General features: G+C 49.2%; 1 protein-coding gene across 1 annotated transcript; it reads left to right on the forward strand.

Moving 5' to 3' along the window:
- Positions 1-680: 680 nt before the first annotated feature.
- On the forward strand, positions 681-33,260 carry LOC112965718 (gamma-aminobutyric acid receptor subunit gamma-4; the record flags this gene model as incomplete). The annotated part of the gene is made up of 9 exons (XM_026064981.1): positions 681-754; positions 917-1,065; positions 1,296-1,363; positions 23,613-23,833; positions 24,441-24,523; positions 26,062-26,199; positions 27,364-27,516; positions 30,009-30,211; positions 32,715-33,260. Coding segments are annotated over 9 exons (1,383 nt in total), but the record flags the coding sequence as incomplete, so codon positions are not given.
- Positions 33,261-71,310: the final 38,050 nt, after the last annotated feature.

Genomic DNA, 71,310 nt, shown 5'->3' on the forward strand with positions numbered 1-71,310 from the left:
AGTGGCAGGTGGTTAGAATTTCCCGCATGACCATGTGGACCTAATTTAATTAGAGGGTTTAGGAAAGCTCCTTCAGGAAAAGGGGGAGGAGCAGAAGATTTAGAGAAGGGCATATTTGAAAGATGGTGAGAGAAGCTGTTAGCTCAATGGATCGTGTCCTGAGGAGGATGCGAGCTTTTCCTGCCTGGTTTGGAACTGGAAGATCAAAAAAAAGTGTGGCTTTCAATGGGAGCTCGAGCCCAAGGTTGAGGTGGAAGGGTTGGTGAGTTCAGGGAATGGGTTATGTCAGCTCTTGGCTGCAGGGCAGAGGAGTTTGTATAAGGYTTTCATTTCCCAGGGTCTGTGCAGGGCAGATGTCTGGGTTCCTGGTAAGAAAGACCTGCATGCTGTGTGCTTGGTAGTTTTAGGACCTCTTTTTTTCTGAAATGCTTTTATTAGAACTGCCCAAAAATGCTGTTTGGTCACTGTCCTCTTCCTTTGAAGGAAGCAAGCTTCAGGTGTGCATGTAAATCAGAGCAGCTGAGGTAATTGGGGTTAACAGGGCAACTCCAGGAGCCGGTGGCACTGGCAGAGAGGGGTAGAGAGGCTGCCAAGGAGGGCAGGGCTGGCTCCTCTGCTCTGGGGATGAGCAACATGTCCCCAAAGGGAATCTGAGGAGGATGTGATGTGTCCTGTGTCTGTTGCTGGCTAATCCTGACTGCTGGTGGGAGGGACCCTGCACTCCTGGGGACCCTGAAGTGAGTAAGGGTACCAGGTAAGTTGTGTCACCTTAGGAGCATTGCTGAGAGATCCCTGAGCTCCTTTGAGATATGCTCCCTCCTGCCTCTGTCTCTGTGAAACCCAGCTGCGCTCAGTCTCCCACAGCACACCAGAGAGATGTCATGGCAGTGTCCCTCTTTTTGTCTCTCTGCTCCAGGTGTGAAAGCACAGAGGAATATGATTACGATTACCTCAGCATCAATAAAACCTGGGTCCTCACCCCCAAGGCGCAGGAGACTGATGCCACGCAAATCCTCAACTTGCTGCTGAAGAACTATGACAACAAGCTGAGGCCTGACATTGGCAGTAAGTGTCCCTTAGAGTCACCCTTTGGGAAGCAGGGCAGTGGGTGGTGACCTGCCTAGCGGTGTCCCATGTTCTCTATGTGGCTTTGTGGCTGCTGTAGTTGGGATTTCTGGTCAGATGGAGCCACACTGCTCCTGAATGCTCCCCAGCTTCTTCAACCCCCAGCCCTCTGTCCTTTGCTGATGACCCCAGCCTCCTGCTCACCCATACCCATTTTATTTCCTTTACAGTCAAGCCCACGTTTATCGATGTGGATATCTATGTGAACAGCATTGGGCCAGTATCTGTCATCCAGATGGTGAGTGGACATCATTGCTACAGCGTCATGGGTATAAAAAGCCTGAGAATGTGGGATGTAACTGACCCTCTGCTGCCCAGTGGGTTGCATCCCACTGGCTAAACCTGGCATGAAGGAGGTGCTCTTGCAAAAAGAGGTGGATTTGTGTCCCTTCTTTGGGAAGACGTGCTCTCAACTGCTGATTGCTGGAGCTAGGGAAGCTTGACTGCCATCCCTGGTTAGGAGCAAGGCCCCATATGTCGTAGGTGGGCTCAGTGACCAGCCATGCTTGGGGCAGTGATGATGATGCTCTCCATTCTCTGCCTGCAATGTGCAAACAGGTATTTTTGCGTGGAGGCTTTGCTCTCCCCATTCCTGGGGGAGCACAAGCACGAGGGTGCTGGGATGGTCAGGGTGAACTGCACTGCTCCTGCTGAGGTAATGCCATGCTGGCTGGAAGGGGGAGCAGTGCAGTTCTCAGGAGGATTGAAATAGGTATCTGGAGATGGTTGCCATGGTAATGGTCTGATGGTGTGAAACTTGGGTGCCTAGGCCTGTGCCTGTTGTGCTGGGGAGAGGCAGGCAGGGTGGCTTGGATCAAAAGGCTGTATTTCTATACTTTACCATCTTAGATTGATGTCACTGCAACTTCAGCAGTTTCCACTCATGACTCAGGCCCCACTGCACCAGGAGTTGTAGAAATGCTCAACAGAGATGCTCTTTGCTGTGTAGAGTCTCCAGGCCTTGCAGCACTGGAGAACAACTGTCAATTACTTTTCATGGGGAACTTCTATTCCTCTGTAAAGTCTTCCCCCCACTCCCCACCCCTGCCCTTTTCATCGAGAAATAAACCTGACAATGCTGTCAGGTTTTGAAAAGCATTTTTGGCCACTGGGCAGTGTGGCAGGGGAAGACAGGGGAGAGGTAGCCAGGACAATTTGGTGGTTCTTGTCTGTCTTAATGCAAAACTGAGCAGAAACAAAAACAGTCTCCCTCAAACCTGAAAAGAGAGAGTTTTCAGGACAGGGATGTGTTTTTACTTTCATAAAGTAGAAAACTTCTGCTGAACAAACCTGTTTGGTGGATGGAGGAATGGCATTGTAGTGGTAGTACCACTTTCCCTCCAAAAAGTATTTCAGTGCAACCCTCCACACCATGCCTGCTTGTGGACTAGCCAGACAGGGACCAGGCTGGGCACTCACCTCTGCAACGAAAGCACCAGCAGGAGGCCCAGCAGGGAAGGTATCAAGTCAAAAAATTTTCCTTTGGTTGTTTTTTGTGGGCTTGGTGCTTCCTGGAGATGTGGCTTTGTGTGGGTTGAAGTTACCTGACTGAGCCCTGTGATGGAGGAGAGGAGCAATGGGATGGGGGAAGCCACCATTGTGTTGCTGAGCTGCATTCTGCTGTGGCCATCTGAACTGGACTAGCTACCCCGGAGGGMGTGGGGAGCAGGCCCTCTTGAAAGGGGCTGGGTGATCAGAGATGCGATTTGAGTGACACACAATCTTATTGAGTGATACTGCAGCCAATGCCTCCCCTGTGAGATTGAAGTAGGTCATTCAGTAACTGCAGGATAGGACCTGCCCTCAGGCCCTCATCTCTCCTTTCATGTAAGCTCGTGCTTGAACTCTCTAGCAGGGTGGGAGGAGAGCCATAGCCATATGATACCTTAGCACAGGCCATGTGGATCAGGTCATCCCCAGTCTGCCAGCAGATATTACAAGCTCCTCCATGCAGCATCATTGTGTGTACCTGAAGCCACGGCTGGCTTAGGAGCAGCAAGTGTAGTGCCTGGAGGTGGACATGGGAGTCATGTTATAGGTGGCTGTCCAGTCTGGTTTGCACTGCCCTAGGATGTGCCAGGAATACAAAGCAAAACCACTGTGTACTTCATTCCTGCTTCTTTCTTCGTCTGTTTTGTATACCCCTTTCCATCTCCCTCGGATTCTTTGCTCTCCTCCCTGTTATAGGAGCACTGCATGACCATACAGGTTGAAGGAGTAGAGAATGGCTTACAAAATCCGGTATTGCATTCAGAGTTCATCTCTTCTCCCAAACAGAGATACCAGGCACTGCTGCTAGACTGGTTTCCTAAGAAACAAAGCTTATGCAATGGTGATGTGTATGTGAGAACAAACGTATGTACGTCCATCCCAGCACTTCAATGACTCTTGATCCACTGGCCTAATACCAACTATATTTGGCAGCAAGGATATGAGCATCATACATATTCAGTTCCTCCAGTTTTAGTGAAAACAGGATGCCAGGCAGAGACAATAGCCATCTCCACTGAGGGAAAGGCTATTGTGTGAATTCAGCCCTTACTAGACACCAGAGAATCCATATGGAAGAATGCTGCTGAAGACGGGCTTGACTGTTCCTAGAGCAGCTGAACCAATGTGCTTTGGCTCTTTCTCRGAGTCAGCAGAAGCTTTTACTCAGTGTGAAATGGGGCTCCATGACTGCACAGGATCCCCAGGGGGTCCCAGTGCACTTAATGTGAGTCAAAGAGCATGAAGGCGTGCCTGGCTCTCAGGAGCTGTCCGCATCTGCAGGGCTCAGCTGGGGAAGCTGCTGCCTCAGAGCTCATTTACCCGGCTGGAGCTTCCCCATCTGAGGAAGATACTGGTGCACTGGGTAATTGCTGTTAATGGGAATGCCGTAGTGAGGAGCTGCTCAGCCAGGGAGGAAACCACTCAGCCCAGATAGCTGAGGATTCTTAGACTTGTGGTATTTTGCTGTGTCAATCACAACTGGCTGCACAGTCTCCCCAAGGTGCCTGGATGCTGCCAGTCCAAGGGTCCCTGCTGGGTCCCAGCCCCTTGAAGGAGGCAGTGCCTTCTGCCAGCTAGAAAGGCAGATCTTCCAACAGTGACCAATGATTTAAGGACACCTCTGCACTGGCATCCCTAAGCAGACTCTCTATGAACCTTGTTCCTTCACCATCCCTTTACTAACTTCTGAATCTGTGATGCCCTTGAGCTTGATAGTCTTTCTCCTTGAGATGCTGGGTAGATACTAAAGAAGGCTAGGCCCAGGTCTTATAGTTTTGGATGGCAGCTTTCTGCCATCCATGTGGCTGAATGCTTCCCCCTGCTCATGAGAGGTTGCATTCTGCTTCTCCTAAAGAAAGAAAGAAGGGCTGCAATAAAGCTGTTGTGGCCGGCCACGGTATCACTGCTGGTCTCAGCTGCTTTGCCCCCTTTTTTTTGTTTTKTTCCCCCCCCCCCCCCTTCCCACTTGTGCAACAAATAAAGCCATTCTGTAGGTCCTGCTGCCAGCAGTGCTGGCATCAAAGGTACCATCCAGATTCCCATTGCTGGGGAAGAATGGTTCCCACTGCCAGCACTTTACCCCCTTTTACAGAGCTTCTTTTAACCTGGGAAGCTCTGCCTCCTTTCAGATCTCAGGCCTGTCTTGAATGCCAGATCTTTCCCTTTTCCCATATACACCCTGAGGCAATGCATATTTCTAAGGGAAGAGAACCAGGATTTGACTTGGAGCTAGGTCTCTCCTGAGCCCCCGTGAGATTTCTGAGATGCTCTGTCTGAGCAGCTGTAGTCCCTTCTGCAGATGCAGAGCCTTGTATAAGCTGGAAGGCCCACTGGAGGGGAGATGCCCTATTGATCTTTTAGGTGTGTTGCAATGACAGCATCTTAGGTAAGCATTTGTCCCTCGCATGGCCAGGCCATGTAGAAGATAAAAACCTAGCTCTACTTTTAGAGGATATACCACCATTACTGTGGCTTTTAGCACAGCCCAGTGTTGTCTGTGCATCTGAAGCCAAAGACTGCAGGACTCTCTGACAGGTTGGTGGAATAGAAGACTCCAATTTAAGCAATATAGTCTGAATATTGGGTGTCCTATGATCTCTCACCCTCCCCTCAAAGAGTTAACTACTCACTGCTGCCTTCAGCCTGGCAATACTCTGTCAGTGCCTGGAGGCTGGTCCTGTGTAGCTGTTGCTCAACCTCAAAGTGATAAATCATGTCAGGATACAAAACTGATTCAGGTCCTTAGAAATGAAAAGGTGATTTGAAAATGCCCTGTGTTGGGTGTGAATTCTGCATCCCCCTCATCGATCACTTGTCGTAAATAACATTAATATTCAGGAGTCAGCAGAAAGCAGGCAGGTTTGGAGAGGGAAGAAATGCAAAGTGATTTCCTGGTATCTTTTGTAGACAGAATGGTTGTCTTGTTTCCCATTTAGGTTTTCAGGTAAAACTCAGGAAATTCTCTCCTCCCTGTGAAAAGGACCTGGCTCTGCCATCCCAAGGGAGAACAAAAACATGGTAGCAACCTGAGTGAAGACCCAAGCTCTTGTTTCCTCCTGCCACATCCCTCTGCTTTGCTTTGCTTCCCTGCCATGTACAGGGCAGGAAAGAGGGTGGTGGGATGGCTGGGTGCTCGCACCAGGCTGCCTGCAGCAGCCGGCGGGCCAGGCTTAAGCTGGCAGCAAACCCACCCATGGAGCAGGGCAATGCTGTCTGCAGGGCTGCCTGCACTTATGCGCAATGGGGCAGGAGGGCAATTGGTTCCCTGTGCTCTGGCAGGGCACAGCAGGAGGGACAGCTGTGTACTGCCAGGAGGTGGTTATGTGAGGGTTAAATGAAGTGGGTGTCAGAGCCTGTCCCATGGGCCACAGAGGGCCTGGGCTTGGTTGAGAGGAGAGGATGGGCTGAGAGGGAAAGGACTACGGAAAAGGTGATGTTTCCATTGGGCCCAAGTGCTGTTTGCTCCCATTGCTGCATGGGCCAGGGTCTCAAAGGGCTGCTGACATAAGCGGCCTCCCCGTTCCCAGGGACCTGTCATCTTTGGGTGGGATTGGGGCACTTGGCCTGTCCCAGGCAGCTGAGGCAAGCTGGCTCCAACCAGCAGCTGGCGGAGCATTTCCACCATCAGGGAAGGGGTGTGCTGGGCCACGAGCTTCCCCAAGCTGCTGGCTGCCATTGGGGCTGGCCAGCAGCACCTCAGGCCAAATGAGTTACCACGCACAGCACCCAGCTCTCTGAGCTGTGCAGGGGGGTTGAATTCCCATTAACACAGGCAGTGTTCAGGCATCCCAGTCTCTTTGGCATGTCACAAATCTGAGCCTGGTGCTTTGATATGGTGACAAAAAACAACCTTGGTTGTCCCTGTGTGTTTGCGGGAAGAGGTGACTGGGGAGGGCTGCAGCAGTGGGGGCCAAGGGAGGAGACTTTGGGTTCAAATTTTCTGCTGACTGGTTGTTTGCTGGAGGGATTTGCTCCTGGTTTTGTTTTTTAATGGCTTTATTGCTATAGATTATAGCTTTAACTGATGTCAAGGGCACCTCGAGTTCTGGATCACCTTCCTTTAGGGATGTTTAACTCTCAGGAAATGATGCTGTAGAGTAAAGCAGTTGCCAAATATTGGGGCTGAATGTGTTTCAGACCTGAGGATGTCCATGAAATGTCCATGAGAGTCTGCATGGGTGGGAGTGAAAAAGTACTTCTGCCCCTAACTTGGGGACAGAGCAAGTCCTGCTCCAAGCTTCCTCCCAGAGACCTGAGCTGCTATGTTCTTTGCTTCCTTTGTTGTGTAAAACAAAATGCAAGGCTCGTATTTGAGCACTCGGAGCATAGCATGAATGCTGCGGTAGCCTCCTGGCCAAAGTGAATGGGGACTTGCCACTCTATCCAGGAGCCTGCCGTGGAGCAGAGGCAGCACAGCCAGGGCTGGTTTGGAGGCTGGTGATTCCTCTTTGGTATGTAGGAGGGTGTTACAAGCAGAGGAGATGCCCTTGTGTGCCAGGCTCTGCAGCCAAACAGGCTTTTCTGCTGGGACTGTGCACCACCTTGGTCCCATTGCTTCATGATACAGAAGACGGAAAGTGCAAAATGGGCCTCTGTCATTCACCAAGGGCCAAATTCTGCTGCCTCCAAAGTGCCTGTGAATCCTCCTAGGTAGGAATAAGCTCCTGCCTCCATTATTGCAGCAAATGGTTTTCTCAGCTCTGTCTCTGAGTGGGGGACTGGATCCCTAAGAGGGTGGTATGTCCAAATACACATGTTCATTATTCCCCTCTTCCCTCTTTAAGAGATGCTGCACACCATTAAATTCATAATGCTCTGCCTGGCTGCAGTAGTTACCATGCAACACACTAACAAAATTGAGGATGAAGAACATGTTTTCCCATGTCTGGAGTGTTGCAGAATAGATTTAATAGATTTGTGTGTATGGTGCATTTGTGAAAACCCTGGGAAAAAAAGGGGGGGAGAGAATAGGAGAAATGTTTATTCGTTATCAGTTGATGAATAATTGATTTACAACCTTGTCTTGTTAAATATAAATTAAATCCTCATTTGACACACTTCATAATTTAGAAGTATAAGCGCAGCATGAATGAAGAGAACTCCCCACTGACTGCTTTCATGTAAATCCCAAGTAACCAGGGGAAGAGGTTGTGGGTTTCGAAGTTAAAGCTGGCAGAGGGAGAGCTGCAAGGAAGGGGCTGCTATGGCCAAGCCATCTGGGGCAAGCCAGGGGCTCTCTGTCCTTGCATGGGGGTGCTCAGCCATGATGTCTGCCTGCGCAGGGATGGCTTTGGGCGAGAGAGGTGGCAGCTCAACCCCCTTCCAGGAATTGCTGCCCTCTCTACCAGGCTCTTCGGCTGCTGGGGGAATAGCTGCTGAATTGCGGCTCTTTGGGAAAAATCCCCAAACAATCGATGCTGCGTTATCAGTATGAGCTGAGTCCACAGCTGCCGTGTGAACAGCTGCGCTGTCCCAGCAGCAGGGGCAAGGATCAGTGAGAGGCGCTGGGCTCTGCAAAAGCTGTACGGGGCTAAGCCGCCCTTGCTCAGAGCCCTTGGGCAGTCCGTGCTGTTTCCGCATTGAAGCGGAGCCACACGCCGAGGAACGGTGTCTGTGCTTTGCTGGAAGCAGTAAATGTGTGAGCTGCCACAGGAAGCCTAGCTTACAGCCTGGGCTGTCCTGCTGCGAGGCTTGGGTTAATATCTTCGTTTCTTTTTAATAGATGGGAGGGAAGCAAGGCCAGTAATAATTGTCTGGCTCTGAGGAACACTTAAGTCTTGATTATACTTAGCTTTGGCTTCTTTGGAATAAGTAGGAAGGAAATGAAAATGGCACACTTCTTAAGATGCTAGAATATGTTGCTCTGGAGCACAAGATAAGCCTATAGGTAAAGGAAATTTGTTGCGCGCAGCCCCCTCCCCACCTTCCCAATAATAATAGACTCCAGCAGCTGCACAGCATTTCTCAACTGAAAGGACTTTAAAATGCTTCACAAATAATCTATCTAGGAAGCACATAGCCCTGGTGCACCCACCTCTTGGGTGCATTGCAATACCTAAAGCACACAGCAGTGTTCAGCTTGGCCTGCCCCCCATGCATTGGGTGAGGCTTCAGCATAAATCTCCTGAAAGTGCACAGGGGACACACTAACGTAATGTACTAGGTCAGTTTTTGGTCCCTGATAAAGATGAGTATCATATACATTTGAAGTGGTAGGAAATGAGTGTTCCTCTCTAAGGGTCCCAGTGCTTTTTCTGGCTGCTGGTTTCCATGCCTGAGCGATGGCTCAGCCCCACTCCTTGCTGGGGCTGCCAGTGCATTTATAGCAGCTTCACATATACTCATTTGCTTGGAGAGTGCTCATATCTCTTGATTCCTGGATGTCCAGGAGCACTCACCTGAGCCAACTCCTGTGCGCCCGAGTGCTGGAGGAGTGACTGTTCCTTGTGTAGCTGCTTGTGTCCACGTTGGAGGGAGGTTGGGTGTGCAGAGAAGGCACCGGCCCACCTGTGGCCATCATTTGTCACTGCCTTAAGGAAAAAAAAAATCATGAGGCCACTGAGGAATAGCACCAATCACATATGACTTGTGGGACAAATCACGAACCACACAGAAGCAGCCCTAATGAAATAATGAGTTATTCCCATCCTGAACGTATCCCAAGAGCTTTCACAAGATTCAGGGTCTGCTCCCAAACCAGAAGAGGGCTGATTTATTCACTGTGAATAATTCAACCAGCTCCATTTATTATCCAGAACATATACTAATCCCCTCCAGATATTTTTTGTGTGACATCCGTGTTGGTATTTTATTTATAGGCTGTTTACTGTGCAGAAAACAGGAGTCTGTTGTCAGCAAAGATGAACAGAAAGCTGGGGTTTTACCTCTAAAATTGGCGCTAAATAAAATATGAAAATCTGGACAGCTGCCTCCTGGGGGGGAAAAGTGCTTTTCTTCAGAGGTACTTCTGGAGGGCAAAGCCCCAAAGTTAATTAATATCTGTGCTCCCCTGCCAGACAGTGAATGGGGCATGTGGCTGGATTCACTCAGGTTTCTTAAACTTGCTGCTGCAATATCAGTGCTGGCAAACAGGTGCCTTCACCTAACCCACAGCTCCAGCAGGGCCTCTGGACCACAGGCAATACGGGAAAAGTCAACATTCATAATTAAGGAGGTGGCTCTTGTAAATTCCTTCACGGACACTATTTCCAGCCTTCTGCTGGCAGGAACGTCTCAAATCTGCATTCATTTCATGCCAGTCTTCAGACAAAACTCCCATTTCCTCAGCCGGTCTTTCTGTGGATTTGCGATTACTCTCAACCCTTGCAGGCAGTTGCGGACAGATGCTTTCTGCAGGCGCTGTAACTCATAATTCCCCGCTGTTACCCAGGGAAAATCTTCCTAACCTAGCTCATTACCACAGCAGCTGCATCTGGGTCTCCCTTCCCAGGTGCCTCTGCCAACCCCTGGGTTTCTGCATCTTACTGGACCGTAGGGACAGCTTTCCTGTGCACCCACACTCAGACCTGGGGAAGCAGGCTGGAGTGATATCCCCTGTCCTGGCAACCTCTTTTAGGGCATTAAGAGAAGCTTTGTCGTGATGCCCAGGCACAGAGGTGGAGGTGGGAAGGCACCTTTGCCCATAGCGCTTGTTGCGGACGTGCGCGGGGGCTCAGGCTCAGGGCAGCCGTGCACCACTGCGTGTTGCCRAGCAAAGCGCCGATGCAGCCGTTTTTCTCGCAAACGCATTAGCTAATGGAGCTGCTCTTAGGTTACCCGAATGCCTCTTGCTTTGTAGCGCAGAGACGTGTATTTGTGGACAGGTCAGGAAGCGTGTGTTTGATTCTGGTACTAATCTGTGCTCTCAACCTTGTTAAATTGATTCTTCCAAGTCAAAGGGAAAGCACTATTGTGTCAAATTTGAAAGATATAGGCTCTGAGCTGCACCAATAGTTGTCACTTGAAGGGCTGAATTATTTTTAAGGCAGAGCTGATTTATCTGAACTGAAGGCTTTAGATCTCTGCACAGGAGAGTTCAGGATATTTAAGGTGTATGAGGGAAAAGTCAAAGAGCTGGTCAGAGATGAGGGTTTCCAGTCCAGGGAGGGCAGATGGCCAGGATCCTTGGGGAGGGAGGTTCTCACTCTCTCTTCCCACTTGGGACAAACAGCCAAAGTTCTGAGATCAGCTATAAAGCATTTCTGGGAGAAAAGGGCTTTATGGGCAATCAAAACATTTAATTTTAGTAGCATCAAATTGTTTTTATTTGATTTTCATATGGTGGTAAATGCTGTCCTATAACTATAGCGTCAAAATGAGCATTTGTATATAAAAATCAAAATGAAATGAGTCAACTAGATAATGGTAAAACACTATTTTGTTATTGAGGAAAAAATTTTCTGAATGAAACAATGAAGTTGAGGTAATTAATTTTAGGTTGTAACATTTTTAGTTTATTTTCAACAAAAGCTCATTTTTTTTAAGTGGAAATGGGTTCCATTTCTCACACTCCCAAATGAAGCAGTCCTGTCATCTCCTCTGAAAAGCTGCTCTAAATGTCTGATGAAACAGAGACCATTTTTCAGCATTCAGCAGTCGTGGATGACCAGAGGCAATTCACATCAAGGACCTCTTTATGCCTTGATCTTATAGGCCGAATATTCAGAGTATTTTAGCCCATCTCTGTGCAAAGGAAGGGTTATTTTCAGTCCCAGTTGAAAGGAGTGAATGGAAACAGGCGCAGGTCTCTGGCCAAGTCCTCTTCTGGCCGCGTGGAGTGGTGAAGGTGATGAGCCACTTGGTAGCCGGCTGCTGGGCGGGAAGTGGGATTTCCTCCCCGTCAGAGTGGGGCTGCTCGCCTCACTGGGCGCTGCAGCACTCGTGTGCCGCAGGGCCACCCACTGGAGTGGACAAGGCTCTAAACTGGTATTTAATCACCTGCAACACAAGCAGCAGTAGTGCAGTGAAACTGCCTGTCTGCGCCTCTGCGCAGCCCAAAGGGCAGGGCCGAGGATGCTCAGCTTTCCCTCTCCTTGGTGCTCCTGCATCTTCTTCTTGGTGTCCTCTGTGCTTGTCGGAGACATGTTTTAGGGTCAGCAGGTGGGGTGGGCAAGCAGGTCTTCACAGTGGCCTGGCATGGTGCCTCCCACTGGTCTGCAGCAGCCCAGCCTTTCCTGCTGCAGATTTTCTGCCGCTGCAGCCATTTCCCACCAACACCACTTAGACCAGCCCCACCGATGCCCCAGGAGACAGCTCCTCGAGACCCCAGAGCAACAGTGCTGGCTGCATGGGGCACTGCAGGCGGGCGGCTAGTCCAATGGGGGTGGGGTATGGGTGGGGGGCAAGTGTTGGGCTCTGCATGTACTGACAGCACCTGGGGACTTGGAGCTGATAGACATGGAGCCTGGTATAAGCCTCACTCGCCCAACTTTGTGACCAGAGGGCTTTGCTGTGACGGTTTCCTTGGTGGTTCTCTAGCCTGCACGTAGCTGGAAACGGCTTTAACTGTTTGTCTGATCGGCTTTGCTCAGCGGGGGAATTGAAGATGCTGTGATAATGATTCACCCCCAGGCAGAAGCACATGGGATGTGTGAATCAAAACACTTAGGAGTGTGGGTGGGGGAACACCCCATCTCCATGTGGATGGGGAGCAGGGAAGGTCAGAGCAGGGACTTTGCAAATGGTGTAAGCCTTGTTTCTGATGCTTCCTCCCCTAATTCACCTCTCTTCTCCCCTATCTTTGCCCATGTATCCGTGTATACTTCCCATGCTAGACCTGTGTCCTCTGAATGGTCTTTCACACTCCTCCATGGAGACACCGAAGTTTTCTTAGTAGTGTAGCAAGGACAAGGAGACAAGATGTTCCATGGAGACATTGGGCAGAGAAATGGAAAATATTCATGGGAGTTAGGTTTGTTGTTCTTGCCACCACAGGGAGGTAGGAGGGCTAAGACTGTAACTGTGTGGTCTTCTCTTCATTTGCTCCTTAGAAAGAGGAGTTGAAGGCAAAGGCAACCATAATGTTTAAGATGATAATTTCTTTCCATGGTCTGGCAGTGGTGGATTGACAGACCTGTCTAGAGGCAGCAGCCTTAGTTTGTGTCTTGAATCTGCACCTCATGTGAAGGCAGGATAGCCCCCGGCTCCATGTGCTGTAGCAAAGACCCACGATGGTGATGGGGCTGGCAGCAGCATGTTTACTGGGGCACTACTCACTGCCAGACTGAGCCACATAGTGGTGATTCAGAAACTTAGATGAGGATCCAGTTACTTTTTGTTATTCCTCGCACAGACTGAAGCTTTGCTCTAGCATGTGGCAGGGCATATGTGAACCCCTTTTTGGRAAGGAGCCAATAAGCCCAGGGTGATCTGAGAGCCCTGAACTGCAGTGCAACTGCTCTACAGAGCTTGCCAGAGGGATTTGCAAGATAAATCTTGCAAAGAGGCTTGGGGAGGAAGGATCTCTGCAGATAGGGTGGGAGCTGGAAGGAGTACTGGGAATGGGAATGTCAGGCCCTCAGTTTGCACTGCAAGGAGTGAACCATTGCATGACCCCAATCTCCCTTTCCACCACTCACGGCTGTTTGCCCATGAGCTTTGCATTCAGCTTCCTGCAGAGCTGGCTGCAAACTTCAGTCCAGTTCGCAGCAGTGAGGTCTGCTTAGATGCTGTCCCTTTTCTGTGGCCTGATTCCTTTCTCCCTGATGCTTTCCTCAGCCTATTGCTCCCTTGAAATCTCATTAGGGCTGGACTGTGGTTTTATGGTGGCATGAAAAGAAGGACTGAGAAAGAAAAAACAAAGTAAAGTAGTGAGAAGGAGCTAAACTGAGAAACTGGCAGGGCAGGAAGAGAAAGCTGGCAAGCACAGCAAGGGATCACGAGAAACAACATGAAACAGATTTCCTTGAAAGAGTCAGTGGAGCACAGTATGCTCCCGGTCACTTTCCTCTTCATCTTGGGCCAGGGGAGAACAGTGTCAGGAGTGAGGATTTCTGCAGAGGGCAAAAAACCCTCCCCCTTTGCAAAAGCAGAACCTTCTCACATTTTTTTAATTTGCTTTTTTCCTTGAGAGTGAGGGTTAGAAAGGGATTTATACAGGGAAACACTGGCTTTCTTTCTGGGCAGTGCAGGGGTTTTCGTGCAATCCCAGCATCCCAGGGACATGGGTAGTACAGGTGCGCTGTGCCTTCTCAGACCTGTTTTTGTGAGAGGAGGACAGTGTAACATAAGGGCTCAGGAGGTGGGCCTGTATCTTAGGTATCATCCTGTCTCACTGGTTCTTGGAGAGCTGAATCACACAGCCCACCTGAGGCTGGTTTCCTCGTGACATTGTATTGTCACGGCTCCCTCTGTGCGGCAGCCATAGGAGGTCCATCAGCCCCCCGCAGCCTGCRGTTAACCTCCTTGGCGCAGCGCGGCGCTCGATGCTCATTAGAGGGGAGAGGTTCTCACAGAGGAGGGCATAATTAGGAGAAGGCCATAGTGCATTTCCTGCTCCTTGTGCTCTATCCCTAAGTTTCTGTGACTGGTCACTGTCAGAGTCTGCTGAGACAGAGAGACATGGCCTGACGTGGTTTTGGCCCCCTCTGGTTTTGCACACTGCTGTGCCATGCCATGTAGTTCCTGCTCTGGAAGGGTGCTTCGGTGCCTAATCTGTGCAGGAAGAAAAGCTCTTATGGCTCCAGTTGTCTGCCACTCTTTCCTTCCTGACTTGACCTCAAAACACAGCTTCTATAGCAATTTTTCTCTCAGTAAGACTGGATTGGGAGGGACTTTGTTCTCTTTGCATGACACCTGGCATCCAGCTGAGATCAGTAGACAAGGTCACAGGTCCCTACAGACAGGCAGTCCCTGCCCTGAAGAGCCTACAGCCTAACTAAACAAAGTGAAGTCCCATGAGAGGGTAGGAAGGTGGGTGGGAAATGATGAGGTGCTTGAATAGGGCCGTTAGGGTTGAAACCATTTGTTTGTGTGGGGGTATGTGAAAGGTAGTAATGCATTTCTTGCTGAGGCAGAGAAGCAGAGTGGTGACTTAACAGACCCAAGGGAGTGTGGAGAGGGTTATGGAGAGCAGGAGGAAGGGAAAGTAGAGTGGGGAGAAAGGGAAAAGAGGAGAAAACTAAGAAGGCCTGGGAGGATGAAATAACAGCAAAGAGAATTGGGCAGCAGAGTCAGACTGTTCAGTCCCTGAGCAGGAAGGGAAGGCACTAAGACCTCCACAAGGTGTACAGCGGGATACTTTACCTCTGCAAGCACCCCCAAATAGTGCAAAGGGACTGGGTGTAAATGAGAATCAGACCCTAAATCTCAGAGGGGCAGCTGACTTTGCCTCCATCTGGAGCAGAGGTAGGCTCTGCTGGGGTCTGACAAACCCAGCGGTGCTGCCAAACTGAAGGTCCCTTCTGTATCAGGTGCCAGATTGGAGAGGGGGAGAAATGCCCAGCTAGTGAGCCCTAAGCCCAGTAGGGTGCTTGCTCTACTGCTTTGAAACCATATAGCCACATGCTGAAGGACCCAGACACTCAGGGCATTTATGGGCATTTGGAGGAATATCCTGCCATCCTTCCCTTCACCTGAGGGCCATTTCCCTGTAATCTCAGTGCCACCAAAGTGGGATACTGCTTTCCTTCCTGTCTCTGCTTCCTAGAAGAAGGTGGTGAGTCTGAGCAGGAGCCTGCAATCAGCATTAGGGGAACCCAGCAGCCCCCAGACAGCAAATTCTTACAGAGCTCAGAGGGGAGGCAGAGATTTGGAGCAAGCAGCAGGTCAGAGCTGGAGGAACAGATCATGTTCCCAGGCAGTGCTATCCTCAGAGATGTCTCCTTGGGGACAAACTGACTATCCCTGATCCGCCCTTCTCCGAGAGCATTTAGGACTGGACACCTCGAGGGACCCATGGGGCCCTCCCGTCTACCCTCGCCTTCTACAGGTGAGCTGCAGCAGTTGCTCCCTCAGTCCTGTGTGGTCTCAGACTGCCCACCCTGGTGTTTCATTTTAATCCCAGTGGGTGCATAGGAATGTGAGGTGTAATTAAAAGAATATCAGCTTCTCATCTTACCTTGGGGAGGTAACTGCATGCAGTGAGGCTGTTCGGTACCTCTTCCAGCCCTTTCAAAGGAGATTTCTTTTTGTCTTGTCAAACACCCCTCAGCTTAAAGGGCAAAGAAACAAGAACACTTGCCCGAAGTGCTAAGTATTCTCTTCCAGTTATCTGATGTGCCTCGGTCCTCACCTCTTCTCTCCCCCTACCCCCTTTGCCTTCCTTCACAGAGTTGCTTCAAGCCCAGCACCTTGGGGAGCTTTTAAGCATTCAGCAGTAAGGCTTGACATGCAAACAAGACTTCTGACACATGTGGCTTGGCTTTGCAAGCAGCCCAGGCAGTTCCTAGAGATCACGGTAACTGAGCTGCATCCTTGCTTGCATTGGAAGGTGCTTACACATGACTTTCCACCCATTGCATGTCCTGTCCTAGGGGTGGTGAAAAAACAGACTAAAAGACAGCAGCTCCTTCCCTGTGCTGCTCTGCATAATACTTTGCTGAAGTATTTAGTGTCTTCCCCCTTAATTATGCTGCCCCATCTGCGCATAGCGCCCTGTGTCCATTCTTCTGCCTTTTCAATAATAACCTCGTCAGGGAGAGTGCAGACAGACTGTATTTCTATAAACCAGAGTCTGGCTGATGTCATGTCTCGATTCAAGGACTTTCCTTGATCCTTTGGGTAATAACTGTTAATCAGATGCTAAAACACACACGTCTAGGTCACATGCCCCTGGGGCTCACAGTGACAGACTCCGTGTGCCAGGCTACATTCCCATGAAAAGAGGAACAGACACCATGGAAATTGTGAGCTGTCTTGGGGTTTCACATGAGGCAATAACATCACTGAAGAATAGGAAGTGGTGCTACAAGGGAACAGCTCAAAAGGAAGGATTTGGAGGAGAGAAATAGTCTGGGGTTGTTGGATGGCATGGGCATAAAAGCCAGCTTTTCCTGGTTAGCAGGGAGCCAGTGTTGGAGAAAAAGCAGCTGACATTCGAACATGCTCAAAGCACTCTGTAACTTCAAAGCAGTTAATCTTCCCAGTACCTGGATGGTCTGTAGCTGGGGTCCTGGAGGATGCCAGAACTCCAGCTACCCATTTCTGAGTTTGTACCTCTGCGGTTCATTCTTACCTTCGTTGCCAGTTCTGTGTGARGGAAGCTTCAATGGGACAGGGACTTGCACTGGGGAATGGCTGTCCCTGGAAGTGTATGTCTCTCTGTATCCAGCTGTGACTGGGGAAGATGTCCCTGGTTGCACATGTATGAGAGCAGGCATGAGCAGAGGTGTGGGGGAACATGCAGGTAGAGATCTCAGAAGCCACCACTTAGTTTTTAAAGCCCCCTGTCCAGTTCCCACTTACAGAGACTTTGAGGGTGAGCAAGCCATGACTGGGGGTTTGCAGTTGACAGAGTAGCATGTACAGCATGTCCTGTTTGAAGGCTCCTGGCAAGAGCGATGATTTTTAACAGGGAATTTTGTATTATAAAAAGAACGCTGTTTCTACTGAGATTCCCTGAGCAGAGGCGAAAGGCATTCAGACAAGGACAGTGCTGTCAGTGTTGCTGCAGAAGTGAAACAGATGGGAAGTTCAGTGTGTCACCTTGAAAACACAGATCATCACAGCTCTGCTCCTTTTGTCCTCCCAAGCTCCCCTCGTCACTCCAGCATCACAAGCAGAAAGCTCCCTGGGGTCCAATTTGGGGAGAAGAGGACCTCAGGAGCATAATGGAAACTTATATTCTCTTTCTTTTGCTCTTTGTGTTGGGGAGATAAAACTCACTCTCCATTCACTCTGCGTTTTGTACAGTTTTGTTAACCAGAAGGCTCATTCCTTCCGTCCCAGCGCACCCCAGCTGAGATCGGGGCTCGGCACTGTCCAACCGTGCAGTAAGAAATAGCACCTGGCCCAGAACAGGGAATGGGGGCAGGCATCCATGAGCAAGGCGTCTCACATTACCAGTGGGTCAGTGGCAGAACAGAGAGAAGCCTAACACTGCCCACCACTCATTAAAGTAGTTGGTGTCGGGCAATAGCTTACACAGTTAGTAGACATCCTCCCTGCTTGCTGCCTTTTAAGAGAGCTTGCACATGTCATACCAGAAGCATGTTCCTGCCCACAAACTGTGGGGACAGTAAGTTGTAAATCAGGTTTGAAGATTATTTTAAAACAAGGTTATTTTATTTACTTATCAGAGTGCAGAGAGTGCCTCTAGACATTTTGCTGTTACTGAGCATCTGCCTTGGGCCACGGAGCCAGCTCCTTGGAGCTGCCCGGGCCCAGGATTTGTCAGATCTGTTTGCAGGCTTGGAAGAAAGTGTGTGATGTCTGCTGAGGGGAAGCCCTCTCCTGCGCAGGGTGCAGGGGCAGTAAATTGCTTAGCGCGGTGCTGCCGGAAGGGGGAATGCTTGGGCTGAACCCTGTTTTGCAGAAAAAGGGGGAGACTGGAGGAGAGGCTTCCTGACTTGTCGTGAGCTGCACAGGGACACCCAGCCAGGCCTTGAAAGAAATACACTGCTCCTGAGGCTTCTCTGATAACCCCACCACCACTGATTTTCGTGAATTGCACCACCCTGAAGGGTTTGCCCATAATACTTGTTTTATTCAGCTCTGTGGTTAAGCAATAGCATGGACCCATCAGATTCACATCATCCCACCTAAAATGCTAGCCACCCTTCCCAGGAAAGCAGCCTGTTTAATTGTACCACTGTGAGGGACCTCGCTTGGAGGTGCAAAGGGAAGGGGGCTCCATGAATAAAGAAAAATATCGAAACAATAAAACCTAGAATGAGCCTGGCAGAGGTATTAATCTCTCGTCCCAGCTGTTATTTAGGATTTTTTCCATGAGAAGTTGAAAAACACATCCTGAGATCCTTAATTTTTAACCTAATTTAGGAAGACCTCTTGATCTTGCAGCCTTGCTTCTCTCTCTGCGGCATTTGTCAGAAAGCTGAGCTCTTAAAGAAAATTGAGAAAAGATCTTGTTGATGAATAGAGAGGGACCATGGAGTGCTGATTCCTCAGCGCCCCATTAAACTCGCTCTTGAGGAGAGTCAGCTGAATTGCACACATGAACTTGCTTGGAGCCATTTACAAATTACACATCACAAGGATCTAGCACTGCGGAGCTGCATGCATTTGGTGTACAAGGTAACCTGAAAACACACGCTATTGGTTTCAGGTTGTGTCATGCTGACCCAGCAAGTTTAAGCCATTAGTCTGCAATTGGGTGGCCCTAACCCATATCAACTCTGAACGCAGGCTGGAGCTTAACCCGGAGTAGAGTTCCTGGGGCCAAACACAACTGGAAATACTGGCTGATTCCCCACATGTGCGTGCATGACCGCACACATGCACAGCAGTGAGAGAGAAGGCACAGGAAGGAGCTAAACAAGGCTAGGCTGGAAGTCCTTGCTGTCTCAGGGCATCAGCGTAGGATCTGGAGTCTAGACTTAAGGTCCGTGTTTGGGATGGGAAGCAGTCGGGTGCTCCAGGGCCATGAAGGTTAGGGTAGAGCAGTTGGGGCTGGGATGATGCCAGGAGCAGGGGTTGGGGTGGCACTGCTTGGTGTCCCACAATGACAACAGTGGCCAGCTCCCACTTGTCCTGTGCTGGGGGCAGGCTGATTTCTGAATCCTTTTTTATTTTTCTTTTGTAATGAAAATTTGGGGGTTTTCCTTTGAAACAAATTTTCCCAACAAAATTCCAGAGCTTTTCATTTAAACAATTTTTTTTTTAAAAAATGGAAGGGTTTGGAAGTGGATTAAAATGTTTTTTGCTGGGTTTTCTTATTTTTTCTTCCAAGATGAAATATTCCTGTCAACTCCACATCCCTGTATTTCCCCAAACGCTCTTTCACGAGACAGATTGTGTTTCATTAATTGTTTTGAAATTCTACCATTTTCTGGAAACAAGTTTCCACCAGTGTCTATGCTGTTGATATGAGAAAAACGAGGACTGATCAGTGACGTGGAGCAGTGCCAGATGATCAGGGTGACCAAGGACCGTTGGGGACACGCTGAAAGGCTGAGTTGGATCTGAGCCCACACAGTTAGCAACAGAGATGCTGCAGGGCATGCCTTAGCTTCGGATAAATACACATAGGAGTATGTAGGGTAGGCAGTCTTCAGCATTTGCCTTACTGGTAGTTTGCTTTGTTATTTTATGACTGAAGTTTGGTGTAATATTGTTTGCATGTCAACATGTGCATGCTACTCCAAATGTGATCCAAATGGCACAGCTAACTCTTGGAGCGACACCTCTTATTTCTTTAGCTCCTTCTGTTGAGAAAGCTAAAAAGCCCATGCTTTTAGAGACAAGTTAACAGCCTCCATGTGCTGCACAGCAGATGGTGCAGTAATGTTGGAGGTGTATTTTGTAATAACCTTTTTCCACATGGGGATATTGAGGTATAGAGAAGCCTCTTCCTGTTGCTAGAGAATGAATCAGTGGCAGAGAGAAACTAGGGGTGCAGGAATTCAAGAAAAAGTGCTTCCATAAGTCTTACAGCCTGAAGTCTTCCTGCAAAACTTTAGATATTCCGCCTAGGTCAGCCTAGACTCTTTTTAAGGCCAGTAAGAGTGTAAGGCATCTCCAGAAGATGACTTGCACTACTTCATGTTGGCATGCCTACCCCTCCTCATCCTGCCCACGGTCAGGTGCCTCCTAGTTTAATCAGCTCAGTCAGATGCCTACAGCTAAGTTGGATGAATCTGTGATATTCTGATCAATGTTCAGAGAAAGGTCTGAGCACTGGCCAGCAGCTGTTTGATGCAGAGTTGCAGTCGTGCAAGGTACTTCAATGCAAATGGTATTTCAGCTCCAGATGGGAACAGGTGCTCAAGTCTCCAGGAACAATGAAAAACTGGGATGTGTCCAAGTTTGGACCCAAAGCCTGGGTTCAGGTGAAAAGTCCACAGCAAAAAGGGTTTTCTCCTTGGTGCTAGTGTGGATGTGGCTGTGCCTGAGGTCCCTGGGATAGGAGCAGGTTGTTGCCTAGCAGTCCAGCCTGGAGGAATGGATCTCACCGAAATGCTGAGGGAATAAGATTTGCAGTGTGAGATTTCTGAGGAAGGATCTGTGGAAAGAAAAAAACATTGCTCTAGACTACTTTTGTTGCCCTTGGGAGAAGGAGGAATTTTAACAGTGCAGTATCAAATGGGTCAGAGGACTGGCCATCCAGAGAAGGCAGTGAATTGTGAATAGTAATAGCCAGAGAGAATTATTGGAGAAATGATTGAAGGCCAGAGCATTTCTGTATAAATCTTGCTTCAGATAATTCTGAATGAAAATACATTTGTAAATACCAACATTTCCCAATGGGTTTCCCATCTAGAGGGAAAGGACTCAGCTCAGCTAATAAGTTCTTCTCCATGAATAGCTGTGCTTATAATAGCCACTGAAATTAGATCAAACCACAGGACAGGGACAATAGCCACTCAGACTTTCAGAAGAGCTCAGTGGCTTGTGTGCTGCAGTCTTTCCAAAGGTTGGCTATGAATGGCACAAGAGGAGCTCTTTAATGCTGGTCCCTTCTGAAACTTTGGCCTTGACAGCTAGTGCTAACCTGGGATATCTGACCCTGAACCCTCTAGAAACTTTAGCACTGGTTATCCAAGACCTGAATGCTGAAATTTACAGCAGGGCATCTGACCTGGGCTGCCAGGCCAGAAGTGAGATCTCACAGGTTATCCCAATTAAGAGGTGAAACTGATGATGACATCTAACATGGATTTATCACTGCATTTTCGCTTGCTTCCTTCTATGCCAGAGGTGCTGCTGGGGAGGAGCAATGTAGGCTCACAGCAGCTCAAATTGGGTTTTGCAAAGGGTTTTTTTTTGGGGGGGGAGGGAAGGAGGGGTCAAAGTCTGTGTTATTCTGGCTTTGACACCTGCAAGGAAAAGAAAATGGCCTCAAGCAGAAGGAAGTCACCCTTCCACCACCATTCTTTTCTTGGGTTCCCACTACCCTGTCTTGCTCCTGCTGTGCCAGCACTTCTTTGCCTGCCTGTGGGCTCTGTCTTGCTGCTTCACAACCTGAGTCATGCATCCACTGCCCGCACACCCCATCTCCGAGCAGCACCCAGTGCAATCCAGAGCATTTGGATGCTGGAGTGAGCTTTCCCAGCTTCCTCTTTCTGGGCAGCAGACATGCTGTGCACCTGGCTTTGAAGGCTGCTGTTATCCTAGCTCTCTGCCTTCAAAAGGGAGATTAGTGCCTCCTCATGGCTGTTTTAAATGAACTGTGGAGGTGATGCCCTCACTTTGAACATGCTTTAGCCTGAAGTGTAGCATCTGTCCCCAGTTGGTGCTATGTTAGGACCTCATCCCTGTCACTTTGGCTCATTCCTGTGTGTGACCAGGGTGGAGGGAGTCAGCTCAGAGAGTGAATCGACTGCCTGTCAGCAAACGCCCTTTTCTCATGATCTCATTCCTATGCAAGGGATGTTTTCAGTACCAATCTCTTTCATCACCAGTTGGCTGACAGTGGAATGAGGGCAAGGAAAATGAAGAAGGGAGTCGCGCGCTGCCCCACTCTGCCTCCCCCAGGCAGGACACACTGTCCAAGGGAGTGCTCTAAGAGTGCCACATCTATTTTAACGGCATGGTTTGAGGAAGTCAGCTCTGAACCAGCAGCGAGGGCAGCAGAGGGAGGACACGCTGCAGTCATAAAAATTCCACCGACATAATTCAATAGACGGAGGAGGGAGCAGGAGGGAGAGATGGCAAAGTTGGACACTGTTCATCTCTATCCATAGGAGAGAAAGGGAAGCAGTGCCTCCATTGTCTTGGGGGTTTAACAGGAGTGAAAGGGAGCAGAAGTCATGGAAGAGCTGTCAGGAGCAGGTGACAGCCTTTGGTATGAGCTGGTGGAATTGAATTTGGGGGTCTGGGTTCAGACAGCCACTGAGTGCTGGGCGTGCTCCTGCATGGCATTAATTAGCACGTCTGCAGGCAGGCTGAGAAAAAGGGTAAGGAACAAATTGGCTCACTGTAGCAGCAAGAAGCAGAACAGTGGGCTAATGATGTGGACCAATGCCAGCCCAGTCCAGCTGGGAGCAGCCTCCCAGAAGTGCTAGTTATGGGTGAGCTAAGACACCCCGTCTCTCACCAAAATCAAAGGTCTTTGTTATGGTGCAGACTCTGTTTTCTGACTATAAAAGGCTCAAGCAAAGTTTGAACTGGCTGCACCAAGAAGAGTTGAGCCCATAGCAGGCCTTGCCCTGGTTTGTTTCCTTTTCTAATCTTCAGCAAGGGTTATCTGCTCAGAAATCTTTAATGCCCCAGTTTTCCATATAAATACTAGGAATAACACTGTGCCCTGGGCTATTCAGTCCATTTATGGTCTAAGCCTTGCATGAAAAGGATAGATTCTCACCAGGTTTATGCACAACACTACTACTGCTATTTGTAAAAATTAGATGTATGGATCACTGCTGGATTGTATCCTAACATGTAATAGAAAGAGTTGTCTGCTTGCTTTCCCTGGTAAGCTGGCAAGCAGCCTTCCTTGCCTGTATTTGAAAGGTGTAGCTGAACTATTAGGAAAGTGAGGGAGGAATTTAGGATTGGATTCAGCCAGTGGCCGTGCTGAACGTTCATGCCTGTGCCCAGAGGTGTGCTCAGCTTGATCTGTCTGGCAAGAGGAAGCCCAAGTCCTTGTTCGTACCATCTTGGCTTTCTGGGTAAGGGTCAGGCCAAACAGGCTACAGCTCAGTCCACCAGCCAACACACAGTGCTCGGCTCTTCTTATATGCGCTGTGGATGTTCTGACCCTGAGCTAGAGATGATCCACAGTCTAGGAAAGGTGACTGTGGTCACCAACAGCTGCTCCCAATCTTAAGAAGCAAATGTTCTGGCTGTAACTTCAAACCAGTAGCCTCAAAGCCAGGAGACAGGGTTCTGCCTTGCCTGAATCCCTCTCAGAAAGACATGTTCTTTCTTATCTTTGACAGGAATACACCATCGATATCTTCTTTGCTCAGACATGGTATGACCGGCGTCTTCGTTTCAACAGCACCCTCAAGGCCCTCACACTGAACACCAACATGGTGAGCCGCATCTGGATCCCAGATACCTTTTTCAGGAACTCCAAGCGGGCTGACTCCCACTGGATAACCACTCCTAATCAACTCCTCCGCATCTGGAATGATGGCAAAGTTCTCTATACGCTCAGGTATGTTCAGCAGGCACTGTAGCTGGCTGCTAAAAAGAGGGAACGAGGAGCAGATCAAGGCAGAGGAGGTTTCCAGATGCCCTGAGACAGAGTAGTGGAGATGTAGGTGTCTCACAGTGCTGATGTTGCCACACATCTGCCACTTGTTGCAAAACAGGCTTCCCCTTCCTGAGATGAAGGCTCCTGAAAAATCAAAGCATTTTTCCAAATTGTACCCAGAAAAAAGTCAGAAGTATAAATGGTTTCCCAGACCAAAATCCTTTAAATATTTGTGTTGGCCAGTCCAGCTATTTCATTTTGATAAACATTTGGCTTTTGTCCCCATAAATTCCCATTCCCATAAATGAATATGACAAGCTCACTAAACAAAAAGTTCTTTTGAATGTGAAAATTAGATCTTTTTCCTCACTTTGAAAATATCCAAGTGTACGTTTTGTTTTGCTGCTGTTTTGAAATGTTTTTGCAAACAGACTGAGCTTCAGCAAATTAGTCTCTCTCTTTCAAGGAAGGGAAAATCCCTCTGTTAGTTACACTGTGGTGTTGGAATCAAACTACTTTCACCAGCAGAAAATCTGAGGCTCCCACTCTCTCTTTCTCTCTTTCCCAGACTGACTATTGAGGCTGAATGTCTGCTCCAGCTGCAGAATTTCCCAATGGACACTCACTCCTGCCCTCTGGTTTTTTCCAGTTGTGAGTATCCATATCTTAAAAATAGTTTTAGAAGGCAAGTAGTGAAACCTCAGCGCAGTAAAATGCTCCCCTAGGGACACCATCCTCCCTTTTAGCTGCATTTTCACCTAATCTCTGTGACCCTCTTCTTGGGCCAATATCCACCATGCCCTGGAGCATCCTCCTACTCCTGGACTCGGAAGGAAWTCAAGGCAAGATTCACAGCATCTGAGTTCCTCCTTAATTTGGATGGCCAGTTGCAGGTGATTATTTCACTGACTTTCTGTCACCCTGACTTACTAACCCAAATGCATCCTTTCAGCTGGCACCAGTCCTGCTTAGCATCTTCCCCCGTCTCCTGCTCTCTGAGGGGCTGGTTTGGCTTTCCAGACCGGGAAAGGTCTCAGCCTCAGAGGCAGGCCTACTTTCTGTACCCAAGGCCATCATGAAGGGGAGATACTCACATCTCCAATCTTCATCCCCGTTTATCTGTTCTCATCAGCACAGAGGGCTGCTGATGCTGGCACATCTCCACAGGTAACTTAGCAGGGATCCTGTCTGCACCAAGAGATTCCCAACCCCATGTGTTGGCTGGAAAACTGATTTAGTCATCTTCATGCTGGTTCAGCCTCTCCTGCTTTCTCTGCCACTGAAGAGATGCAGCTCACGTGGCTCGGAGGTGCTTTGGAGGAAGGTAGCATGCTGAGGAGATAATGTCCGCTAGTCTCCAGCCATCCCTCATTCTTTGCTAATTAACAGTACATGCCATACATGCTCAATAATTAGAAGCACAGTTTTAGTTAGCTGTCAAACTCTCACTCCTTCCCTCCCCTGAGGAGCTCTCTGGTAGGTGTCGAGGTCCCTGCTTCACACTGGGCTTGTATCTTTGCCAAGAAAGCAGAGCCAAGAGAAGCCACACTCCCTTCTGCAGGAACCAGGTCTCCTCCATGGGGAATGCACCCCTTCTTCTCCATTGATCAGCTCCCAGGGTGAGGGGGACAGAGATCTGCAGGGCAGCCATGACCATGCTAACCTCCACACCAGTGGCTTTGCATTCCTGGAGTACCCACTCCTAGGAAGGGAAGGTAGCCATGAGGAGAGGCAAAGGCCCCTCACTGCCCCGCTGTCAGCACTCCACTCCTCACAGCAGGTTGGTCCTATACCCAGCAAAAAATGCCTAGAAAAGAAGTATCCTGAAAAGAAGGGCAGAGGAGAGCTGAAACCCATAAGGACTTCAGGCTGGGGGAATCCTGTTATACAAACCCAAGTCTCCTTCCTACTATCCCTGTGGTTAGAAAGGCTCTATTTCTGGCATTGCTTTTCCCATCCCTTGGGCTCAAAAGCTGCCCGCAAAGGGAGATTAGGTCCCTACTCCTATTGCATGGGGAGGATGCCTAAGGGAATCTAACCAAAGGGCATCAAAAATACCTACCTGAAGGCTTCAGATGTGTTTATAAAGCATCTACAGTAAGATGCCAAAGCTGTTGCAATCAGGGCAGGGGATGGGATACAGGCACATCATGTACTCTCTCCCCTGATGTTCCTGCCTCTTTTCCCAGATGGCTACCCGCGTGAGGAGATTGTCTATCGCTGGAGGCGCTATTCCATTGAGGTCTCTGACCAGCGCACCTGGAGGCTTTACCAATTCGACTTCACAGGGCTGAGGAACACCTCAGAAGTCCTCAGGACTGGGGCAGGTGAGGCAAAAGTAGCCAGCTCATGAAAATGCCAGCATGTCGGATACCTTATCGGAGACAAAGGAGTTATCAGGCAGCTCCATGATGGTGGGGAAGGGAGGCCGCAACATTACAGAGCCAAGGGGAGTCAGACCTGATGTGAAGAACCTAAGACTGAGAAAAAGGGCCTATGCTAGAGGGAGTAGAGGTGTCGGAGATGAAGGATGAGGGAAAGCAGAGTACGGGGCAGGTCAGAACTGCTGACATCTGTGGACTGTGGAGGGACAGTGCTGTTGCGAATTAAGCTGTCCCTAATCAAAGGGTTCAGGAGGGAGAGGAGAAGGAGCTCAGATCCCCTCTTGCTGCAACAGTGGCTGGCTGATGTTTGTCATTCTTATTTCAGTAATTGCTTACAAGTTCCATCTTAACTCTAGAGCTGTTGGGTTGCTTTTGTTCAGCACTCACTATGAGCCTCTGAAAAGAAGAACCTCAGCTGTAAGTTGTCAAATGAGCAATGAGGATGTGCAGCACCACATGGCCTTTTTCAGGGATAGAACCAGAGACAGGAAAAGTTATTGAAGGACACCTTTGTCGCAGCTCAGGTAGTTAGTTGGCAAGCCAGTCAGTGGGCCATGTAGCCTGTTACAGCTAAATAGCTTTCTATAGAACAAGAACCCCTACAGCAATCATCTGAAGATAAATATTCTCTTGAGATATCTTGAGTTCTTCTTCCCTGAAACTTTTCCAGACGCGTGCTTTTCAATGTGCCCAGGCACACAGCCAGGCTGACATAAACACAGACTGAAGGTTACACAGCCAGCCAAGCAGCCAGCCAGCTAGCCAGTTAGACGACCACAAAGCCAGCCCACAAACTAGCCACAAATCCAGCAAGTCAAGCAACCACAAAGTCAACGATCCAGCAGGGTAGTCACAAAGCCAGCCAGCTACAAAAACAGCAAGCCAGCCACAGTGCCAGCCAGTCACAAAGGCTATTCAGTTAGCCACACAGCTGTCCACAAAGCTAACCAGCTGGGCAATCACAAAGCCAGCCACAAAACCAGTCAGCCAGGCACTTCAAACAAGAAAACCTCAACAGAAACACTCCAGTTCTCAAACTTCACTGATTCCTGTGTTTTCTAGGAAGCCACATATTATTATTCCAATGTCTCTGTTGCTCTTTCCTAGGGGAGTACATGGTGATGACAGTTTCTTTTGACCTGAGTAGACGTATGGGTTATTTTGCCATTCAAACCTATATTCCCTGCATCCTGACCGTTGTTCTCTCCTGGGTTTCCTTCTGGATCAAGAGAGATTCTACACCAGCCCGGACATCTCTGGGTAAGAGACAGGTTGTTGCATGTCTGGTGCTTGTTGAACTCTGCAAGAGTAGCAGGCTGTCAATGTTAAAGAATGAAAGCTCCTAAAGCAGTTTACCATTTTTTGATGTTACTCGGCTTTCTGGAAGAYATTGCACTCCTCCATCTTCCTGTTTGTGACACTCTCCTCAAGCTCAGCTGAATCCCTGGCTGGGCTTACCTGGATCACTGGACTATTTCAGGCTGGCACAAGATTCATGTATCTTGATCTGAGACCCCTGTGACAGCCTCTTCCAGGCTGACCATGTGGTATTCTCACACTCTGAAGGGGAGAGGGAAGGGGCATGCCATGGCTTTGCAATACTGTCCAAAGGTCTCCTGCCACAGGTATGTATTCTGCATTTCCTCATGACTTCTCAAGGGCTCAGGGTAGGTCCAGCAACATGAAGGTTGTTGGGTCAATGATCAAAGTTGCTCAGCTGTAACACAGAGTCCCAAGCACTGGCAGAAGATGGAAGGCTGGTAGGTACAGGTTTTCTTTGTCACTCACACCACAGCAGGAATCCAGGATGTGGCAACAGCCCTGCTTACTGCTGAGTAATTTGGAGTGGCTCTTCAAAGCAGGATAAAGCTCATGTTGATCAGATCTTGCTCTTATAGGAGCTAGAGAGTTCTTCACCAATTTTAACACACTTTGGCTGTATCTATTCTTCAGCAAGCTCTGCTTCCCAGCACTGCCTCAGCCCTCCTTAATTGGAGGTAGTGTTGCCAGCCCTGCCTGCAGGCCTCTGCCAGGAGGGAGGGGAGAGGCGAGGGGCTGTCAGCATCAGGCAGGGCTAATCCAAGCTCCTCTGTTCTAACCATCTCTCCTCATCTTGCTCTCAAAATCAGTTTCTTTGGTGCCCCCAGAGAAAGCAGGAGGAGGAATTGAGTGTCATTTCCGATGGAGGTAAGGGTATGCCATAGTTCATGACTGGAAAAGGAATAAACAGCAAAGGGCAAAATGTTCTACACAGCTGACACCACTGTGGTGGCTGCCTCAAAAAACACATGCAGGTTCCCCCAGGAGAGGGGCTCTCTCTGTGGGAAGGGACCCCAGCATATCAAGAATAGTGTATTCTCTTGACAGCCTCTATTGTACTTCATACAAATGATCCCCAGTACATTTGAAGCCCATCAGGCTACATTAGGGAGATATAAACCCCGCCAATTCCATCAGCATTTCAAATATATAGGAAGTCACATCACAGCTGCTAATGCGAATACAGTAGGAAAACATGAAAATCTCTCTCTGTGCTCCCACCCAGGGCCATTGGGATAAGCACAAGAGAGGGTGACATGCAGGCATATTTAGATTAGTGCTAGAGAAAGAGGAGCAGGAAGAGTTCCTGCTCATTCTCCACATCCTAAAAGCAGTGGATGAGATCATGATACCAACCCTTGGAGCTGACCTTTGTTGGCTCCTGATACTTAATCTCTGGAAACAGGTCTATGAGCATTATTGCTGTTTCAAAAGCTATTCCAAGTCCCATTCAAGTCAAAAGAAATTCCTTACAATTTCTGCGCATTCAATGAGCTTTGCATTGGGCCAAATTCATCCTGGGAGCAAATGCTCAGAGACAAAGGGAGGACACAAACTGGGCCCTTTGCATTCTGGGCCATGGTTCACATCAGCCAGAAATAGCAGTGCTATGATGTCTGCAATATTGTCACACTTGTTGCTGGCTCAGCTGGACATCACTCACTGAATTCTAACTCATCCATTGACTGTCCAAAGTCATCTGTCCACTGTTATAGCCCATGTTAGCATGTCCTTCCACTGGATTCTCCTCTTGTCATCCAAGCAGCTGTCCCTCGTGTGCAGCCTTAAACAGGGGCTGAGTTCCCCATTCCTTTACCAGCCCACATTGATGGCCTGTATGACCTGATTTCAAACAGATCTTATTCCATGAAGCATGTCAAAGGGCACTGCAGGACCAGAGTCTGGCTGAGTAGAGCAAAAAAAGGGAGCAGACAAAAGCCATTTCTCTCCCATAGGTACTTTTTGAGCCATTAAAAACATCTCAACATCAGCCCTGGGAACAACAAAGTAATTCCCTGATGTGTTGCACCAGGAAATAATTTTTTTTGCTTCAAATCGCTCACAGACAGCCATGCACCCAGATACAGAAAGGCAACAGGATTCAGGAACAGACCATTTTAGCTCTAAGGCTGCAGCTCATGGACCCATCTGGGAGCCCACATGTTTCATTTTGCTGTACCAGCGAGAAGCTGTGGGGCAGCTGTGCTGCCCTTTGTGGAGTTCACCTGCTCCCCAGAGTACTGCACAGATCCTTTTCCTACATTCTGCTCCCTCATACCTTCCTTTCAGTGGAGGGGGACACTCCCCCCCACCCCCGGACTGTCCAGGCAGGCCCTTTGGAGAGGAAAAATGTGGATGTTTTGGCAACCCAGAGCATGGAGAAGATAGAAGTGCTACTCTTCATTACCTGAACCAGCTCTTTTCCCTCTTAGGTATCACCACTGTGCTAACAATGACCACCCTGAGCACCATCTCCCGCAAGCACCTTCCCCGTGTTTCCTATATCACAGCCATGGACCTCTTTGTCTCTGTGTGCTTCATCTTCGTCTTCGCAGCTCTCATGGAGTATGCCACGCTCAACTACCTGGTGGGAAACAAGAAACCACTGGAGCACAACAGCAGGAAAACCAGGCTGGTAGGTCTAAGGGGCCAGAAAAGGTGGATGCTGTTAGAATCCCAAGCCATTTAGGAATACCCCTCCTGCACCTACACTGGAAACTGCTGAAGTTGTTTAGTTGTTTAACACACCAATCCTGTGTACCTGAGGCCATCACACCCTGCTTTGTGCTGGGTCAGAGCACCTGAAAGGTGAGACACAACTGGAAAAAGCCACTGAGGCTGCCCTACAACAAGGGCGTCCCTGTCAGAGCCAGGCACTCTGCCTCTTTTCACAGTCACTGGAGAGCTGGTCAGTACAGTTTAGGGATGCAAACATCTGCTTTAAGATGAGTCAATCCACATTAGGCTCTCCAACCCGTACTGATTTGATCTACATGGACTATGGAGGCATCTTAGATAGCAGAGATCCAGAAACCTAGTGTCTTTTGTGGTCCGTCCATAAGAAGACCTGCTGAGTGTGGGGTTAGTAAACCCAAAGTGGCATTTATGCCATTGAGATCTGTTCAAGCTCATGGCAGGTACTCCTGACACATCAGCTGAAACAGGGCTCTGAATTGGGTCCAGACTGAAAACTAAAAAGCCAGATCTCTTCCTGGTCAGCCTCATTTCCCAGCATGGGTGGAGAGAGCTCTTCCATAAAACTGATGATATGCCTCATCTCCTGGAGCAAGAGGTTATGAGTCACAGCCTTGTCCCAGCTTTCCTCCTGCAACTGACAGCAACCAGAGTACATGTCTGGGCTGCATGCTGTGTCTCCAGGGATAGCTGAGCTCAAAGGAATGAGGGAAGAGGCTAGCATAGCTGAAACCAAACAGTCCCAGTTTGCTGCACTGAATATTAGTAGCAGAGATGGGGAATCAGACCATTTAGATCTTCCTGTCTAAAGCTGTGCCATAGGATGCCAGGGAGGTAACTTGTCATGCAGGGAGCTGCCAGTCCCTGCAATATGCCAAGGTGGTGATTTAAAACAAGATGCAGAGATGGGGAATGATCAGTCATCCCTCTCCATTGAGTTGTGCCCATGCTATGAACTGCCTAATTGCTAGTTGCATGAGTTTTTGTGTCTAGAACACTTTTTCTTGCCTTTTTTTTCCCTATAAGGGCAAAAAGGGGCAAGAAGGAGGACCCAGGAAACTACAGGCCAGTCAGCCTCACCTCCATCCCTGGAAAGGTGATGGAGCAGCTCATCCTGGAGGCCATCTCCAAGCATGTGGAGGACAAGAAGGTGATCAGGAGTAGTCAGCATGGCTTCACCAAGGGGAAATCATGCTTAACCAATCTGATAGCCTTCTATGATGGAATGACTGGCTGGGTAGATGAGGGGGAGAGCAGTGGATGTTGTCTACCTTGACTTCAGCAAGGCTTTTGACACTGTCTCCCATAATATCCACATAGGCAAGCTCAGCAAGTGTGGGTTAGATGAGTGGACAGTGAGGTGGATTGAGAACTGGCTGAATGGCAGAGTTCAGAGRGTTGTGATCAGCGGCGCAGAGTCTAGTTGGAGGCCTGTAGCTAGCGGTGTCCCCCAGGGGTCAGTACTGGGTCCAGTCTTGYTCAACTTCTTCATCAATGACCTGGATGAAGGGACAGAGTGCACCCTCAGCAAGTTTGCCAGCGATACAAAACTGGGAGGAGCGGCCGATACACCAGAGGGCTGTGCTGCCATTCAGAGAGACCTGGACAGGCTGGAGAGCTGGGCGGAGAGGAACCTCATGAAGTTCAACAAAGGCAAGTGCAGGGTCCTGCACCTAGGGAGAAATAACCCCCGGCACCAGTACAGGTTGGGGGTTGACCTGCTGGAAAGCAGCTCTGCTGAGAAGGACCTGGGAGCGCTGGTGGACATGAAGTTAAGCATGAGCCAGCGATGTGCCCTTGTGGCCAAGAAGGCCAATGGCATCCTGGGGTGCATSAGGAAGAGTGTTGCCAGCAGGTCAAGGGAGGTGATTCTCCCCCTCTACTCAGCCCTGGTGAGGCCMCATCTGGAGTGCTGCGTCCAGTTCTGGGCTCCCCAGTACAAGAGGGATGTGGCACTGCTGGAGCAAGTCCAGYGAAGGGCTGCAAAGATGATTAGGGGACTGGAGCATCTCTCTTATGAGGAAAGACTGAGAGAGCTGGGCCTGTTTAGCCTAGAGAAGAGAAGGCTGAGAGGAGATCTTATCAATGTGTACAAGTATCTGAAGGGAGGGTGTCGAGAGGATGGGACCAGACTCTTTTCAGTGGTGCCCAGTGACAGGACGTGAGGCAACGGGCACAAACTGAAACACAGACAGTTCCATCTGAACATGAGGAAAAACTTCTTCACTGTGAGGGTGACAGAGCACTGGAACAGGTTGCCCAGAGAGGTTGTGGAGTCTCCTTCTCTGGAGATATTCAAAACCCGCCCGGACGCGATCCTGTGCAACATGCTCTAGGTGACCCTGCTTGAGCAGGGGGGTTGGACTAGATGATCTCCAGAGGTCCCTTCCAACCCCAACCATTCTGTGATTCTGTGATAAGTCATTTCTCCCTCCTTGTTACAGCCATCTGCTGGTGTCCAGGTGATGCCATCCTTCACCACCATCAACATCAACAATATCATGCACTGGCCCCCAGAGGTAGAGGAGGATGAGGATGAAGACCCTGGCTCCCCATGCCTGGAAGGGAAGGAATGTGAGAGATTCTTCTGCTGCATTGAGGACTGTCAGACAGGGATGTGGCGGGAGGGGAGGGTCCGCATTCACATCTCCCGCCTGGACTCTTACTCCCGCGTGTTCTTTCCCACCGCCTTCCTACTCTTCAACATTGTCTACTGGATAGCCTATCTGTATCTCTAGCTGTTCTTTGTCCTCAACTGGAATGGACTGGAGGCCAGCAAAATGGGCTCTTCAAGGAGCATAGCAAACAGTGTCTCTTCCTGTTGTAGTCGATCATTAGTCTGAGCAATCCAATTTGGTGATTCCTTTTTCCTGCTCTCATCTCTTCTGAGAAAAAACAGACAACTTTTTTTTTTAGCTCCCAAACCTGTCTTTTTAGAGAATCTTCCCTTCCCAAACAACCCTTTCTCCAACACCACCAGCATTTGACTCCTTGTAAGATGGCCCAGAAAAGTCAGTTAGGGATTTTGTCAAGAACAAACACCTGAATGTGCTTCAATTTTCCATCCAGTCCCGCTCCAAAATTCCATGGGAAGTGATGGCAAATTGAGTTTTCTGCATAATTTTTAAGTCTGCAGAGGAAATAAAGTAGATTTTACAACTTCTGCACCACCTCCACCAATATAGACTTTGTGGGAGTGCTAGAGACACGGAAAGGTTAGAAGGAGAGAGGGGCCAAAGAGGATGGCAGTACAGCCTTCCTTCTGCCGGGAGCTGGGATTGGCCAAAATGCTTTGAACCTGCCCAGAAAGCTGGTTGTGGCACAGACAGGAGTATCCTGTAGGATATCTGGGGAGCATTCCTCATGGATTGCACTGCTTGTTGCATGACATGGCACCCAAGGCATCCACCCAGTGAGGCTTTGCTGATCCTCATCAGATGATGAAAAGCATTTCATGAGTCTAAATGGCCTGCTGTCTTACCAGGACAGGATCTCTAAGGGCCCGTGGTGGCATCCTGCCATGTGGTCAGGACTTTGACCAGAGTATGCAGCTTAACTTTGGGCGTAGCCAAAATGGGGAGAAAGCCCTTATGCTACAAAGACCAGAAGGTGTCTTGTATGCCTGTTGTGAGGTAGATGTCTTCAGCCTGTCTCAGGTGATCCAGTGCTCTCCTTCACATGGATAAGTGTTGAAATCCTCAGATCTGTGGACAATAGTAGGTGCTAACCTGAGAAATGGGTACTAGGGAAAGGAATACTAGCAGCTACCCCTGCACCTACCAGTGGTGGGGAAGAGTTGCTGCAGTTCAGATGTGTTTCCTTACTTTCTTCTTTTTAATATTTAAATTAAAAAACCAGACTTCACTAAAACTGTATGCCTCCTCCCACTTGCCACCAATCTATGCCCCTTTTCTTCCCAGAATCAGGAAGGGGAACAAGCCATGCATGGCATTCCCCATCTGCCCTCCTTGGTAGCTCTCAGGAAGCTCAGACAGAGACGGTTCCTAGTGTTCTTGCTCTCCTGCCAGGTCTCTGTCAGCTGTGACAGGAACCATCAACACCTAAAGAAAAGGACTGGAGAAAAGTGAAATACAGTCTGAACTGGGAAGAAACTGCATAATGTAGAAGGGGAAGCTCAGGCCCAAGGTTCTTAAGGTGTAAATCAGCTGCTTCCCCAATTACACTAACTGCTGATTTGGCCCACAGCATAAGTAATCATGAAAAGCAGTGTACTATGAATATTTACTTACTGCCTAAATTAAAAACAAAAAATCTTTTTCTAAACAGAGTGTTTTAGAAACAATTGTTACTTAAAAGGCTTGTCACGAGAAGAAAGCTGGCATGGCTGCAGAGAAAAAGTTAGGAATGGCTGGCTCACAGGACAGCTGACAGGGCCAGGCTGTTTTATATATTCTTAGACAGCAATTTGATCTGGTTTAAAGATGGATTTTGACACTTAAATCTGATCTGAGTAATGAAGTGTCATGTTTAATTCATTCATAAATACAGCCTTACCTTGGTTCCAGAGGAAGAGCTAGAGCACCTAATTAAGTACACAATAGTACAACACTCAGCTAAGTACAACCTAATGGGGTCAGACCAGCATAGCTCTGGAAGGGAAAATTGTGCCTGTCTAACCTGTTACAGTTCTTCTTTTAAAATACCAAGTAAGAGATAAAGGTTACTCAGAAGCATAATTTGCTTAGCTACTCCGACAGCTTTTGAAAGGATGGAAAGAAATTATGGCGGGTGGTTCTAACTGAGGAAATTGATTTAGTAAAAGAATTATTAAGGAGGTTCTAATTAGAGGAAATTAATTGAGGAGAGGGGGGGAAAAGAATTGTTAAAGAGGCTCTAATTAGAGGAAATTAATGTTTTAGAGAGAGACAGAGAGACAGAGAGGGAGAAGTCTAAGAAAAGAATCAAAACAACTTCCAGACAAGGAGAGCTGCTGGGTGACGGTGCTGACACCCAGCCAAGCGGGCTGATGTTCTGCTTCTGATAGCAAAGCACTATTAGATGTAGCAATAGAAAAACCTCCTATGACTCAACTGTATGCTGACAGGGAGCTGGATTAGACAGGGATCTGTGATCTCTGTAGGGACCCAAAAGGAAAGAGCATCCTAGATTAAAACTGGCTCACATGACAGACTCTGAGTGAAGCGTGTCTTCACATGTCAGAAGGCAGCTGCTACTGTGTGCGTAGGAGGGGGCACCCTGGTGGCAAACCAGGGCCCATGCCAAGCATGTTCATAAACAGTACGGTGGTATAAAAGGTGTGCACTCTATGTAGGCTGTGGTGAACACAGGCAGCAAAATCTGGAGGGGAGCTTTTGAGAAAGGGCTGATAGATGGAAAAAATTAATGTATGTGTGCAAAAAAGAGTCTAAACCTCTCCAATTCACTGAGACCTCAGAGAGCTTGGGAGCTTTGATGGACACAGCTGATTATCATGGACGTCAAAGTAAAGACATAAGCACTGTGAGCAGCAGTATGTTGAATTTAGACCTTTTAAAGAGTGATCCAGGGCAGGAGCAAGGTATACAGGAGACCTAAAAGAATGACAGGGACTCGGGCAAAGTAGACTTGGAAGATTATAAGATTTCACCAAAAAAGATAAAACTAACATACACCTGGGTAATTTAACCGATGATGGAAGATTTGAGATTGACTTGACAGAAGAAAATAGTCTAGCGTGGGTTGGAGCACACGGGAGCTGATTACTAAAGCTGGGGGAGGGGAGGGGGAGGGATCTTTTTGGCTTGGAAAATCTGTGCCCATCATAAACAGCTCAATAAATAAAGGCATGCACAAATTCAGTCATGTTTTTAACTTTCTACAGTATCTCAGAAAAGAAAAGCATAAAAGAAAAATCCACCATTTTTTGGAATTACTTTGCAAAGCTCAATTTTCCTGAAAAGAAATTTCCCTGCTACGGGCAAGGATCCCAGGACACAGAGACATTCAGCAGACGTGTGCTGTTCTTCCAAGCAAGGCAGTGGGAGCCCARCCCCCACGGCTCCTGCTCAGGGTGGCGTAAACCACCCACCTTTCCCTGCATGCTGTGGTTTCTGCCGTCACCCTCAGCACAGGTTATGGCATTGCAGCGGCTTCAGACTGGGACAGCTGCTGCCTTTTCACTGGTGCCTGACTAGCTTGCTCCGGGGAACACAGCCCTAAAACATCTGTCTAATGACTGGACTGGGAAACAATATCAGTGTTTATGTTTTATGGCTTTTGTTTAGAAGACAAAAGGAAGTCACAAAAAGGTTGATTTCTCTTCTCATCCTATTCCTAACCTTCCCCTCCAAATGATGCCATATAAACGACCATTTTTAGACTGTAAGCTCATCAGGGCAGGGACACTCTTACTGTGTGTTTGTACTGGGCCTAGCACACTAAGGCTTGATCCTTAGCTGAGACTTCTGGATGCTACTTACTATAGATAATAAACAACAGTATGGACTGCCTGGCTCCAAGAATACTGTCTATCCACTCCACGTGAGCAGGCTAAAAATTGTCCCCCACTTTCCTCCCATTGTGATTATTGAAGATGGGCGGTATTTTTATTTCCCCAGAGAAAAAGTTATGATCAGAAAATATAATTTTCTCAGCATATTAATATTTCCCAAAGGGAAAAATGTTGGTTTGATATTTTTGGAGGGGGGGAGATTTTTCTTTTTTTTTTCTGTAAAAAAGAAAGACAAAAGTTGTCTCAAATTGAAAGCCCTCAAAGCAGTCTSTGCCATTTCAAATCAGTGTTTCAAAAGCAAGCGAAACCTGCGCCTGGTCCCCTCTCTCTCTGTTTGCTCATTTCCTTTGCAATGAAGATGCAGCAGTTACAAATGGGGGGGGGGTGGTAATTTGGGCCTTTTTGCTCTCCCTTAGAATGACAGTGAGTTTTGGGACAATCAGGCTGTCCAAAAGGAAAATCCCAGCTCTTGAAAAGAGCTTCATCAGTGGCTTGCAAGCCTCCTGCTCCCAGACCGGGATGAGGAGCTGCTGCAAACAGCATCCACGCTGCTGCGAACCCAGCCCCAGGCCCATGCTCGCTTAGAGACCGCGCTCGTTAGTCGTGCCGGACGCACTGGGGAAATTAATTGGCTGCCCACATTTTGCACCCCCATCGCCCAGCAGCCCCTGCCCTCCCCGCACCGCCTGCCCCCCGCCACGCCGCCGGCTGCTCCCCGAAGCTCCCCAATGCCCATCGAAGCAGCCGAGTTATGAGGAAGCAGGAAAGGGTGCGCTGAGGCTAATTAAAAAGTTATTATTTCCCCCCCCAACACATTAAAAACCCTACAAAAGATCATCTTAATGCACAAAGCAGCACACAAGGCCTGCCTTGGAAAGGCCTGGTCCCGAAACACCCTGCATGTCTGCTCTCCATCCCGTCCGCACATTACGAAGCGGGGGGACACGCCGATGACGATGCCGTGCCGCCGCCGCCACGGGCCCACCTCGCCCGCCGGCCAGGGAGGGCTGGGGCCTCGCCAGCCGGCCGCCACCACACCACGCTATGTGCTGCGGCCTCCTCTCCTTAATCCCTCGTGGGGGCTCCTTGTCCGGGTTTCTTCCTGCCCCGCTCCCCCGGGCTGCCTGGGGTGTTTGTGCAAGGCGAGCCCCGGCCGGCGCCCCCGGCCCGGCCAAAGGGTGCCATGGCAGCGCCGTGGCTGCCCCGTCGCCATGGAAACCGCTAGGCTGCCAGTGCTCCAACTATCAAATCGTGGTGTTTTTAGTGGGATCATCCCCCCTGCCTCGAGTGCTAACAGGAGGCGTAGCTGCATTTATTTGCAGCACGGCGAGCGAGCAGGTTCACCAGGGGCACGCAGGGCCGGCTGCTGAGTAATGCCATCCGTGAGCGCAGCGTGCCAGGCGCTGGCAGCCCTCGCCCGGCCCCGGCCATGCGGCCTCTCCGGCAGAGCCGGCCGCGAGGCTCCAGGGTGCCGGGCAATGGGGCAGCGGCAAGGACTGTGATCGAGGCTGGGGCACGGGCCCGGCCTTTCAGCCTCGCGTCGCCTGGGTGCGTCTGGGGAGATCCCTCTGGCTGTATCATCTTCCCTGCGTTTCGCATCCCTTCCCTGGGCAGACACCACAGCATATCCCAAAGAATGAGCCAAGCACCAAAGGCCCTACAATAGTAGTGTGGGTTTTTTCGCTTTTTTTTCTCTTACTGTGAGGCTGGTCTGTAAATGCTGCTGGGATGACTGCTTTTCGGCTTCAGCCCCAGGGAGGCTTGTACCAAGAACTATCTGTAGCTAGACCGTGGGGCTAGCACGGGTGCTACAGCTCCAGTGGTTGCACCCGGGCACGGAAGGACACAGCCTTTGCATTTGGTCTCCAAGGGCCTTTTTCCCACCATTGAAACTCCCTACCTGAGAGTCTTCAGAGGCCGTTTATAAAATGAATCCTGAGAAATGTGTTCCTCTTTCTGCTGAAACATGCTGTTTCTCTGTCCAAACCTTGACGAGCAGAGCAGGCACAATGCGTGGTCATCGCTCTCTAGCAAGTCTAGATCCAGGCACCCCTGCTCCATCAGGACGGACAAGAAGAGGAGAAACTCTGTGCCAGCTTATTTCACACCAGCTGAGTACTCAGCCCTCAAGAGGGAGAAACCTCTCGTCTCTCTCTGGCACAAACTGTATCGCTTCAAGCTTTGACAGTTTCCAAAATGTTAAAAACATGCAACCGTGATTGGAAAGAGTGGGGGGAGAAGGAAAAGAAAACTATATTAAGATGTTACTTTCTACATTCCTAAAATATATTCATTGTGATTTGTCTCGCTCTTAATGCCTTGGATTTATGAGCTTTGGGAAGATTGAATTTAAAGAGAACAGGCTTGGCTAGCAATTTTAAGCTCTTTTCTCCACAAGACAAGAGGGGTGGCATAAAAAAGGCTTTTGCTGCTGCAATCACAGCATCATTCAGGTTGGGTGCTGCCATCCCAGACYTGTGTCAGTGTGACCGCTACATCACACCATTACCTTCGTTGTCTCTGTTGCTCCAGCTCTGTGTTATTGGAGACAGTTGACCCAAGGTTTTCATCCCAGCAGCAGAACCTGCTCATGGAGAAAYGGCAACAGTTACCTGACAGCACAGCACAACCTCTGTCAGCCCATTAGGGTCAGAAAGTAGGCAGCTGTACACGCTGGGAAGCGTCAGGAGCACAACATAGCTGCAATTACACCATTCCCATTAGACTGGGTAAGGAAACCAGAGTAAATGCCATATTGCCTGCAGACCTTGAGCAAAGAGGTGTGCTTGGGAAAAGAAAGCATGTTTCCTAAGGATTGTGCAAGAGAAAAYGGACCCAAATTTTTGCCAGAGGAATCTCAGGTCTATGCAGTTATTCCTGTTGCTTTTGCTGATTCTTTGAATTTCTGCGTGGCATGATTTTACCTCTCTTTCCCTGTTTCTTCACCCTCTCCCCACATCTTCCAAACAAGCAAAAAAAATAGAGGCAGGCCTCATCCATCCTAGCCACACTTCCAGCACCATCTCAGCCAGTATGCTAATAACAACACTGCAGGATGGAAGAGAGCAACCGAAACCTTAATAGTTGCTCTAAGAAGGTCGGCATAGCAACATCTCCAGAGAGCTCTCCATGGGGTCATTTCCATTTACTTTAGAATCCACTTGGGCTGCTAGAGTGCTTTAAAATGGACTCAGAAAAGCTGTTAATTAGGATTAGTAGCTCCAGGAACATCAAGCCACACTGCTCCAAGCTGAGCTATTTCTCTGAGACAACGCAGACCTCTTGACTACCCAAAGTGCAGGACACCACACTTCAAGGCAGACAGTTCTAGAGTTGGATGGCAGAACCATCTGGTTACCTCTGARGGAAGGCTCCTGCTGTGCCAGCTGCACAAACCTGCAGCGTCTTTCCCATGATCAGATCACCCTTTGCTGGACTTGGATGTTTGGCAGATCAAAGATGTACCAACCAGCTGCCTGGGGTGTGGGAGAAGGCACAGGCCCATCTTACCAATACAAGTTGCAAGTGATGTGAAGGCCATTGGGCATATGATGGGTACCCCTGAGTGATCTTTGTAGATGATGCCTATGCCGTAAGTGGTCTGTAGGGCTCCAAGAGAAAGTTACTGCTGTAGACAAGAGATGGACACCGTAGAYGTCAGGATGCTCTCTCAAGGCCAGTCACAAACCACAGGGACAAACAAGACAGATAGTCACTTGTGTTTTGTGATTGCTGGAATATGACTTTTATTCTAATGCCATAAGCTTCCTGCCCCTCATCAGTATCCAGCAAAAGAGGCTCACAGAGTGTAACATGTCCCTGGTGTGTGACAGTAACACAGAAAGCCAGCTTAACAATAGCTTTTGTCACACTCAGGAACAACAGACTGTGGGGAGAGGCTGAGCCATTTCAGGACTGTTATTGGGCTGATTTGTGCCTCTCGTTACTGACCCTGGCAAACCTTCCAAGGCAATCTTTTCGGACACCTCCTCCTTCCAAATGCAAGGTGAAACACAGCCCTTTCCTTCACATTATTCTGGTTTTCTTGGTGTTTTTATCCCCTCAGGGTAAAACACTGCCTGAGTCAGAGCTGAGTTTGAGACAAACCTTCACAACTGGGAATGGAGTACTAACTCCCTTGCATGCATGTCACTTCCTGGAGAAATACATTAGGTCTGGTCAAAGAAATACCCATGGCAGCACTTCAGGCATCCAGACTTGAATCTATGTTTCAAGACCATGCAGTTCAGGGCTGCTGGCAATCATGCTTTCAGCTGTGCCCAGCATAAAGTGAAAAGTCTTTTATCATATTGAAAACTGGACCAAGTCAATTCTAAGGCAGAATCTGAGCCCTCACCCTTCTCCCATTTTAGCCACTGAAATCCCATGGCCTGAAAGAGGATATATGACAGCAGTGACTTGCCAGGCCAGAAAAAAAGAAAACCCTACACAGAAGTTCAGTTTACATCTCAGACATGGTAGGTACAAGCTGTGCTCCTTGCCTTAATGGAGGTCTTATATTGCTCCTCTCACATAAGTATCCTTCACCAAGCAACCCTTCTTTCACAGAGCTTCAGCCAGCTCCGAGCAGTGTCCAACACAGACCAGCAGGTCAGGGGAAAAAGTCAAGGCAAAGTGCAGGAATGAAAAGCTGTAGGAAGAATTTAGTGAGCTAGAAATATCACACCTTAAAAAAGGAATATGCACAATGCTAGGTGACTAGGTCTGCAAGTGAGTTCAGATGTTGGTGCCTTGGCCAAGCAGAAAGACTAAACCAAAAAGCAGAAGGAACATCATGACTCTTGTGGAATGATCAGAAAGGCCCTGCATGCCCCAGCTGCCCAGTACCACAGGACCACCAAATCCTAAAAGCTCAGTGGAGAAATATGCTGGGCGTATTGAGGCATTTCTCATTAACTTCCCAAGATTTCTTAATATTCTGCTTCTCAATATATTCATATTATGGATATATTCAAATTACAGATGAGGGAAAAGCATCTCTCACTAAGCCATCCAGAGAACACAATGCAACAAAGCAAAATCATAACAGACAGGGAAACTTCTTGTGAGTCATCATCATCTCTGCTTTCCCTCTCCCCTTTCAAAATTTTTGATAGCCCTGGGATTGTTCCATGCAGCCTGGAACCARAAGGTACCTATTCCTGCTACAGGCATAAACTGCTTTACTCTAGAGGAAAGAAGAGGATTTTTAAACAAGGCTAGACTTTATTTTCATTTATATAGGTAATGGAAGGAAACAGCAGTTGYATCTTCAGTTTCTCTCTAGTAATGCACTTTGTACATGCTCAATAGAGTTTGATGGCCCTATTACACCATGTACATGAAATAAAACAACTGTCCCTGCCCCAAAACACTCACCATCATGCCACATACAAAAAAAAAAAAAAAAAAAAAGGTGGATACAGCAAAGAGAAGACAAGAGCAGTTCTGATCAGTGCAAAAGAAGCCAGGGTGGCTACATATTTATGAATTCAAACGAAAGGAGAACAGCCCAACGCCTGTGGAGCAGAGAATGTTTTTGTCGAATGTTCAGATCTTTGTGCCCAAAACACAAGGCATTTTCTATGGCATCAACTTTGTTGTATCCTACCATTTATTCCAATTTTTGGCTTGATCATCAACTTTCACTGATCAAAAAGGAAGATTAAAAACTTTTTTCAGTCTGATATTTTAAAAAAACTTTCATGATTTCTTTGCCCAAGTTTGCAGAACAAATGCATTTATCCTTAAAAATAAGTTTTATTTGATCTGCATTGATATTCACAAAGTAATCCACTTCTCCCTGCTGAAGAGACTGAAATGTTTGTCGCAGAGACTTCAGATAAGCCATTAATACACGTTGCTGGTTTTAGGGATCATAAAGTCACCATTCTATGGGGACTACAGGTAGCCAACATTTCTACAGTGTTTAGGACTTGAATTTAAATTCAGTGCCAAAGCATGTGTTTGTATTAGGAGAAAATGTAGTATGTAGAATAGGGGCCACATCATTGAAATTCAGCTCATCATGTTTCTAATATGGTTTGCTAATTGGATTTTTCATGTCTCATGGAAGCTCAAAATTTGGCCAAAGGGAAGGTCCAGGCAGGGCCAGCATACCTCCTTTGAGGAAGCTGTGCTCTCCCACTTACTGCAGCAGAGTTCACAAAGACTTCAGCCTGGTGTTAAGGAGCTACTTGTTGGCTCCTACAGCTTTCCCAGTTATTACAAGCCTCCATCAGACCTTACCCTGCTCTAYATCCATATGATGACCCCAAGAAGAACTGCCACCTTTGAACCTGAACTAGTGCCATAACATTTTGCCACCAACTGGCTCTTGCAGAAACAGTTTTCACCTGCTGATTACCTGGGCTCTTCTCCAGCAGAGGGTTTGTCCCTGTGGCTCTCCAAATTGCCAGGTCAGGAGAGAGCTGTGGTGCTGCACATGATGGTTGTTCAGGTTAGGGCACTGGGGTGTATAGAGCACTCTGTATTTCACCTTCATGGACCGGCCAGAGCTCCAGATTCCCCAGAAGACCTCCTGGGGGAAACAAGAGTGGCTCAGCGAGGTCTTAAGGGAGGAGACAGGTATATGGCTGACACCTCCAAAGGGTCTAAACTGAAGAACAAATGACTTGATTCAAGCATTGAGATCCTGCGTTAACTTTTTATCTAGTTAATGTTACCAGTTTGCTCAGGAGAAAGCACACTGCTGGGCCAGCCAAAGCCAGCTCTGAGGAACTCTGATGTGCACAATGGTGTAGGAAAGCAGGTAAACTGTAGGAAAGCAATGTGCGTCCAGAATATGTTGCGTAGGTGACACAGCTGTGGGGGCACAGGTAGTCCAAACACTGGTTACCCCCTCTTCCATACAAACAGCATAGGAAGTACCTAACTTCTCTGGGGCAGTCAGGACACAGCCAAGCCTTCCTTGAGCCCAAGGTGGGACATAGTCCCTAACAGGAGCTGCTCAGTGACTTCTCTCCTCATCCCAGGGACTGCTGCATTGTAAAGGGAGGTTTTTGTATTGCAGAATTTATTTTTGCTACAGCTGGGAAATGTAATCAAAGCAAATGCAATAGCTCAGGAGGAATGAGAGTAGGATTAGACATTCGTATGAATAAGAATAGCTTCTGCACTTCAACGTGCTGTGATAAAAATAAAAAGGACCTTAGTTCTCATGTGCCAGGGCAGAAACCTGATCTCTGAGCAAGGTGCTAGAAAGAAATTTCCTCTCCTAGTAACAGTCACCAGCAGTCCATAACATGGGGTTTAGTGGCCACTAGCCACTGCTAGTGGTCATTGTGGGAGGCAAAGCTCACCGGATAACCCATGGGCTTGTTCTGGAGCTGCTGGAGTAGAGAGGGAAATGCAGTGGATTGCAGGCAAAAAAATGAAACAAGTACATCACTCCCTTTCTCTTTGCATTTCTCTGCTAGATCTTCATCCCTTACAATCAGTGAGTTTCTGTACTGGGTTCCAGGGTTCCCCTTGCTTGGTTTGGTTTGTTTCTGTGCAGTGATGGATCACTGCCACCTCTCATCTCCTCCACTCCCACCAAGCTGAGCAGCCAAACTCTAATGGTTTTAGCCCCAGCTGATTAATAAAGTGGCTTGAGACTGCTGATTTCTTTGGACCATTAAACCTTTCCCCCCACGACTGGTCATTAATCCCCTAAAGAGTCATCTTAGATGAGGCAGTTGTTAGCCCCATCAATCCTTTTTAAGGCCTCCATTTGCAACAGAAAGGAGCAGGGAAGGGGGGGGGTGCAGTTTGTATTTGTCAGGCAGTGCCATCTGTTCCCTCCAGCTACAGCCCCTACATGCTGGAGCTTAGTCTTACCACAGAGGTGAGGGCTGTCGCTCTGTAGCCTGAACCACCCACCAAAGAGCAAGATACTACCGCACTAGACATCTGGGATATTAAACAAGACCAGAAGTAAGCGCTGGCATTTGTTTCCTTAATTGCAGTGCTTCTGGTTGGGGCCAGAAGGCATCTAACATATGGTTACTGTAGGGATACCTGCCGTATCAGTTTCAGCAGAAATGCTTTCAAACAAACAGGTTTAGTACATGAATTACCCAGAGCATTACTACCTATAGTCCTAAGGCAGCCCCCTTGTTTTCTTAGCTTCTGTTTCTAATCCCAGTGTTTGCATTATTAAAACAGTCCACCTCTTCAACCAGAAGACTGTATTTGCCTTCATGATGACTCTGGAAACTGGCATTTCTGTCACCCCAGCCTCCCCACCTCCACTTTCAGCCTCATCCCCCATTGTCAGCACATTCTTCCTGATTATATTCCCTTAGCTCTTCTGGAATTTGTGCTGTCCCTGAATCACATTACCATGAGCCATGCTTATGGACTTGGACTGGGAATGGCAGGAGCAGAGTTGTCAGATCTCACATTGTACCCTCCAAAGCTCCTCCTGGGATGCAGCATGGGAATCAGACTTGCCAAATCACAGTCAAATAGTTCTGGATTTTCAACTGAAAATTCACAGCTATTTTTCCCTCTCCTACCTCTGGACAGTTACAGCTTTTGAACTGTGGATTTTATGTCCTTGTTGGGTTTCAAATGTGAGTGGCATCAGTTCGTCTGAGGAGGGAAGTGAAAGGGACTGTTCTCCACCATAACTTCAGGCTCTGGCTGTGCTTAGGTTTAGAGAATGCTTACGAATGGTGTGTGTTTAACATCAGGTTTTACAGAGGCACTATCAGGTCATGTAAGCCTGTAGCTGGAACCAAGCTGCATCGGTAGGAATTCACACAAAGCAAACTCTGCCCTGCTCCAGTCTGCACCCCTGCACATTGCCCTGCTGCTAGCAGTCTGCTGAAGCAATCTTAGAAAGAAAGGGAGGGAGAGTGTTGGTTCACAAGCTAGGCTATGGACTACAATTATCTCTGCAACTAGTTGTGCCAAGGTTGGTGCTGTTGAATCCCCATGTTCAGGCAATATCAGAGGATATAACTTCAAAATTTAAATTGGTAGCTTGGGTAAACCAGGATGCTATGGCTCCCACAGCATGTCCAAGAGGGGCAACAAGAGAATAAACCCCTGCCACTAGCATAGTTTGGAAGAGGACATCTCCATTCTCTGCCAAAGAGCTGGTCAGTGCTATGTTCCTCATTAGACTTCCCATGTGGCTGTGACAGTAGTGCTTCATCTCTCTATGACTAGACTGACTGCTATAAATTGGAGATGCCAATGACAGTTCCATCATTTCTATGGCAGACTTCTAAGGGCTTCAAACACATCTTAGATGAACAAGCAAAACCCTTGTATGTTCTCATCAGAGGCCCTGGTGTGCTGCTTTACTATCAGYGCAGTCCATGACTTGGCACACTAGCCAGCACTCACCAGGTTAATGTGAACACAGGTTTGCAGAAATCATTTTGGCTTTAGCAATGGCTTGGCTGGTGCTGAGTGCACCACACTCAGCCAACAACAGCTGGGCTCCATGGGGAGCGGGAAAAAAAGAAAACAACCATACATGCATGCAAAAACCATCAGTCAGGCTCCTTTTAAATGACTAATGCAGTGCACAGTGGAAGGCTTTTCTATTCTCAAATCTTCACATGATTATATAAACCTTAACTCATCCAAGCTACTGAGGGCCTGTGTTTGTTTGTGGGCATTAATAGCTGCTGTGGTGTTCTAATTAGACCAGAGAATGAAGAGTCCCACAGGGAAACAGGGGAAACCCCACATCACTCAAGTCATTTAAACATTCAGGAAGGTAAAACACAGCAGAGAAGTTCTGGAGGGAGCAGTACTCACGGGAGGGAGGGGTTACGGCCACCGCAGAAGTTGTTTCTGCCTCTCTTGAGTCCATCAGATTAATTATGATTATTAATTATTTAGGATGCTACAGTAATAATTAGTTCTAAATAATCATCTCAGCCACTRAAATAGCCCCATCCAGCCCCTGAGGATCTCACAGGGCCTCACAGATTCCCAGGCAGTCTCTTCCCTCATTACCTGTGGTCTTAGACTCCCTAATGCACCCTTGCAAAAGCAAAGGCTGGTGACACAGCAGAAGGGACCATGCCAGCCAAGGTCCAGCCACCCATCAGATGTCTGAACTGGGGCCTGGGGTGGAGGGTCGTGGGAGCTATTTCCACATGGGAGGGAAGAAGGGAGCAGGTGGCTCAGATGCCAGCAGCTTTCCTGGGGGTGCTCACTGGGTGCCAGCCAGCATCAAGCAGTGAAAGACCACGASGACCTGCTGAGCCAAAGCTTCTCTGGGGACAACAGGGAGCTATGGCCTTGTTGCACTGGCCCTGTCCTCTAGCCCTTTCTTGAGCACCTGTCCGAGAAGAACTTGAGTGTGATCCCAARATCATCCCCAGAGCACTGCTTTCCCCAAATCCATCACCCATTTTTGTGCTGGAGTTGCCCATGGCCCATCCCAGCGGCACTCATACTTGTAGCATGCTGCTGTGATTTCTCTTCCTGCTCTCTCCGGCACATGAGGTTCATGCCAGAGGACAGGAATGCACAGCTTCCCTCCTTTCCRTCATATCAAGTGGCACCTCATGACTGAAGATTTAACTCAGCCAAGAGTTAACAGTTTTTACAATGCCCGCACCCTGAAGAAAAACTGGTGGACTCACAGCATCAGGGAACCCACTCTGAAATCAGCTCTCCCCCTCTGCGTCCAGCCTCTCCTTCCTCACCCAGGCAAATCCTGACTGCTGCCTGGCTCATCAGCCCAGCACTCGGAGTGACCAGCAGGCTGTGTTGCCCAGCCTCCCAGGGGTTTGCATAATGGGGAAGTGTCACAGATTAGAGACAAGAGAGCAGTGACTACAGTATAAAAGCAAACTGAATAATTAAAGAGAGGAGCTGTTCCTCGCAGAGAACAAAATGAAAGAATTGTGTGATTTGAGCAGAAGTGACCTTTACACTTCATTACAAGGAGGTGGCATCCTTATAGGGTTATTAATATTTCCAGCTGAATTAGCTTGGGTTAAAAATGGCTCAAAGGAATGAACAGGGAGACAGAGAGCATGCACAAAAATATACTATACTGTCTTTCTCTCCTCCTCTTTACTTTTTACCTTTTTTTTTTAATTTGTTGAATTAAAAGCAGAAGAGATGAATGGTGAGGACTGCCCCCTGGGAATATGGCTTTGTCAGAAAGGGTGAGAGCCACAGAGTGACCTGGCTGAGAGCTTTTCCCTCCACACAGGCTGTGCTTYGACAAGAAGTCTGCGTGTTGCCTCTGTGGCTGCTTCCCCACATTCTCTTCCAGGGGAGGGAGCATGTCTTCATTCACCAAGGTGCAAATTCACTTCGACACGTCATGGAACTGACTGGTCAGGATGTTTTGAGCAGGTGGTGGAGTTTAGTACTGCTGTGGTTGAGTCCATGTGGAGTCACCAGCATCTTCCACAGYATCATAGGTCTCATGCTTGCTCTCACAGTTACTGTTCATATCCATCTTGGCCAAGCAATTCTCCTCTCCGCTGCCCCACCGAACACCTTCCCAATCTCATCAGCAGGGAAATGGACAACTCTGCTCAACAAGCTTCACCCCATCACACTCTGCAGGCATTTACACCCTGATACAAGGAAGGGACATATCTCYTCCTTCCCAAATGAAGACAAAGCCAAGGATTATTTCAGCAGAGGACAGTCTGTAAAATGCCACTGAGAGCAGAGCTCCATGCTGTAGCTGACAGAACTTCCTACACACCAGAAACTCTTTTTTCCCAAGGAGAACACAGAAAGCAACCTTAACTTTAGCACATCCCAGCAGAGGCAGGCCCATGCAGCCTTACAAGAGCATGACAGGCAATAATGTCCCAAAGCACTGTGTGTTTAGATGAGCAAAGCTGAACTGGGTGATCTGAACCAAAAACAAAGTTGCAGTTTTGTTGCTCAGAGCCTCAAGGTGTACTCAGTTGTGCTTTTTGCTCAGGTCACTCAGTCTCATATTAGACCCACTGCTGTCTTTGCAGATGCAAAAGTGCTGCCACGCTCATGGAGGGGTTTCTTGCAAATTTAATGCAAAAAAACAAAACAAAAGAGAGTTTAGGCTTTGAAGCCACCATGAAATGGACAGAGTGACAGCTGTTGCTCTGATGGCTGCTGAATCACAGCCCCTCACTTATTCATAGGCCTCCCCAGGGCACTGGCAGCTGAGCAGATAACAAATGCCAGTGACCATCTACTCTCACCGCCACAAGGTGGTGTTATCCTGGCTGTAAGGGAGACACAGAGCAACTAAATGACATACCATCAGCTGCACCAGACTAATGTATCAGAGGCAGGCGGAAGACGCAAGACACCTCACCAACCAGCCATTGCCTCCAGCACCATCTGAGTGTTGTCCCCAGCAAACACACAGGTTCTAGTCTCTTGCCCTACAAGATTTAGCTGGTGTTCRTTACTACAGCTGAGCCGCACATGGCCTTTAAAACTACCTTCACTGTGAAGAAGGGCAATGCTCTTATGACCATGGAAAGGGGAAAACAGGCGCAGAGGCAATGGAGGACTTGCCTGAGTTCTGAACAGAGCAGAGAAATGTCCCAGGGATGGAGGCCAAGACACTGATGCTCCAGAGAGAGGAACATGAGGAGATATTGCAAGCCAAAGAACAGCCCAAGTTTTTCATTTTTTGCTGGAGGCAATTGCCCATAGCCAKCTAGAACAGGTTTGGTGGTGAAAGGGAAGAAAATGCAGACTTAAGCTGTCCCTGATGCTAGGAGAAGGCATGAATGTTAAGGGAGGGGAAGGGGAGAGGCTGAGCTAAACTTCCCCCAGGCTGGGTCAGGGAGGCAGGAATGCCATGCAGGTGAGCTCCACCACTCTTCTGYTCCCAAGAGAATCCCTCCCAGGCCATTTCAGTCTGGGTTGGGCTCCTGAAGGAAGCGGCAGCCTCCCGGGGCAATTATTTCCCTCGTTGTGGTGCCAGGGAGCTCTCCCTGCCTCACTGCTCCTCAGGCTGTGTCCACTGCCCTGAGTATGCAGGGACAACTTGATTCATGTTCCCCACACTGAAATAGTGCTAGGAACCTTCTGCCTAAATGTGGTTTGGGGCATGGAGAGGGAGCCCTTCATTCCTCCTGAAAGCACTGCCTGGCTCTCTTTGGCCAAGAGGAGGTGCAACAAGCTGGGCTGGCTAGCTGAAAGACTGGTGAGCCTCACACCTTTGTTCATCTCTCCCTTGTGATTTCCCAAGCCTCCCCAGTCACGCTCCTGCTCTTTGACCAAGCGAGTTTCATAGCCAGCAAGGATCCCCTTGAACCTTTCAGACTAAGAAAGCTCCTGCACATAGAAAGAAGGTAACTTCCACCAAACAACTTCTCTGGCTAATCACACTAACAACAGCTGCTCTGCTCCTGTCCACAGGCTGGGCAGGACTGCAGACTGCTCAGCTGAGTGGTAATGGATGGGAGCTGGACTGCCTTCTGGGGGCTGTTACAAACTGCTGCCACGTGCAGTCTACCTCATCCAGCAGGGAGCATCTAACAGGGCTGTGCTGCATCTCCCCCTTTTGCTAATTTGTCCTTCCAAGGGACAGGGAGCCTGTGTCCATATAAAAACAGCATGATTTTCTTTAGAAGCTGTGCCTTCAGCACATACATGAACCCTCAGCTCCTGACACTAGTAACAGAACATATTCCCACTGTTTGTTTGACCTCCATATATGAAGAGGGAGGCAAAGTCTATCCGGAGTCCTTCTGCAGTCCCAGGATTGTTACCTTGATTCCAGCCAGATGAGAGCTGAGTGTGRCCCAGGGTGCATCCACAGACTCTGGAGCTGTACAGCTAGCAAAAGTAGGAATCAGTTGGCAGGATCGCCATTATCTGTGATGATTCACAGGCCACAGAGATCACAGCTTGACTTGTAGATGTCACTGGGACCTGGCATTTAAGGAAAAACATCCTATTTATGAAGTGGGATGAATTAAGATTGCTGAGATATAGCACACATGGGAGCCGCTGCCTGCTTTTCAGAGCATAATGACTCTTCATACGCCATGCAGGGCTGCAGGACTCCTCCACAGGGCTTCTCTGCAGGGAGGCCACATGGCGCCGCTAGCCGGGAAAGGGCCACCCAGACAGGGTGTGCAGAGCTGGGTCTCTCAGTCACAGTCAAATGGGCTGGCTTTCTAAACAGCTTCCTGGGGCTAGCTCACACTGTGCTGCTGCTGCAGCTCATTTTTTACATAAGTCTTCTCTCATAAAACAAACCAGAAGTGACTGTTTGGACTAGATATGTTTTCTGTGAGAACTTTCACATGGGCTGAAAAAGCAATGGTTTTCAAATGAAAAGCCCATGGGCTTGTTCCAGTGCAATTCCACTGAGCAAGGAAAGCTCAGTTCTCCATGGAGCTGTCTCAAAGATGAGAATCTCTGAGGTCTAATACAGACTTGAGCTTACAGGGAGGCCTGCCCCCAGCAAGGCTACTGATAAAATCTCTGTCCTGATTGGTTATTTTCATGATATTTATGAGAATTTCATTCAGTCCCCTGTCATATTTAGGTGACATTAGCTGACAGGGTAAAATGTTATTGAAGAGGGATATGGAGACAGGTAGACAGAAAAATAGTCTATGTCTCTTTTGGTTTGCTTCAACTTTTAATACTCAAACCTGTGACTGATCTGAAAGGACCAGAGGCAGCAGCAATCCCAGCTGCCTGGCTGTGACCCACTAGGAAACACAACTGGGCATCACAGAAAAAGAAATAAGCAAGCAGCAGAAAAGAGAAGAAAGAGCGAAGGGTTAGGACAAGGAGATGTGAGGTGCTGAAGACCCTTTGCTCACCTCAATTACCAAGCCCCAGTTTAATTCCACTAACACAGAAAGCAGTAACAGCAATGGTTCATTGTCTGAACACTGTGGTGTGAGACTTGGTACCMAGACTAATACTCTCAGGTGGAAAGTAATTTTTTCCTTGCTTCAACAGCAATTTTGCTCTATGTTCAATAGCTTATGCTTATTATCCAAATTCATGCAGCCCTCCCATCCCTCCCTCTCTGCCTACTCATACTCACCCACGCTCCTTCCACGAATGGCTCAGGATGAAAAGGGAATCAGGATTCAGAGAGACACAAGGAACATTTACAAGCTGCACACCATTTCACCATCAGCCTCAATGGCCACATTAGCACCTCCAGTTTGCATTTAGAGGCTGGCCAGGATTTGGGATGAATCGCTAAGAGATTCATGCCTGCCAGTGCAGGCAGGTGACAAGGCACAAAGCAAAGCCACACTAGCTCTGCTACAGTGGCTACTGTTGGCTGGATATTGCAAGGCTGGATTTGTCTATGGACAAGGCAAGTTTCCTGACTTCTGCCCGATGCCTTGTCCATAGGCTGCAGTGCACTACCCAGTCCTGAGTGGTCACTGCAGCAGACCTAAGAGATGTCCTGAATATGGCYCAGGATAAGGAGGTACCTCGGTCACCAGGGAAATGTAGGAAGGTGGGAGACACGCAGCTCTGCCCTATTTGCAAGGGAGCCAGAGTCATTCCCATCCAGGAGCAGCAGTAAAATTGGGATTGCCTTAAAATCTGCATCTGTTTCTGGGCTGAGTGAGATGTGAAGGCACAAATCTGCAAAGCTCTCCAGCAAAACACCCCTGCAGCACAGGGACACTGGTGCTAGCACCACCGGCCATCAGGGACCAATGAGGGACAAGCTAACCAGGTTTGGATGAAAAACTAAAGCCAGACTCCTGCTCTAACCCAGCTGCTGAGCAGCAATATAGGGGTGTGCGTCACCACAAACATCATCCTGTTTCCATGGAGACCAGATTAACAGTGTGGCCAAGAGAAACTGCGCTCCTAATCTCCCCCAGAGAAAAGAGCTTGCTGATACAAGGGACTTTCAAACTTCTTTAATCCAAAGTCAGGGTTTTCCTTTCCATGTTCTTTCTAATCCTGCTAGTGCTTACTACACAAGCCCGAACCCAGGGCAATAGCATCGAGGAGTCCAGGTACCCACAGCCTCCACAGTTCCTTGCTAAAATAGGATCTGCCCTCCCCTTTTACAGAAGTTTGGCTGTCTTAAAAGCTAATACTCAGGTGCCCCAGCCCATCACATTTAAGTGGTCTGCAAAAAGATAAATGCATTGGTGTGCTCGGACCACGTTCTGGTGCCAGGACTATGCACTGAGGATGGACACCACCATATTTATCAGCAAAAAGATCCAGCTCTGGTTGTTTATATGGAATCAGACATTTTATTGACTTTCTTCCCCTGACCTTTTGCRCTTCTTGCTGTGTCGTACCCCAGGTAAGAGCAGATGTCGGAAGAGCACCAGATGATTTCCCCAGTGCAGTTTATTTGCACAGTTTTAGCTAAGGACTTGTTGGTAATCAGCTTCCACAAAGCTAAGCTTGACCACTATCACTGCGAAGAAGCTCCCTGCTATATCCCTAGCCTCACCTGCATTTTGGTTGTGTTGAGTTTGTGCCTGTGCCCATGAAGAAGATGAGGAGAGTAGCTCCTTCACAGAGCATCCCTGGGCAGGCCCTAGTGAGTTCAGGCAGCCTGGCGGGAACAGCCACACAGCAGCAGGCAACCTGCAACCAGACCCCCCTGGCTGGACTTCCATGTTCCGTTCCAGGCCAAGGCAAGGCCTTGGTGATTGGAGTCCAAAACAATTCCCAACCTAGTGGTAAGAAGTCTAAATCCTTGATGAGAAGTTAGTGCCGGAATGGTGAGGGCTCCTGGATTTGGGTTGTGGACTTCAGACTACATGGGCCAAGAAATCCTCTTGTGCAAACCCTAGCCTTCCCCAGGGGAACCTCCTCCGGATTCCAAACTTAATGCTAGTTTAGAGATTAGGAATACGATTACCCTGTCTCCTACCTTTGGCTGCCCTGCAAACACAAGTACAGTAGAATGAAGTCTGCTTCTCCTTCAGATCTTTTTGGCTTGGTCTATCCATTTCCTGATGGACAACTCATCTCCAAATGCTTCACATGTTCTCCTCAGCCCTCCCTGCCCGTCTGAGGCAGGGCCCTACATTTCAAAGCATCAGGCAGGGGCTGTCACTGCACAGCGTTTCTTGATTTTCATGGAATTCATCGTGATTTAGCCTCAGCAACTCCTCTAAAACTCCAGGCCGATCGGACACTGCATGCAGTCCTCCATGCTTGCTGTATTTCCATCGGGGCGCACTGAGTGCTGTGGAAGTTGCTCGTACTCTGCTCCAGCTGTGCTGAGTCAGAGGCATGTGGAACAGCTCTGGCTGCTGAACCAAACAAGACRTTTAAGGCTTTGCTGCCTTCCTCTTGCTTGCAGGAGTTAAAAGGAATGTGACTACTTGCTTTCTCTTCCCTTCACCCCAATACTTTGTCAGGAGATTCCTGACAAAGTTTGACAGTGCCAGAGAGATGAAGAAGGAGAGAGCAAGACTGGGAAAGTTCATTTCAATCTCGATTTCATTCTTGTTCTCCTCACCAGAGGAGTTGATGATGTGCTGCACATCCAGAGGCATAGTCGTGGTTACTGGCTTGCACAGCCCTTGCCCCAGAGGGTTGGATCTTGTAAATCAGTGGTAATACAAGGTGTCACCTGAGTCAGCCCTCTGGCCCCTCCCCGGGATACTGTAGGTGCTGAGGCTTTTCTTGGCAGTCAATACACGTGCAAGCTCCAAGCTTCCCAAAACACAGCTCTAACACAGGCACAATATGTATTTGGAAAGGGTCAGGCTTCAGTCCATCTGTGTCCTGCAGCTACGGGCAATGAAGAGTTGGTTTCCTCTCCAGGCTCAAAGAAAGGATATCTTTAAAGAACCAGACTCCTCTGATCAGCATCTTTGATTTTWAGACAAGAGCTCTGTTGTGGGCTAGAGCTGGCATTTGGGATAAGAGGGAGCAAAAATATATGCAGCAGATTTTGGGACAGGGTTTAGTACATCTACTTCCATGGGCCTCTTTTGATTTAAAGATTCCTGCAGTTTTCCTCACAGCTGTGCAAGGCAGCTGGAATTCAGCAGAAATGGAAGCAAGGGGCAGGCTAAAGCAGAGTGCTGCAAAGGCTGTATTTACAACAGCTCCTTCTATAGGGTTTGACTGGCCAAGTGATAGGCCCCTGGTTGCTGCCTTGCATCCATGGCCACTCCAGGGCAGACAACCATGACTATTTCATTTGCACGGGTCCCAAAACTCTTCCAGGTCACCCCTCCAGCCAGTCTCTGACACTAGCCCTGACTACCAGAACCTGAGATAAAAATGCAGGACATTTTGCATGCAGAACATGCAAAGGAGGTTTTATTGTCAGCAATGAGGCCACGTCTAGAGGCCCACAGGCCATAATTGAAGACTTCCAGGAAGGATGATCTGCAACATAGTGGTGTCTGCCTGGAATCAGCCCCTCATTCCTTCATCCAGCTGGGAGGTCTGGGCAGTGTAGGCAAGAGGAAGGAGTAGGAAAGAAGCTGGCCTAAAGCATGCCACAGAGGGAGAGGACATGGCAACTGTCTTCTTACCTGTGACCTTTGGGCACCTCAGTTGTCCTTGCAGAGCACTCAGGACAGGAGCAGTGCGGGTGGGAGGCTGAAGTGGTCAAGGCGCTCAGCATGGCTGGGCACCTCAGGAATTTTCTCCCACTCGCAGGCAGGGTGTCTTGCAGGGGGAGGGCACACGGGGGGACAGCTTTGCTGACTTGGCCCCAGCTGTCTGGCCCAATGTGTCTTCAAGAGGGTCTGTCACGTTCCACCGCTGTGGCTTGCTTTTGCTGGAGGGCAGGAGCTCAGCTATGGAGAGGCAACCAGAGGGAGGAAAGCGGGAAGAAGAACGGGCAGATGAGATGAATAGGTAGCGTGAGGATAGTAAAGGAGGACAGTTGGCCTAGAAATCTCAAAGATTCATCGGCAAGAAAAAAATGAAGCTAATTCCAAAACAYGCAGTTCCTGCTGAGCCCACAGGAGTGGCACCGCATTCCACTGCGCCAGCTCCCACCTGATCCAGCAGCTCCCGCATGATGCCTTGCTGGTGAGCAGGAGTGGTGGCCAGCACCTGGCCACAGTTGGTAGCTGCCAAAGCCCTTCATTTCAGCGTGGTTTAGAGTCAAGGAAAAGCAGGCGGCTGCAGGAGCATGGCTTTCCCCATGCACCGGCTCTGCGTGATGGGGAAGCTGGCCAACCTGCAATGCACCATGCTAGCAGCGCAAACCCGCAGACCTGAGCCCTACAGAGCCTCTGCACCCCTGGCAGCAGGCAAACAGGGCTGAAGTGGACTGAAGAGCCTTGTCTTGGCCTCTGTACACCAGGTGTTTTTTAATGCTGTCATTATCCAAGACGCTAAACCCCACCAAAGGATCTGGGCAAGAGTCTTAGTACTGTCTTAATGCAGTTATCCCAACAGCTCTGGGGAGGCCAGAGCTGAGGCTTTGCCAGCAGGGCCACACCAAACACTAAAGAAATAGCCCAGCCATCACCCAAGCGATTTAGGCTAAAGGATTTTTTTATTATTCAGATCCTCTCATGCATCACATCACAGGAACTGTTGTAAGGCATTTCAGTACCAGAGAAGTCACACCAATCCATGCTAATGACCTGAGCAGGGTCACCCAGGAGGTCTGTGGCAAGGCCAGAAAGCTGAACACGCATCTCAGCTCAGTGTTTTTTCTCCGCAGATGAGGGCTCCACACAGACACTTAGCACTGGTATTTTCCACAGATGGCATCAGCAAGCTAAGTTGTTTTCCAAGGTTGCCGGCAAATATGAAGGGAAAGATAAAGCCAGAGGGAACATGGGAACGGGGAGCAGACTGTGCTTTCCAGGCTGACTGAGAAGAGGGGTAACAAGGAAGAAAACATATTGCTTTAATTCTCTTCCAGTCATCACCCCCCGCCGTCCACAGGCCTCTCTCTCCCAGTATAGGAAGGACTGTGCTCACTTAATCCTCCCCACACATATTCACACTCCTCCCTTCAGAGCCTGGARCTTGACTTGGAGAAGTGAAAACAGCCACTACGAAGTCAAATCTAAGTGTCAGATTCCCATTTAACCAACTCTRATTGCCAGCTGAGCAGACGGTTAATCTCTGAGAACGTGCTGTGRTAAGGGTGTTGCAGAGTCCCCATAATTGCTAAAGAGCAGCCATCGAGGATGCCAGGAATTGGCCAATTCTCTCTAGCTTTATTTTTTTTCAGTTTTGTGAATTTGCAAAGAGCTTTCTTTGACCAAAAGCAGCCAGTGCAGGATCTCTCAGAAGTTCCATGGGGTTGAAGAGATTATATCCAGGCTGGCTAATACTGTGTAGGCAGGGAGAAGAAAACAGGGAGGCAGCAGCAGGGATCCCACTGTTGCCTGAGCCCACTATGGGGGAGGAGTCACTGGAAAGGCTTCGGTATTACGGCTCTGGACATGAAGCGGAGAGAAGGCTGCAGTCAGAGGTGACTCCCTGAACATCCCAGCAAGGCAGTACTGGCCCTGAGTACAAATCACATTCAATTTCCAGCTCCTCAAYGGCTCTATTGAGCAATAAATCAGCTTCACAGCCAAGCTGGCTGAAACACTCAAGTTTGCACAGCCATCTTATTCAGCACTGAGAAGTTAAACTCTTCTTGGTTAGGCCACCAGGCTGGGAGGAGTCAGCCATCCAAATCCCTTCAGCATGCACCAGCAAAAAAACAAAACAAAAACAAAACAAAAAAATCCACCTCCCACCCACAAGACAGGAAGACAGCAGTTCACCTGCATGCCTCCTTTTGTTTAGGTATTTTTCTCAGCTGTGGAAGAGGAATGCAGTGGGCCAAGAGCTCAGCTAGTATGATTAGCTCTCTAATTTACACCCCTGCAAACAACCAGGCCTCTGTCTAGTTCAATGCTGATCTACATATACAGGCAGCAGAGCTCAGTTCACAGCACTTTGCTACCTTGGCAGCTGTTTAAAGGTTGGGTTCCTCTCCAGACACCTCATGACCATCCCTCTATTGCTGCTTTTAAGTTGCAGCGTAGCAACACTTCTTTGAACTGACCATAAAAGCAGAAGTCTTCAAAGCCACCAAAGGGATCAAGGGACTCACAGTCTATCAATTTTAATGGTAGCAGGTTTGTTCTTCTTTAAAGAGAGTTCCTAAGAGTCTGAATATAGTCATATTATACATGCAGTAATGCTAAAGCACTGCAAGCTTCACACACCAGCCCCGACCTGCCTGGCCGCCTCTGGGTAGCAGTAGGAAACCCAAGGGGGTTTGGGCTCTTTGCTGTGACTGGCAGTTGAAAGCTGGAGCAGCTGAGCAGCAGGAGAGCAAAGAACTGGAGAAAATAGGATGGAAAAATCATGGAAAGACCATCTACTTTGGCCCTATGCCTTAAGACAGGCTAGATGGAAACTCAAGAGAGCTGGTTCCCACCCCTGCTCCTCCAGGGAATTTCATCCAGTGATTCCTACACAGAGCTCATGAGTTCACACAGGCTAAAGCCCCTCTTCCAGAAGGACAACCGTACCAGGTACAAGGGCAAAGAATGGCAGCAAGTGCCCCAGCAGGGGCTGGGCTGAAGACACCTCTCTGCTCCCCCACTGAGACCCCACTGCTTGATCAGAGCCCAGAACTCACCAGCCAGTGTCAGACACACAGAAAGCTTGCTCTGTTCCCAGACTACCCTTTTTCCTCAGGGATTTTCTCCCAGGAGAGGAGGGAGGAGCTTTTCCTCCCCTCTGGCATTTACTAGCCCCTTTCCCATAAGCATCAGCCAGCCTAGGTCTCTTGGCTCTGTCATGAGCAGGACAGTGCAGCCACACTGGCTGTCAGCTGCTCTGGGCACCCCTTGCCCATCCCATTGCTAGAGCTACCCATATAGATGTAAAACTCGGAGAATCAAGTGATTTGCCTAGGTCCCACAGTAAACCAGTATGCTCTACATCCCAGGCACGTACCCTAACCTAGCCACGAGCCRCAGCACCCACTGCGCCTGCAGCTCCACCACCTTAGGCCTGTAAGTGGCTCTCCATCTCGCAGCCCATCCCTCCCTGTTATTCCAGCCCTGGTCCTGCACCTGGCAGACACCAAGCAGCATCACAGTGTTATACTAGCTCTTACGCTGCCTTAGCACTGGAAATCAGTGCACCTGCTCAGCTGGAGTGGCACCAGGGAGTTAACAGCTTAGTATTTGCTGATCCCAGAACACAGATCCACCCCATCCCCACTCATAGCAGGCTGGAGAGCCTGATCCCTATGATCTGAAATGAGAGAGGATGCAGGCTCTCAGCAAGGGAAAACAGAGTGAAACATGAGAAAAGGCAACACAAAATCACCCAGTGCACCTTTCACTGAAAGAATGACAGCCGTAGTCCTAAAGCTATCGTCATGGCTAATCGAAAGAGGCTCGTTCTGTAGCATGCCTGATCTCTAGTGGCATCAAAACATGCCCTATGGATGCTGCTAAACCTTCTAGGTACTGATCAGGGGGAGGTCCACCCTGCCAGAGCTGGGCCCTGCTATTGCTCAGCATCCAGCCCCACAGCAGTGGCTCTGGGGAACGCAGCTGCCCTGGGGATGGCTCTGCAAGCAACCAGGGCTCACGCAACCAGTCACAGGCACATCTTCATCCTGCCTTTCATCTGCATGCAGAGGAGACAGCATCAAATGATGGACCATGAACACAAYACCAAGTGACAGCCTTCCTACAGGAGGATTTTGTGCTTACGCAGCAAGGCCTCTGCTTGCATTGGCAAAGTGACAGCACTGGGGCTCCCCAAAAGCTTTCTGGACACAGGCAACAGGCGAGAAACACAGGGAGCAGACAAGTGAAGATCCGGAGGGCCCCCATCCCAGTTAAAGGGCTCGCTTCACCCACAGCATGCCCCTAATCACCCCTTCCCAGTGTAGCCCTGACACCCACCATGCTCTGTGGCTGCTAACTCCTACCCCACACAGGGTGCTGGTGCATGAGCTATAACCAGCTCGGCACCACCCTGGGTGGCCAAGCCTGGTGTTGGGGGAGGGGGAATTCACTCATTTAAAGAAATTAAATAAGGGAGGGGGGATTTTCCATCTGGAGTCGAATCAATTCCACCTGTTAAGCACCTGCTAATCCCCTGCATGGTGATCCAGCAACTTCACCACCTAAAAAGCCCCAGTCAAGAACTGTTGGGGAGGGAGGATGATGTTTTATGCCAAGAAAGGCCATGGCAGACTGTCCTGTGCAGCCCCTTTGCCCCAAACCTGGATTGTTTCTGTTGAGCACTGCATTGAAATTGAAATAAAACCTGTTTTCCTGCCTGCTTGCCAGTGAGTTGGTGGGATGAGGTTCAGAGGGACTGGGCAGCCTCAGACTTGCACTACCCTTTTGCAGCATCAGCAAGCTGAGGGGATCCAGCAGCCTGCCAACAGGGCAGCCAGGGGAGGCCTGGACGTGCAGGCTGCTCCAGCAGCCCACACCACAGCAGGGGAGAGTTGGGATGACCCAGCCCTGGGCATGGGCTGCCCTCCTCTCCAAAGTCATGCACCTGGGGAGCAGGGACTGCTCCTCTCTCCTCACACTCATGGTTTACACTTACTCTCATGGTGATATAGGGTCAAAGAACCCTTGCCGGTGAAGGTCCCTGTGGCCACAGGTTGCTCTGCAGTCTGAGCAATAGCCCCAAGCAGTCTGCCACCTGACAGCTCCCTTTGGCTCCAGAGAAACCAAGTCCTACTCCAAGGGACTGCAGAGGCTGATGCAGGAGGAGGGTATTCTGACGAGGATCAAAGAAGCACAGCACTTTCATTTTGTACAAATGTGAAGGTGAGCCCAACAGTAGGGGCTGAGATTTCCTCCTCCCCCTACCTCCTTCAGCTTTGTATTCATGCCATTTTGCTGTCATCTTCCACCCCAGAGGCAGCTGTACTTTGGCACTGTGGCACCTGAGACCTGGCTGAGGACAAGAGATGCTCTGGAATCACAGCGAAGCTCCCAAGAGCCATCCCTGCCCTCCTGCTGCCTCTGTGTCACGCAGCTGTCTAGTGCACTTCCTTGTGGATATTACACTTGCCTTTCTCTGGGGAGATCCGCTAAGCCTTTTCACAGCTGCTCCTASTGCAGAAACCTTTGCATGGGGCAGCATTAAGGCGGGAGACCATATGCTCCAGCACAGGGGACAATGAGCCACTCACTCCGATTAGCAGCACTGTGATGAGCCATTGTCATGACTGATAGCACAGATATGCCAGGGGAGTTTGGGAAGGGGAGCAGATTTGCACAGCGGATAAACCCTAATGAACACAGAAATAACTTCAGCAGGATGCAGAAGGGAGAGTTACAGAGCTCAGACAATGTCTGTCCTTGCAGGTCTCCAAGGGAAGTGGCAGAAGGAAACGCTTCCTTGCAAGCAAAGCCAAGGGGCAAGAGCTGGGGAGCTGGGGCAGAATAGCAAGGGGTGCCAAGAAAATGTGTCCTTCTCCTAGACTTGGAAGGGGGGAGGGAGCAAACAATGTAGAGGAGATGGATTAAAACCAGAAGGGGGGAACAGCCAAGTAGGGCAGGAGAGGAGGACAGAAGAGCAGAATGGGCTCTCATTACAGAGCAGGCTGAGGTCTCCGGTCTAGCCAGGTGCTCCAGCCACCCCTGGCTGCAGGGAAAGCAATAAAACCACATAGTTAAAATGCATCCGCTGCAGCACCCAAAGAGTTATTTCAAGAGCCCCTGAAGTGCTCGAACTCCAAGCATCATAGCCCAGTGGGAAGAGCATTGCCAAGGAGCAGAATACTGGGCCTTTGTCACCCCTGCTCTGCCACAGCAGCAACACAGCAGGTCAAACCCATGGATGCTCTTCCACTGACACTGCTTCTGGGATCACGTAAGCCTGCCAACCTTCCAGTGCCTAAGACTCAATTTTCATTGACYGAGAGAGAAGAAAGGAAGGTTTGTCCCCTCCTGAGTACAGGGAAGAGCTTTGAAATATGTCTCAAGTGCTCCTTTTTTGTCTCAGAAGCCAAGCAGCAAGGAAGTTAATCCCCAGGACTGTTAAAGACCTTGCACAACCCCCAACACTGCCTGGTCTGTAAGGCATCGGAATTTTGGAGCTGCAGTTAGCAGCACAAGCTTTGTGAACTTCCACAGGCCCTTTAGGCACTCCGTGCCTCAGTTTCTCCCCACCTGATTCCCCTAATATGGGTTGGTAGTAGGTGGGCCCATGACTAAGTCACAGGGCTTCCTCTGCCTGGGTTTGAGGTACTTTCTAATGTCCCCAAGATGCCCAAAGGCACTGCTCCTGCCTTACAGAGGGGAAACGGAGGTATAAACAATGCCAAGGATTCAATTCTCCTGTGCAGGACACCTGCATACTAGGCAGAATGAAAGTGCAAAACTCAAAAATCAGGAGGAGCTTGGCTTCCTCTGGGCTTTGTGCCTCATGAGCTGTTTTCCACCAGGAATCTCTCTTGTCTAATAATGGCTTGAGAGTCCACCACAGCCTTCTCCACCACCCCAAAGGCAGCTTCACCATGGGAACTGCTGCAGGGGGACCTGCTGTTGGAAGTGACTACAGCTCTGGCAGGGAGGATGCTCTATGCTTTCTATTTTTAACTGCAGGCAGACCTATTCATATCAGTCAATGCTGAAACTCAGGTCTTTACTCATGAATTTGGTGCAGAAATTCAGGGCCATGGAGTTGATTTCTCAGGTCTGAACACAGCTCACCAGAAGGCAGAAGAATAAACCCAAAAGCAGAGTTCTCACAAGCCTGAGGGCAAGCACTGGGGGGCTGGGGTGGACGCTTGGCTGCAGTGAGCTCTCATGGTCCACATTTATTCCCCGGGATCACACCACTRCTTATATGCGGAGTGAGGCAAAGGCCTGAATGTGATTTACCAGCTCAGGTCCATAAACTGCAAGAGAAGCTGGAGAAATTGGATCCGAAAGAGAAAGGGTCCTGGGGGAAGTGTAAACAGAATAGCATGGCTCCAAACTGGTGGTTGTTTTCCTGCTTGTTAATTATTTCATCTTAAAATGCTTTTAAAAGGGAAGCGCTTCATTTATGCTTTGCACAGGACAAGTAAAATTATGTCTTATTTTACAGCTAGTCATTGTAAACATAAGAAAAGCAAATCTCAGAGGCCTGCAATAACTCAGAGCTACTTGTATAAACCCATGTGGGGAGCATATCTATACATTTGGTGATAGAGTTCCCAATAAGCCAAACTTTGTGCTAATGATGATTTATCGTGCTTTCTTCTTTTATATTCACAATAGYACTTGCCAAATCTACCCAAGCAACTGATGCTTTAAGAAAAAAAGTCCTCAGCAGCRAGACCAACCACCTCCTTCCCCAGAGCTCTGACACTGCCCACTGTTAACCTCTCTACTGCCGGCCAAGGACCAGCAGGGGCCACTCAGCCCCCCACGGAGGAAGGCTGGGCACCCACCTCCCCAGGGTGAGGGGCAAAGTCCCCCTGCAAGCTGCCCTCCTTCCTCCACCCATAGCCAGCTGCTTCTGCAGCACCTCCTCCACTCCCTGACCAAATGGCAGAGACCCTGGGCCAGTCGCTACCGCCAAAGCAGGGAGCTGCCCCGCAGGAGCTGTGGCCAAGGGGGAGAAGGGAGCAGCGTGCTTTGCGGGCTTACACAGGGCTGATTTCACCCTCTCAGCCTACAGCTACATTACCACTGGGAGGGAGAAAATCACTGCAAGCTCACAGGGGCATCCCACTTCACCCTGATAGGAGCACTMGGTCCAACAGCACAGGACCCCAGACCTTCCAGAGCAGATACTTTATATCCAAGAAGCCCAAATGTCTGAAGCTATGGATATTCATAATTAACATCCTTAATTCATTATTAACATCCTGGAGCTCTCAGCAGGTCCAAAAAACCTCTGCAGAGCCAAGAGASCCTGCTCAGGTACAGAGCATTGCTCCTGCACTGGTGGAAGTGGGAGAAGCCCCATGGAAATGAATGGGGGGACAGTGGCTGCCAGTAGAGAGCAGCGGAGCTCGTGTGTTTGGAGTGGTGGTTTCTCTCTAGCTGCTTTGGCTGGTCACAAGATGTAGGTTACTAAAATTTCTCTTCCTCTTCCCCAATTTTTTTCTAAGTAACAAACCAGAGTGTAAGCACTCTTGTGAGTTACTAGCTAGAACTCCCTGTCTATTTGGGAAATTTTAATTCAGAAATCTTCTGGTTGATCAGATTCAGATGTGGTAGAAAACAATATCTGAAGCTCTRCTAGTTATTTTGAGGTTGATATAGGCTGTTTTTATTGTTACACTTTATGGCAGCTAAACTCAACCTGGAGGAAGGCAATCTGAGCCCATGCTAGCCCGAGAGAGAGCTCCTCCGCCTGCAGCGGGCTGGGAGGGAGACAGCYGCTAATCTGGCCACAGTCAGAAGCTGCCAGTCCAGCTGACAGGTATTTGTGCAGTTGATGCCTGTGGATTTAATCCAACCAGTTTCCAAGCAAAGGAAAATCCTCGTAGAACAGCTAAGCGTGATTCATCCTACCTGGCTGCACTGCTAAATCTCTCCTGTCTATAGGCAAGAAGCCTGGGGCACTTCTGCTCTAGGGTCCTGTGGTCAGAGAGGGTGCAGGAGTGTGTCCCCACACTTGCACAGCTAAGGCAGTCCTGGCCATGGCCACGGCCTCAGTCTCTGAGCGTGGCAATTGCTGATGCTGCTCCAGCCTTCCCGACCCAAGGTGTCAGCAGAACAGAGGGACAAACAGATGAACACTGCTTCTCCCATCTGGGTATTTTCCAGGAGGAGCACTGACAAATAGATGAACAAACAAACAAAAAAACCCTCCAAAATAAAACAATGAAGAGAGTGAGCATATTAAGTCCTTTTGCTTCCCCAATTTATGCTTCAGCTGCTGCCTTGAGACTGACACAGAAACCAACACGCTGTTTGTTTCACACAGCTCCTGGGACCTGTGTGGCACAGTTTCCGCTTGGGTAACTTAATTTCTGGAGGCCATTAGGCAGGGTAATTTCACCAGTTCCTAAGCAAATGCCTGGAGGGGTCTTTGCAAAGCCAGTTCAGCACAGCTGAAATACAGAAGAAATGTTCGTTTGAATTCTAAAGAGAAATGTAATGTCTGCTTTGTAGAAAAGCACATTAAAATCAGCCCCAATTTGGCTGATCAAGGCACGATCTCACCAGCACTCTCCAATAAGAAATACTTCTGATCCGGTAAGCGAGCGTAACACCTTTATGGAAATGTTTCCATCAACTGACAGCACCCATTTTGGGAAGAATTAGCTCACAGCATTATTGAGGTTCAGACTTTAAAAGCAAGTGTATTTTTTCTAAAATTTTTCATTGTTTTTCCTTTTTATTTCTGGAAAGGTACTTGCGGTTTGATGGGCCCTGCTCCACTGAGATGCCACCTGGCCAAATGCATCAGCGAAGGTTCACCCTGCCAATGCACTCTGTTGATGGATGTGACCTGTTTATTCGTCAGCAYGTTGGTGAAAATGGCACTGCACAGAAGTGCTCTCATGGGCAGTGTCTGCACCTGTGTGCAAGGAGAAACCTGCCAGGGTAGGYGGGAGTGAGGTGAGAACAGGGAAGAGAAACCTTGGTAGCGCTGCTGGGAAACCTGAAGTCATCACCTAAAAAGGAACTACCAAGGCCCTGGGACTCCCAAGGCCACAGAGCAACCTTCTGGGGGACAAACACACAGTGCCACCAGTTCAGCAGCGCTGCAGGGAGGAACTGACCAAGTGAAAACCCAAAGAAACCCCAGCGCRTTCAATGGCAATTTGCCAAGTCAAGAGGAGAAATAATCCCCAGTGGGGTGCTGTACTCACACCCCAGCAGGACAGAGGGACTCCCCACAGGCAGAGGGGGCAGGAGGAGACAAGTGCTCCCTGCTTGTGCTTTACAGCAGGGCAGTATTTGGAAACAACAGTAGCTAGTAACCCACTGGTTCTTACTGATACAAGGAGCACTCGGAGGGTCCTTCTCACCACTGCTCACTCAGGCGGCTCTGAGTGCTCCTCACCTTGCTTTAGAAACAGGAAAACAGAAGCCCGGAGAGAAGAACCAATTTGTGAAAAGAGCCTAGTTTATCCCAAGGCAGATAAAGCAGAGCACACCTCTGCAGGCCATCCCTTTCAGCTCACTCTCCGCCTTCTTACCTGCTCCTTTCCACAGCCAGGCACCTGTAAAAGCTTCTTTTCTCTGGCCCTCTGTATCCCATATCAAGCCACGACTTTGCTCCCTATGCCAACAAGACATTGTGGAGGGGAGGATAGCAGATAGGTTGCTTGTTAGAAACTGTTTTGCAACATGCAAACTTGCAAAGATGCAACATGCATCATATTTTGTTAAATGTCCAGAGACCTGATAGGCCAGGGACAACGGTTGTGTCAGACCCACCACGGGCTGGCTGGGCCCAGCAGGCCATCAGCCACAGCAACACCTCCTGCCCCTGCGCCTGCCCATCGTCTGCAAGGCACAACCCATCGTGCCCTTGGCATAGCAAAGGGGAGAGGCACCAAGCACCCCGCAGGCAAGCCTGTTCAAATGGAGGCATCAGGCCAGGCACATACCCAGCTCTGCTGTCCCTGAGCCCAGCTGATACCTCTGAACAAAGTGCTCCACCAAAGCGCTCTGCGAAAACAAACCCAATATGCGAGTTTGGGTGAAACTCAAAAAATCACCTGGTTCACTCTGGAAAAGACTTTCCTGCTGCTGCTTGCTCCAGGCTGCCCATGGACAAGCTCAAACATCTATCATGCAGCCCCAAGGGAGGAAGGTGGGCCTGCCCCTAGCTCTAGCCTCCTCTCCCAGGTACCACCACCACAGCAAAAGGGGTGGCAGGAGGACTACAGGGCAGGCAAGCTCTGCCACTGACATCCAGGTCCCCAGCTGCCCAGATGGTCCAAGCTGAAAACTTCTCCCACCGCAACTTCACCCCAGTCCCCTTCACAGCAGCACTGCTTGCACTGAGGAGTTCCTCATTCCTCTGGGGGAAAAGATTCAGCTGATCAAGCCCTATCCTTGATGTGCCCCACGTCACCCCATGCGTAAGGCAAAGAATTTCCTTTCTCCAGCCTGCGTGCCACGGCTGGCTCAGTATAAGGCACCGAGCATGAGATGCTCAGTCTAAAATCATCACCTTGCTCGATAGGAACAAATGGAGTGCAACCTTCAACCTGGGGACCTGCAGCCATCTCCTCGCCTGCTACCTGGGAGGAGTCCCTGGTGGGACCTAAAGCTGAATGCACACGGTGACCCTGCTGCAGGGCGGCTGTGGTCCTCCCTGCTGCATCCCCACCACCACTGGAGTCGCCCCTTTGCCCCCTTCCTTCCCTCGGGCCGGGCGCTGCCAGCGCCCGGCCCAGAGAGGAGTTGGTGACCGTGCCACAGTCACCCCACATTCCCGAGTCCCTGGGGGAGACAGAAATTGGCTCCTGACACACCGCTCTGAGGAAGCACGGCGTGTGATTTCCCTGCAGGAACCCTGCCTGGCTTCCCTGCCGTTCAGGGAGACAGGCTACTTGATCTACGTGGGGTTTTTCATCTCCAACACCAACAATCTTCTGATGCTGCCTGTGCCTTTCTTTTTACTCTAACCACAGCCCTGAAGTTGTTTCTCATATCAAAAGCTCCCAGTCAATCTGATTTTTAGAAAACATAGCATGTCTGGGGAGAAACCTGTAAACATAGAACGCACTCTCCATTTGCATCCAAATGTTTAAAAACCCCATCACTCCTCAATGATATATCACGTCAGTGCTACACCAGCCATGAAATATTCATGGCCATTTATTATGATGTTTTTTATTATCCTTGTAAAACTCTCCAGCGATCAGTGTCTCTATTTGCCTAGCCTCCAACTTGGATCAGTGCTTTTGTCCCTCCTTCAGTGCTGGCAGTGTTTGAATTAATCAGCRTCCCTCCAGCTGTGTAAACCCCCCGCTGTCCTCCCTGGCATGAGGAGGGGCGTGCAGTCCCAGGGCTCAGCTCATCCTGGCTGCTTCCACCCTGTGCCATCACGGATTTGCCGAAGCGCTAACCAGGAAAGGGAGGGTGACCACAACACACTGTCTGCATTAGGTTCCTGGAAAGGAAAGGAAATTAAAACCCAAATTGACTTCCCAAGCACAGTGTAACAGCATATGGACTAGAGGAATTAAATGGCTTTGCAGCACCTGCGTGCATTGGGCCCGTGTTAGGAAATGCTGCTGGTCTCACAGGTGCTGCATGCACTAAGGGACATTAGAAAAGARAAGCAAAAGGCTCTGTCTGGACAACTCCTGAAGGTTTTATGGCAACTGCTAGATTAACTTTATTGTAATCTGCTAAATGGTTTTTAAACAGATATCTCTCCACTTCCTCCCAGGCACCCTGCGGGTTCTGGTATGGGAGGAATTGCACTAAATCGTCTGCACCCACCCAACTGCTCTCCTGGCAATGCAGCAGGAGCAAAGATTGAGCCCAGAGGGAGGTGCGAGAAAGACAGAGGCAGTTTCTAGAGCAGATGCAGTTTCCAGTTCAGAGCAGTCCTTTACAGGAGGATTTCTGTGAACCTTTTCTTCCTTCTGCAAGAGCTTGCGAGACTTACCCTTTACATGCGGAGCAGAGTAAAAAAGATCTACCGGGCAATGAGAGCTCTCCTTTCCTAGCGACCGCAAAGCTGAATCTCAGCAGCGTGACCTTGAGACAACCTCTTGTTTCAAACACGCAGCACAGTACTGCACTGAACAACCCRCTGCAAGAGGTTCGGACTCCTCACTTGCCAGATACTGGCACTGGAGCTTCCCAGAGCAGAGTGTCTTCCAAAAGCAAACTGCACCACCCTCAGAAGAATAAATAAATCTACTTTCCACATCATTTTATCTTCTGCTAACAGTAATGAACTCAGTCCAAAGCATTACTGGGAATTAATGACTGGCTGCCTCCTGACTCACCAGCTCTTCCCAGGCTATCATAAATTCCCAGGAACTGTTCTGAACTGAGCATCAGCCAGTAAGCTGAAAAGAAAGCAGTGCGCAAAGCCCTGGGATAAACACACAACATGCCAGGCCCACCTGGAAGCTTGGGATCGAGATTAGCTCCCAGATAAACATGCTCGCTCTGCCAGGAAGGGGGACTGGGGCAGACGGGCGCAAGCTGCTCGCCAGAGATCCCCGCGGGGTCCCGGCCGGCGGCTCCAGCAGCTGCTGGGGCTCCCATTCCGCTCATGTGGGAGCTGCRTCACTTCTCCAAAACAAGTCTCCTGGAAAGCAGCAGACATCCCCCCTAGGGAGCTGTTCCTTTGGTTAATTAACCTCACACTGCACGCTGCACCTTTAACCTTTTCTGTGGCTAACTCCCCAATCTCATCACRCTCTTGTCTGAGAGATTAAAGAGCCGCCCAGAAGCTTCTCCCTGGATGTAGGTACTTCCAGACTATTATCACATCACCTCCTGACCTGCTCTGAATAAACTAAAAGAAGATACTTCATTACTGCAACGAAGCTTTGCGGCTCATACCTGCTCAGCAATTAGAAACCAGGTTACATCACGCATGCAGGGCCTCTTGCGCTTTCTTCCTTTCAGATTACACAGCTCTGCTGGGAAAAGAAGAGTTAACAAAGTTGTCTGACAGATCTACATGCTTATTTAAAATTCTTGATTTCTTGCTCTCCCAGTTGCAAATGTAAATCTGGATGTAACTAACTCCAGTAATTAGGTTTAGTGATTAAAGAACATTTGGAGATTGTGCAATTCATAAAGTTCTCCATCAGAAAGGACAGATTAGATTTGCTGCTCTTTTCAAAAAAAATATAAATTTCTGTCATCATCTGTGCATTGAACATGTCTATCTTGGCTGCTTGTCACAAGGAATTTAACTAAATTAATATATGATTTTGTTATTATTTACTAAGTATAGGCCATGTGCAGATTTTTATGTATCAGAGCATTCAGCTGACAGAAAAGAGAGAGAGGTATGGCAGATACTGGAATATGTTTTAATTTGGAGAAAATATAGGTAGGTGCTAGATGAAAGCAAAAGGCTGAGCAGTTCCACTCCAGCCCATAGCTGCATTCATTTACTGTAGGGTCTCACTTTTGCTGGAGTCATACATCCAAACTACTTTGGCTCCAAGGACAATCACTTTAAAATACAGCCCAGTGGAAAAAGAGACTTGCACACTTGTCTTATGATGGATTATCCCCAGGCAGAACTAGCGCGACACTCYAAGGAGCCCAGGTGCTTTGAAAAGACGAGCTGTGAAAACTAATCCTGCCCTACAAATGGGTTCTTCTCCCCCTTGCAGCCCTGCCCTCAGACCACGGGGGTCGTGGGGCAGAGACGCGTCCCCAGTTTGGGGGCCAGGTCACAAGTACAGATGCAACCAAGGGCCAGGTCAGCCCCAGGATCYGAGCTCTGGCCATTCGGGCTGGAGCAAGGGGTTTCAACCCCCCTCAAAAGCAGACAGAGATGGGAAAGGAGCCAGAATAGGGGTCCCACCACCTCCGTGGGACCGACCGGCCCCTGGAGGCTGCGGGAGGCCRGGATGCAGGCAGCGAGGCACAGCGGCTGTCAGCCCGCAGCCGCTCCTTCCGGCTGGGGCTGCCAGCACCCTGGCGAACTCAGGAGCTGCTGTCCCCACCCAAAGGTGCTCACCAGATGGCCTCTTCAGGACTCCGTATCCCCCAGAGATCCTGCAGAGCGTTGCCAGAGGCGTTTCTAACTCGCCTGGTCGCTGTGTCCCTCCGAGTCTGTAATTAAGGCAGCATGGGCTTTCCAAGCGGTGGGGTGTGAAAGCAGCACCTCATAAAAACGTCCCAGCCCCAATAACACTTCTAAATCAGCTTCTCGGGATGCAGCAGTAACAAGCCACATGAGAAGCCACGGCAGCAAGGGGAAGGTTTTACTAGCTTTTAATTATGGGGTCTGGCACAGCTCTCCGTGGCTGGCTCCCTGCAAAAGCAAGGCGCAGCGCTCCAGCACGGTGTCCCCCAGCCACCGCCCCGGCAGCTCGCTGCTGCTCCCTCGCTGCCAAAGGGGAAGGCGGGCAGAGGCCCCAGGTCGCCAGAAGCCGGGGGGAATTACCTGTGCCCCCTCCTCCCCCGAGCAGCTGGGCCTCCTCCATGCCACAGTGCATGTTTCTTAGGCTTTCTTCAGGGAGCTGAGGCACACACGCCTGGGGCCTCCCCGGGAGAGCAGGTGCCCCATCACCCCTACATAACCTTGCAAACAGCCACCCTGCCCCAGTTTGGATAAGGTCATCATCTTCCTCACTGATCTCCGGCCCTGTCACCCAGGCGAGGTAGGGGAGCAGGCTCCAGGCACACAAGCACACACATTTGGCACCTAGCTGCTTGTATAGATGCTGTTACATGGGCGTGCGTGGCTGCATGCTGCCAAGGACGAGGACCCAAGGTGCCCCCAAATGGCAGTACAGGACCTTCCCCAGCACACAGCCACCCTGCTCTGCTTCTGCCTTTCTCCCTCCAGAAACCCTGCTCACTCCTCGACCTCCCAGTAATACATGGCTGCAGCCACCACAGTGACTGTGAGACATTTCTATTTCCCCAGAGAAATAGCCACAAACCAGCAGCTTCAGCTCTTCCCTTTTAGCAGACCTCTGATATTTTTCTAGTGGTGACCCATGTATATTAATCGAAGCTCCTTGACATGCCAGCTTTCCCCAGGTAGCTTGCAGAGACCCTTCCCAAGGA

Source organism: Apteryx rowi, unplaced genomic scaffold (genome assembly GCF_003343035.1).
Source record: "Apteryx rowi isolate R43461 unplaced genomic scaffold, aptRow1 scaffold_102, whole genome shotgun sequence".
Taxonomy (NCBI): Eukaryota; Metazoa; Chordata; class Aves; order Apterygiformes; family Apterygidae; genus Apteryx; species Apteryx rowi.